General features: G+C 37.4%; 5 protein-coding genes and 2 pseudogenes across 9 annotated transcripts; 4 read left to right on the top strand and 3 right to left on the bottom strand.

The window, feature by feature from the left end:
- Positions 1–27,869: 27,869 nt before the first annotated feature.
- LOC143553104 (putative mediator of RNA polymerase II transcription subunit 26b) lies at positions 27,870–30,647 on the bottom strand. The gene is made up of 9 exons (XM_077043164.1): positions 29,751–30,647; positions 29,595–29,663; positions 29,404–29,486; positions 29,273–29,325; positions 29,077–29,201; positions 28,951–28,981; positions 28,602–28,849; positions 28,427–28,517; positions 27,870–28,244 (listed from the first exon to the last, which is right to left on the bottom strand). The coding sequence occupies exons 1-9, from the start codon at positions 30,183–30,185 to the stop codon at positions 28,117–28,119; spliced, it is 1,263 nt and encodes a 420-aa protein (XP_076899279.1). The 5' UTR covers positions 30,186–30,647; the 3' UTR covers positions 27,870–28,116.
- A 4,362-nt stretch (positions 30,648–35,009) lies between these two features.
- LOC143553103 (serine carboxypeptidase-like 45) lies at positions 35,010–38,362 on the top strand (annotated as a pseudogene).
- Positions 38,363–38,861: 499 nt separating this feature from the next.
- LOC143553102 (glycosyl hydrolase 5 family protein-like) lies at positions 38,862–41,419 on the top strand (annotated as a pseudogene). Its single transcript, XR_013138772.1, has 3 exons — positions 38,862–39,438; positions 39,914–40,514; positions 40,980–41,419. The product of XR_013138772.1 is annotated as a glycosyl hydrolase 5 family protein-like (transcript).
- A 984-nt stretch (positions 41,420–42,403) lies between these two features.
- LOC143553101 (cysteine proteinase inhibitor A-like) lies at positions 42,404–43,753 on the bottom strand. Its single transcript, XM_077043163.1, has 2 exons — positions 43,493–43,753; positions 42,404–42,727 (listed from the first exon to the last, which is right to left on the bottom strand). Exons 1-2 carry the CDS (start codon positions 43,700–43,702, stop codon positions 42,536–42,538), a joined length of 402 nt encoding a protein of 133 aa, XP_076899278.1. The 5' UTR covers positions 43,703–43,753; the 3' UTR covers positions 42,404–42,535.
- Positions 43,754–46,787: 3,034 nt separating this feature from the next.
- Positions 46,788–49,213, top strand: LOC143553100 (nascent polypeptide-associated complex subunit alpha-like protein 1). The gene is made up of 4 exons (XM_077043162.1): positions 46,788–46,941; positions 47,931–48,009; positions 48,471–48,598; positions 48,779–49,213. The coding sequence occupies exons 1-4, from the start codon at positions 46,882–46,884 to the stop codon at positions 49,118–49,120; spliced, it is 609 nt and encodes a 202-aa protein (XP_076899277.1). The 5' UTR covers positions 46,788–46,881; the 3' UTR covers positions 49,121–49,213.
- Positions 49,214–52,429: 3,216 nt separating this feature from the next.
- LOC143553099 (G2/mitotic-specific cyclin S13-7-like) lies at positions 52,430–54,782 on the top strand. Its single transcript, XM_077043161.1, has 3 exons — positions 52,430–52,542; positions 53,159–53,676; positions 53,858–54,782. The coding sequence occupies exons 1-3, from the start codon at positions 52,503–52,505 to the stop codon at positions 54,629–54,631; spliced, it is 1,332 nt and encodes a 443-aa protein (XP_076899276.1). The 5' UTR covers positions 52,430–52,502; the 3' UTR covers positions 54,632–54,782.
- Positions 54,783–55,481: 699 nt separating this feature from the next.
- On the bottom strand, positions 55,482–59,290 carry LOC143553097 (stomatal closure-related actin-binding protein 2-like). 4 transcript variants are annotated; one of them, XM_077043157.1, is made up of 13 exons: positions 59,165–59,290; positions 58,039–58,347; positions 57,820–57,948; positions 57,640–57,732; positions 57,426–57,566; positions 57,277–57,345; positions 57,126–57,209; positions 56,829–57,009; positions 56,623–56,739; positions 56,455–56,513; positions 56,079–56,216; positions 55,852–56,001; positions 55,482–55,772 (listed from the first exon to the last, which is right to left on the bottom strand). In XM_077043157.1, the coding sequence occupies exons 2-13, from the start codon at positions 58,321–58,323 to the stop codon at positions 55,725–55,727; spliced, it is 1,494 nt and encodes a 497-aa protein (XP_076899272.1). In that variant the 5' UTR covers positions 58,324–58,347; positions 59,165–59,290; the 3' UTR covers positions 55,482–55,724. The 4 variants fall into 4 exon arrangements, with proteins under 4 accessions (XP_076899272.1, XP_076899274.1, XP_076899273.1 ...); XM_077043159.1 differs by having other exon boundaries at positions 58,039–58,340; positions 59,165–59,289; XM_077043158.1 differs by having other exon boundaries at positions 59,161–59,288.
- Positions 59,291–71,276: the final 11,986 nt, after the last annotated feature.

Here is a 71,276-nt window from a genome sequence, read left to right as displayed (position 1 = left end):
AGGCTTACTACGTGTGCTCGAAGTCCGACACTGAGCGAAGATACGTTTCGTCACACATTCGACGTATCTTATAGGGCGTCTCTGCGGTAGCGACGGAGCGACATGATTGAGGATCATCTGTAAGAACCGAGGATACATAATAAATCGCTCGCGCGCCACAGCCCTCCTCTGACGATCAATCTCGTAAAATATCAGCTGACTAAATGAATATCGTCGGTTGTAGGTCAGGGCAATCATGGCAGACTGCATCGTCGCGCCCATCCCATCAGTTCCTGCCTTCCTCCCAGACATGCATACAATCAAGACATGCAATAGGAAGCGCCACTGATCTAGTAAAAAACCTTTCCTCCTCTGTGTGTCCCCCAACGGACCCGAATAACCCATCCTCATATACGCCCCATCACGAAAAGGAGCTACAAACTCCGTTGGGTCATCCCTTGTCTCTTCTCCAAACTGCAAAGCCAACCGTATACCTTCAGAAGAAAACTGTATAGCATGACCATTTACGGTTGCTCGCATCACCGGGGGCTCAGGCCTGCAATCATAATATACCGTCTGCCAAAAGTCTTCTATGTTAGGCAGTGAAATGGGCAGGGTATTTGTGATCGCATGAAAGATTCTTGAGCGCTGGAGAAAAGTGATTATCTCCCTATAGTCTTCCACGCCCCTTGCATCTGGATCTAGCGTGATGTACTGGTTATGGGCCGGAAAGAACTGTCGTTGATCATCACCGTCGTCACCACCAGCACCGCCAACAGCAGCCATATCTGCACAAAACGAAACAAGTTAGACAACGTTTAAGCAACTCACAAGTTCGCTTTGTACCACGAGCGAAGTTGTGATTAAACATGTACAGGCGAACTTAAAGGTGAGGCGAAGTTGGGAAACAACTTCGCTTCATCTGTAAGTTCGTCTAAAAACTGTTAAGTGAATTGGTATAGGCGAAGTTGATGATAACTTCGCCTTATCACCACATCGCCTCAGGCGAAATTCAGTTCAAGGCGAAGTTAAAGATAACTTCGCCTCAGGCGAAGTTGTGGATAACTTCGCCTTAGGCGAAATTAAGCCACAGGCGAAGTTGCGGATAACTTCGCCTAAACCCTAACTTCGCCTGAATCTGAAACGGCGACTGTTCAGATTCAATCGGCCAAGATCCGATGATTTCGCAACGTTTTGACGATCCAGGAGAGAATAACACAACATATTAATGGTTTTGAGACGTAAAGTTCGTCCATGAACACGTATCACAAGGTTGAAAAACTAGGTTTTGAAGGTCCGACGACCCGAGGTCTCGAACCGGGTAAAAACTATAAAGAACGAGTATGTTTGTGAAAGATATCGACACCACATACCGTCAATGAATGATAGAAACTGGAATCAAAGATCGAAATCGGAACGAAATAGTATCGCCGGAAAATAGTCTCTGATTATAAGTTCGCCGGAAAAAGGTGAAAATAATGATATTGTTACTGTTTAAAATTCCTTATATAGGGTCAGTGTTGGTCAGGCGAAGTTACGCTTAACTTCGCCTTGGCGAAGTTAAGCACAAGTTCGCCTAATTCAACAACTTCGCCCGAAATTTCCAAAATTACACCTTAAAGTTTGAAGAATTTTGCAATTAACATTGGAAACTTCCAAAAAGAGTTAACCAAAAATGATCATGTCCAAGTAACCAGTTATAAGATAATACAACTACAAAAATAGAAAAACTTACAAAAATTTAACGAAATAAGGGATCAAATTTCAGTCTAGTCAGGGACCACTACGTTTTAGAAAAGATCCTAACAGGAATCATACTAACTACGTGACTATCACTTGGATCCGTGTTTAGCTGTATTATGACATAGAGAAACAGGTTGTAGGCATGTAAATAACTTAAATGGTTTTCATCGTTTCTGTGATACGGATTAAGGTTCAGTTAAACTCAAAATTTAAGTGGGCAACAACTCAGAGATAATGATGCCTTCTATCTATTCTCAAAGCGTATTTGGCTATACCCAAGTCATCCCGAATTGACTTCGACCCATAGTGTCTGATTAACTTGTAGATACTCGTTGTCTGCTTCCCGTTCTCTTCTTACTCCAGAATTGAGAAGTCTTGATTGTTACAATGACTCATAAGTACTGAAAAATATACATGTTTTTTTTTTTTTTTTTTTAACTATACATACTTATCGACTTCGGAGTACTAAACCACTGCAAGTCCCGAATCTGGATCACTGCAGTGTCTTGAAATGCTTTCTTCACGGGAATCAGAACACACATGGGCTCGTGTATGACTGGGTAGTCGCTTTTCTGCCTATCATTCGGAAAGATATATATGAAGACACACAAAACTCTTAAGGAGTTTCCACGTAAAATCAAGTAAAATTAGTTTGTATCACATCTACTTTTACGCACCATAAAAAGTTACCATGACATACAATGATTGTCCTAAAGCCTTTTAAGCCTAATAACTTCACCAGCTAAGCACACACAATCAGTATATATATCATTTTCCAAGGTTAGATCAATTTTCTGTTAAACATAGCACATTTACTTCATATGAAGTAATAGACTTGAAAAGTAATTTCATTTCCCATAAAATATTTTGACTTCAGTCACCCCGATCAAGTCAAAGTCTTCAGGTAAACGGCAATCCTGAAGATCCAATGGATCAACTGGACCGACCACATACAAGTATGTGTCCTTCTAACTATGTATGACCGACTAATTTTCAGCGACAGAAAGAAAACACATCATAACTGCCCCGGTCACTTTCAGTCATCTGGTTAATGGCGACCCTCATTTTCTAAGTAGAAACGAGGACCAAAACATATCCGTGGATATGTCCATCAAACGGAGGTAACCGACTAATTTTAAGCAATAATGACATTTTTTTTTTTTTTTTTTTTTAAATAAACACAAAGACATGGTTACTCGGGATTGATCATCCCGTTCAGCTCAATTAGGTTTTGAAATCTGGATTTATCAAACGCTTTTGTAAACAAATCAGCAAAATTTTCCAGTGTATCAACCTTTTCGATCTTGATCAGTTTCTTCTCAGCACAATTCCGTATGAAGTGATGACGAATGTCAATATGCTTAGTTTTACTGTGCTTCACGGGATTGTTAATTACTGAGATGGCGGCAGTGTTATCAATTAAAATAGGAGTGAGTAAGAAATTCAGACCATAGTCGCGCAATTGTTGCTGAATCCACAAAACCTGAGAGCAGCAGTTGGATGCTGCCATGTATTCAGCTTCGCATGTTGAAATTGCAACTGATGTCTGTTTCTTGCACTGCCAGGAAACTAATCTTCCTCCAAGAAACTGACAGCCTCCTGTTGTTGACTTCCGACTCTGATTGCATCCTCCATAATCAGAATCTGTATATGCCACCAGTTCAACGTCTCCTCCCTTCGGGTACCACAACCCCAGCTTCGGCTTGCCCTTGAGATACCGTAGTATCCTCTTTGCACCTTTCAAATGAGATTCTTTCGGATTTGCCTGAAAACGTGCACAAAGACAAACAGCAAACATTATATCAGGCCTAGAAGCAGTTAAATACATTAATGAACCTATTATCGCCCGATACAGAGTTGGGTCCACATCTGCGTCACCATCTGATTCAGCGCTCAATTTGTGATTGACGCAGATTGGAGTGTCATATGGAGAACTGTCCTCCATCTTGAATCTCTTCAGCACATCATGAACGTACTTTGTCTGATGAATGAACATCCCGTCCTTCTTCTGATCAACCTGCAATCCTAGAAAGAAAGTTAGTTCACCCATAGCACTCATCTCGAATCGTTTCTTCATGACAGCCTCAAAATCCTGACACATGGATACTCTTGATGCAGCAAAAATGATATCATCCACGTAGACTTGAACCAGCAGGAAGTCACATCCTTCTCTCTTCACAAACAACGTACTGTCGATCAATCCCCTTTCAAAACCATTTTCGAGCAAGTAGTCCGATAACGTTGAATACCAGGCACGAGGTGCCTGATGTAAACCATACAGCGCCTTGCTCAACTTGTATACGTGATCAGGAAAGTCTGGGTCAGGAAAACCCGGAGGTTGCTCAACATACACAACCTCATCAACTTTCCCATTTAGGAACGCGCTCTTCACATCCAACTGAAATACCTTCATCTTTTTAAATGCAGCAAACGCCAAAAACAATCGAATCGCTTCTAACCGGGCGACAGGAGCGAACACCTCATTGTAATCAATACCCTCTTGCTGATTAAAACCTTTAACAACCAGCCTCGCCTTATTTCTTATGATAATCCCCTTATCATCTCTCTTGCACTTGAACACCCATTTTGTGCCTATAGCATGCACATTCTTTGGTTTTTCAACCAAAGTCCAAACTTCCATCTTCTCGAATTGAGCCAACTCTTCTTGCATGGCCTCGACCCACGAGCTGTCCTTAAGAGCCATTTGATAATTTTTCGGTTCAATCTGGCTAATAAAGCAGGAGTACAAACATTCGTTCATTATACCCGTTTCTTTTATGCTTGTATAAACACAGGTGTGCTCATTCAAGCTACTTCTGGTTATTGCACCTGCGCAGATAGCGATATCCCGTGTACGATCCGTCCAGGAGCCTACAATTGGTATCAGAGCTTGAATGAAAAGATACTGTCTGGTGATGTGTCCAGGAGCCTACTTTTGGTCCTGTGAGTGTGCCAAGTATTGGAAAGAAAAGATACTGTCTGGTGATCATTGATGACTATTCTAGATATACTTGGGTCTATTTCCTAAGTACCAAGGATGAGTCTGCTGAGTTGATTATGGGTTGTGTTACAATGATTGAGAACAAGCTGAATAAGAAAGTCAAAATGATGAGAAGTGACAATGGTACAGAGTTCAAAAATGGAGTTATGGAAGAATTCTGCACAAAAAAAGGAATATTTCAACAATTCTCAGCTCCTAGAACTCCTGAACAAAATGGTGTGGCAGAAAGAAAAAACAGAACTTTTGTTGGTGCATAATGTCAGTAGTTCATAGTCTAGTGTCTGTAATCCAGTCTGTAATGTTAATTGTGTTTTGTTTATGTTTAAGCAAAGTTACTGACAAGTTCGCTTATCAGGCGAACTTGTTAGTCAAGCGAAGTTAGCAACAAATTCGCCTGAACATATCAGGCGAAGTTGTCGTGTATTTATAAGCTAGGTCACGACTTGTTTAGGTTTGTGGAAGGTAATCGTATACAGACGTGTGTGAGTCGAGAGACGTGAGAACCAGAGAGTATTGAGTCTGTATTCAGTGATTATATCACGTGTTTCGGTTATAATATAACGGGTGTTCGTTTATTCGTATCGTGTGTTTGTTTGATTCGTGTTCTACGCTCGTAACAACCTACGCAGGGATTCCGCACCTGTGTAGATCGAGATATCCCGTGCAGATCCATCCAGGGAACCTACATTTGGTATCAGAGCTATTGCTCAATTGTGTGGTTCGGGATATTCACGCGGGTGTAGAAATCGTCCCGTTTCGACTATTCGCGGGACGTGTTTTCTGTGTTTTTGTGTCATTCTTACCTCCTACCATCGTATTCAACCCTTTACACCGTCAAAAACCTCGAAAACCCAGAAATCAGATCTGTAGAAACTTCGTGTTCATCAGGCGAAGTTGCCGTCACTGTTCGTAGGGTTTCGGCGAAGATATAAGGTTAAGCGAAGTTATCCACAACTTCGCCTACCTTCTCAAGTTCGCCTAACTCAAGCGAAGTTCTCTACAACTCCGCCTACCTCCTAAGTTCGCTTACCTCAAGCGAAGTTAAGAATCAGCGAAGTTCTTCAGCGAAGTTAAGACTTAAGCGAAGTTATCCGTAACTTCGCCTACAGTACTTTTCAGAAGAAATTTTTTTTTTCGGGTTTCTTAGTTTTTGAGAAATATGTCGTCAATTAACATCTCAGAGTTAGTTAAGATGGAAGTAGAAGCAGGGTCAGCTACTAAGGCCCCAAAGTTGCTTAAAGGAACCGACTTCGTTGCTTGGAAGGATCGGTTCGAACAATATGTCAAGTACCAGGATGCGAAAATGTGGGTATGCATCCAGGATGGTTATATTCCACCAACTATGGAGTATGAAGGTCGTGATCAGATCAAAAAGTACAGCAAAATGGAAGAAGAAGAGAAAAAGATGTATGAGGCCGAGAGCAAGGCTCATGCTGCTATCACTATGGCTCTTCCACAAGAGATCCTTCATACTTTTAGAAAGTACAAGACAGCAAGAGAGCTTTGGGAAGCTCTTGAGAACCGGTTTGAAGGAAATGTGGGAATCCGTGCTTCGAAGATCAAATTGCTCAAAACTCAATTCTCGGTCTTCAAGTATCTGAAAAACGAATCACTTGATGATATCATCACCAGATATTATCATCTGATGACTGAACTCAGCAACTATTCAATTGCATACAAAGAAGATGAGATTGTTGAGAAGCTTCTTGATGCTCTCCCACCAAAATGGGAGATGTATACTGTGTTGATGAGAGAAGATAAAGACTTTGCTGACTATGACCTTGAGACAGCAGTTAACAAGCTCCGAACCTTTGAGCTTAACATGGTTAAAAAGGAGACACCTACGGATCATGTTCAAGATCCAGGTATGTATGGTGCTAAAGTCAACTCTAGTTCAGGTTCGAAGACTGAATCAGCTGCCTACTACTCGAAGGGAGAGTCGGGCGCCAACTCATCACATGAGGGGCATGTGTCAGTCAACACGAATGGTGATGTTTGCTTTGTAGCAGGTGGATCTAGTGCATCTAAACCGCAAGCAAGCAAGAGTAGTTGCTCTCCAAGTATTCCTAGCAACAACTACTCTAAGATGCCTATGAGTGTCAAATCTGCTGAAGAGCAGTTTGCTCTCTATGCTTCTTTTATTGCTTCCTATGAGAACTACATTCAGGGTAAGATTGTTGATCCAGCTATGTTGGATGAAGACTATGACCAGATTGATGCTGATGATCTGGAAGAAATGGATCTGCAATGGCAGATGGCTATGATCGTGAGAAGAGTGAAACGGTTTATGAAAAAGACCGGAAGAAAGTTTGTCGGTGGAAGGCAGGGTTTGACAAGACGAAGGTAAGATGCTACAACTGTCAGCAAAACGGCCACTTTGCTAAGGAGTGCAGAAATGAGCGTGTAGAACGTGGTCAAGGCAAGTCTACACAGCATAATGGGGGTAGTAAAGATTATAGTGCCATGATTTCCAGAGAAGATGGTGAATATAACTGGAACCTGCATTCTGAAGAAATCTTTGAACAGGCAAATTTGGCGAATGTGGAAAATGAAGAAAGTGAGAAAGCTACTGGAGAAGAAAAAGCTTTCATGGCTGATGCTAAAGACCATCTCTCCGAGGTATGTTCTAAACCTACTTGTTCTAAATGTGAAAACTTGTCTGAGCAATTAGCAACTATAACTGATCAGTATATTAGTTTGGATGCTGAGTTTAAAACTCTAAAAGAAGATCATCATTTTACAAAAGCAAGAGAAAATAGCTATAAAGTTAAAATAAAAGCTTGTGAAAAAGATATTAAAAGTCTAAAAGCAAAACTTGCTGAAAAAATTCAAGTGATTGATCTAAGCTATGAAGTTTTGGAAGAAAAAACCAAACTAATAGCTGAAAGAGAAAAACAGATTGCTGATCACCAGGTGAAAGTGGTGGAACTGAATAGAAAACTTAAGCAGTTCAGAAATTCCTCTGCTATTCTTGATCACCTTGTTAGTGATCAAGGTTCCTCAGTTAAGAGGGGAGGAATTGGTTATCATGAGGTTCCACCACCTTATAATCACAATTACACTTTTAATCCTAGTAATCAGAAATCTGTTGACTTTGAGGTTGTTCAGACAGTTCCAATTAAGGTAACTAGTAAAGAACCAGATGTTAGTAGAGGCGAAACAAGTCCGCCTGTGTCAAGTGTTAAAATTTCTGTTCCGAGTCCGGTCTCATCAGATTCGGATAAGTCATTCGAGTCGGGTAAGACAAAGGAGGAGGTTGTATTACCAAATAGTGGAGAGAAAGATAAAACAACTAAAAAGAGTTCTCCGCTAAACCCTTATGTCCCACCATATGTGAGACGAACGGGCGGTAGTACAGCCTCGACATCCAAAACAACTGTTGAAAAGAAAGTTGAGCATAGGTGTTGTTTTAGGTGTAATCAATTAGGGCACCTAGTTGCAGATTGCCCTCTGAAGCAGCGATTCAGAGGTGTGAGGCATACCAAAACTGAGACTAAGCCTAATGGTAATTATAATACTGGTAAAAGTGAAAACCATTCAAAATTCAGAAATCAGACTAATTCAGGTTTTCAAAGAAACCACTCTCAGTTTCACACTGCTGATAACCAAACAGTAAGTTATAATTCTTTCAATTCACAAAGGTTTGGAAGGCCTCACAATCAATCTACAAGGAGGTATACTAATAGGACTTACAGGAATTATACAGAGACTAACTTTGGAAAGCCAAAGTTCGGGATGTATAGATCCAAGACCAATTGGTCTTGGGTCCCTAGATTCTAATCTTTTGCTTTAATCGTGCAGGAACAGTTGAACAGGGCTGCCAATAATCTTTGTGTTGTGGATAGCGGCTGTTCCCGGCACATGACGGGTAACAAAATCTTGTTACACTATTTGAAACCTGTTCAAGGAGGGAGAGTGAGCTTTGCTGGGAGAAAGTGGAGGCAAGATTACAGGAATGGGAACGGTGTCTAATGGAAAGATGACTCTAGAGAAAGTAAACTTTGTCGAAGAATTGAAGCACAATCTGCTGAGTGTGTCGCAGATCTGTGATAAGGAGTACACCGTACATTTTACAAAGAATGAGGCGATTGTGTTGCATCCTGGTTTTCAGATACCAGAGGAGTGGATTGTGATGAAGGCTCCACGTGAGAGGAATACGTATATTATGGATATGAGGTCGACTGAAATGTCCACGGAAGAATCATGCCTTATGACAAAAGCGAGCGAATCGGAGTCCGAATTGTGGCATAGGAGAATGGGGCACATTCATCTTCGGAAGATGAACCACATTGTCAAGAATGGACTTGTGCTGGGCGTTCCCTTGAAAAGTTTCAACTTTGAAGACAAATGTCTAGCGTGCAAGAAGGGAAAGCAGCACAAGAAATCCCATCACACCAAGAAGGTCAATTCTATTGTCAGTACTCTAGAATTGCTTCACATGGATCTCTTCGGTCCCGTGAATGCAAAAAGTCTAGGAGGTACTTCTTATTGCTTGGTGATCACTGATGATTACTCACGATATTCGTGGGTATATTTCCTAAAATCAAAAGATGAAACGGCTCAGATGGTGAAGAATTTGATTACCAAAGTTGAGAACGTTATGGATAAAAGGGTTAAGTTCATTAGGAGTGACAATGGAACGGAGTTCAAGAATTATGAAATGGAGATCTTCTGCCTTCAGAAAGGGATTGAGCACCAGTACAGCGCTCCGTATACTCCGCAACAGAATGGAGTGGCTGAGAGGAAGAATAGAACGTTAATTGAAGGAGCCAGAACTATGCTGGCTGATTCGAAGCTTCTTGTGGTGTTCTGGGCTGAAGCTGTTGCTACAGCCTGTTATATCCTGAATAGAGTCTTGACTGTTAAAAGACTTAATAAAACGTGTTATGAGCTTATGCATGGGAGGAAGCCCAACTTGAGTGGTCTTGAACCATTCGGGTCCCCTTGTTCGATTTTAAAGACAAATTCTAAATTTGGTGAAGTAGCCGAAGAAGGAATCTTAGTCGGTTATGTTGTTGGGACTCCCAACAGACGTGTCTTTAATACATCGACCGGCAAGGTTGAGGTGGTGTGTAACACCGATATCACAAGTTACAAACCGCCAAAACTAAGCAACGGACCTGCTGAGTTTTTCGACTATGATAGACTTTTTAAGTCTTTTAACATACCTTATTTGGATAGTGCAGAAGTAGAAGAAAGAGTTGCTACGAAGATGATCCTTGATGAGGAAGAAAATCTAGTGCATGCATGAAGATTACAAGACAAGTGCTTAAAGATAAAGATATGAAGCTACTGCCAAGGGGGAGTCTGTTGGTGCATAATGTCAGTAGTTCATAGTCTAGTGTCTGTAATCCAGTCTGTAATGTTAATTGTGTTTTGTTTATGTTTAAGCGAAGTTACTGACAAGTTCGCTTATCAGGCGAACTTGTTAGTCAAGCGAAGTTAGCAACAACTTCGCCTGAACATATCAGACGAAGTTGTCGTGTATTTATAAGCTAGGTCACGGCTTGTTTAGGTTTGTGGAAGGTAATCGTATATAGACGTGTGTGAGTCGAGAGACGTGAGAACCAGAGAGTATTGAGTCTGTATTCAGTGATTATATCACGTGTTTCGGTTATAATATAACGGGTGTTCGTTTATTCGTATCGTGTGTTTGTTTGATTCGTGTTCTACGCTCGTAACAACCTACGCAGGGATTCCGCACCTGTGTAGATCGAGATATCCCGTGCAGATCCATCCAGGGAACCTACAACTTTGATAGAAGCTGCCAGAACCATGATGACTGATGCAAATCTGCCTGTCACTTTTTGGGGTGAAGCAATCAATACAACATGTTATGTTCAGAACAGGGTACTTGTAAACAAAAGGCATAACAAGACTCCATATGAAATTTTCAATAATAGAAAGCCTTACATCAAGTTTTTCAAGCCCGTTGGTTGCAAATGTTTTCTATTGAACACTAGAGATTTTTTGAACAAGTTTCAAACTAAGTCACTAGATTGTTTCTTTGTTGGATATTCTACTCACTCAAAGGCATACAGAGTTTATGTGAAAGATCACATGAGTGTGATAGAGTCATCTGACATCATTTTTAATGAAAATCAATTCAACACAGTCAGTGGTGCAACATGGTTGTTTGATCATGAAAAGTTAATAAAGTCATTCAAGATTTATTCTAAAGACTTTAATGATTCATTCTACAAGACCAGTACACATGTTGAAGAGAGTAAGAAGAAAGAACTGGACTTGGAAGAATTGTGGAAAAAGGTTGCAAGAAAAGAAAAGGAATATACTTTTTGAAAAGCTCCTCAAGCAATGCCATTGAACAAGATGAGGAAGTAAACAATCAGGACATTCCAAATGTACAAAATGATCATGTTCAGAATGGGAGTGACACATGCAACCAATCAAATGAAGATGAGAATGCTTCCACAGCAAGATTTCAAAACTTGTTTCAAAGCTTGAATCTAGGAAACAATGGTGCATCTACTTCAGGACAAACCAATGATGAAGCACCAGAGTTTCATGATGCAGAAGCTGATTTGATCATTGAAGAACCTGAACTTAATGAATCAAATCTTGACACAAATTTGTCTACAAATATGATAATACAAACTCCTACTGTTGAAAAGAATCATCTCGCTGAAAATATCATTGGTGACTTGCATGAAAGAGTAACAAGGAGTCATTCTGAGATAGCAAACATCTGTCTTTACTCTTGCTTTCTATCCCAATTAGAACCAAAGAATATTGCTCAAGCCTTAAAAGACAATAGTTGGGTAGAGGCTATGCAAGAGGAATTGGCCCAGTTTAGAGATTTACATGTATGGGATCTTGTAGACAAGCCACATGACAGATATGCAATTGGAACCAAATGGGTGTTCAGAAACAAAAGGGATGAAAGGGGTTTGGTGATTAAGAACAAAGCAAGATTTGTAGCACTGGGATGCCTTCAAGAAGAAGGGATAGACTTTGAGGAAGTGTTTGCACCAGTTGCAAGACTGGAAGCCATAAGAATTTTTCTTGCATATGCTGCCTCAAAGAACATAAGAGTATTCCAGCTTGATGTTAAATCTGCATTCCTAAATGGAAAGATTGATGAAGAAGTGTATGTGGCTCAACCACCAGGTTTTGAGGATCCCATGTATCCAAACAGGGTGTATAAGTTAAACAAAGCCCTTTATGGATTGAATCAGGCTCCTAGAGCATGGTATGATGAGCTATCAACTCATTTACTTAAAAATGGTTTCACAAGGGGAGCCATTGACAAGACACTCTTCTACAAAAGAAAAGGGTCAGATTTGCTGCTTTTACAAGTCTATGTTGATGATATCATCTTTGGATCTACAAATGAAAATATGTGTTTGGAGTTTGAAGAGGTGATGAAGTCCAAGTACAGCATGAGTTCCATGGGTGAAATGAACTTCTTTTTGGGGCTGCAAATTCAACAAAAGGCTGAATGGATCTTCATTCACCAAACTAAGTATGTGCAGGACATTTTGAATAAGTTCAACTGTCATGATTACAAGACTGCTTCAACTCCAATGGACACCAAAGAAAAGATGATAGCTGATGAAAAGGGGGAGTCAGTTGATGAGCATGAATACAGAGCCAAGATTGGATCTCTGATGTATCTGACTGCAACAAGACCAGATATCATGTTTGCTGTGTGTGTGTGTGCTAGGTTCCAGTCAAATACAAAAGTCTCCCACATGAATGCTGTTAAAAGAATATTCAGATACTTGAAGGGAAGACCAGACTTAGGGATTTGGTATCCAAAGAACCAATCCTTTGATCTGATTGCATATACAGACAGTGATTATGATGGATGCAATATGAGTAGAAAGTCAACATCAGGGGGATGCCAGTTTTTGGGAGAAAGGCTAGTGTCATGGCAATGCAAGAAACAGACTACAGTATCAATCTCCACTGCAGAAGCTGAATATGTTGCTGCATCTGCTTGTTGTGCACAAGTTCTCTGGATTCAAAATCAGATGCTGGACTATAGTTTGAATTTTCTAAACACCCCTATTCTTATTGATAATACTGCTGCATATTTTACTGTTAAGAATCATGTGCAACATTCTAAGACTAAGCACATTGAAATCAGACATCACTTCATCAGAGATTGCAGTGAAAAAGGTCTGATTGAAATGCAAAGAGTTGATACAAGTGATAATTTGGCTGACTTATTCACCAAACCACTAGATAGAACCAGGTTCAACTTTCTTTTGAAAGCCCTGGGGATGATCAACTCTGATGAAATCTGATTAAGGATGTGTGCTTGGTTGTGTACCTCTATGTGCTACTTGAATATTTTAGAAGAGGTTACACTTGCTGAATATGTTGCTGAATATGTTACTGAGTATGTTAAATGTTATGTGACTTAACTGTTTCTATGTGTGTCTCTCTGTGATAACTGATTATTTTATTAGAGATTACACATATTGAATATGTTTCAACTGAATGTTGATTGAATATGTTTTGATTATGTCACTGTTTTGAAGTTAACTGATAGGTGCTTAAGTAACTATCTGTGCAATTTGTTTGAAATTGATGATAATTCTTGACTATCATGTTAACTGATCTGATGTTATGATAAGTAGTTTGATCTGTTTAGGTGAAATTGGATGCTTATATAATGTCATGAGTAATCACATGCTTATGGTTACTTGAATATGTTCTTAATCTGATCTTCTGATGATGTTAAGATAAGATAGACATTGAATGTTAGTACAGTATGTTTTTCTTGATGATGTTAAGAATGATTAAGATTTGAGTGTGTGATGCAACTGTTTGTGTCAAAATGTGTTTTATGTCAAAATTAAGTGATTCAATGAATTTTATAGTGAATTTTGCACAAATTCTATATTTTGGTCAAAACATGAGCAAGTTGATTAATGGTGTAGAGATATGATAAGATTATTCAGTTCAAGCTTTTAAGAAGCTTAAAGGAAGGATTTTTAAAGAAAAGTCTCAAGTAGTTGTTTTTGCTGAAAATTATGTCATTTGCCCAGTTGGAAGGACATATACTTGTGTATGTTTGGTCCTTAAATCTCTAAAGATTCAAAGGATAGCCATTAACCTGAAAACTGAATGCATTTGGAGCAATTATGACTTGTTTCTTCTTCCTTCACTTAAAACTATTTCAATAACTCATACTTTGATAGGACATATACTCACATGTATGTTTGGTCATGTTGACCATTTTTTGTCAAACAGGATAGCCATTAACCTGATAATGAAGAGATATTGGGGTGATTGAATATTAAACTGTATTTTTATGGGAAATGATAGTACATTGACTACTTAGCTGATCATATGGAATTAATAGGCTAAAAAGACCTTAGTTTAGTCATTAACATGTATGGTTGCTTTCCCATGATGATGTAAAATCTAAGGTGATATAAACATAATGAATATGCTAATCTTTATGTGGAGATGCATAGTTGTTTTGCATGTCTCAAGATAGATCTCTCCGAATGATATGGCAGAAAAGTGATTACCCAGTCATACACGAGCCTGTTGTTATTTGGTCAACCAAAATGAAACATTTTTAAATATGACAAAGAACATGCTTTAAGAAAATTTGAGAAAATATCAAAAACAAGGGGAAGAATGAATAAATCAACCAAAAGTTAATAAGTGTTTTAAATATTTTATCAAACAAGAGGGTTACAACAAGAACTACAAAGATGTTGGCAAAATCTGTCTCATCTTGAATGAAAGGCATGTTGCTAACTGTAAGTCCAACGTTCAACCTCTATATATGTTTGAATCTAAAAATACAAAAATACAATAAGTTCTGTCATACAAAAACTATTTTTGACCAAATACAGGAGGTTGGAGTCAAATTGGAGTGATCTGAGGAAAGCCAAATAAGCTTTGAGAAGATATATGAGGCATCATGGCACAGTGTTGACCATTATTGCATTATGCTCAAATTGAACTTTAATCATATCACCAAAGAGATGAAAATCATGCTAAGTTTATACCTGCTGTTACCTATCTAAGTTGTCATAATAATGCTGAGAGTGAAGTACTGAGATAGCTACTTAGTCAATATGATCTCATTCCTGAGATCTTTTCAGTTTATAAAAAAAATTGTTTTGAAATGAAATATAACTGAAATTTGATCTCTAAATGCACCATTTGCTCTTAAACTATGTTCTGAAATGATACATAACTTAGAAATGTTTTTGACAAGTGGTTTAAGTCAAAAAGTGTTGCATTTTGCCTAAAATAGGTTGAATATGTAAGTTCGAGTAAGGTTTGATGCTTTATAACCTTCTCGAGCACAAACTGTTTGAATATGTATTTTCGGGTAAGGTTAATGATTTATAACCTTTCCGAGTACAAAACAGTTGATTATGTGTGAATATGTTGTTTCGGGTAAGGTTTGATAATTTTCAAACTTTTCGAGTAAGCTTAGTCATTTCTGACTAACTTTATGATTTTCGAGCATGCTTTGAAGTGTTTACACTTTTCGGGTAGAGTACACTGTTGCACTCATTTTCCCGAGTAAGCTTGAAGTCTTGAGATGATTATGTGTTGTTATAACTGTCTTTTAACAAGAAATTCTTGTTTCGAGCAAGCTATGCATGTTATATGCTAATTGTGTTTCCAAGCAAACTTTGTGAACTTAAGTGAGTACACCGAGTAATCTTTGTGTGAATATGTTGTTAGGAAAGGCTTGTTAATCTTTCCGGGCACGCTTAGATGTTACTGTTTAAGTTTGTCATTTTTCGGGTATGGTTTGATATGTTGAGTTCCCTCGAGCAAGGGCATACCTGATGATTGAATGTGTTTATCCTAGCAAGCTTAGTGCTAACTTAGGATTTTCGAGCAAGCTCTATGAAATTTTAGACTATAGCACACTTAAATGTTTATGTGTTTAATTTCATTCCGAGCATGCTCTGTGATATGTGTGTTTATGATTTCATTGAAATTACAGGTGTTTTCGTGCAAACTTTGTTTTCCGAACACACTTTATATTTCGGGTACACTTGTGTTCCTTCAATATACTTGGTAATTTCAAACTTTAACTTTCCGAGTACACTATCTGCTAGAATTTCTTTTCGAGCACACTTTGTACTATATGAAAATTATTCGGGTATATTTTGCATAAGATTGTTGTCCGAGCACACTTTACATTTGAAAGAGTGCTCGAGCACACTATGTATACAAGCATACTTGAATGAATGCGTTGATTGAATATGTGAGTTGGTATGATGAAATTGTTTAGATTCATACTTGAATGAATGCGTTGATTGAATATGTTAGTTAGTATGATAAAATTGATTATGATTCTTATTAGGGTTCATGCTAAATAAGTTTTAATTTGAATTTGAAAAATCTTTGTGAGGATCTTAATTGATTCTTAGTAAGAATGTTTATTTGATAACTATATTTGATTATTTGCCTTGTGATTAATTTCTCAAGAAATCGAGTATTTCGAGTAAGCTTTCTTCATTATGTCTTAACTTTAAATTAATTTACTTGATCGAGCAAGGTTTGAAAATAAAAGAATTCGGGCAAACTTTGTATATTCAAAATGAAAATTTTCCGAGCAAAGTTTGACCGAGTAAGGTTTGTATGTGGAAGTATACCGAGTAGACTTTGGATATATTAATCTTTCGAGTAAAGTCTTATAAACTTAAATGAAATAAAAATGTTTTTAATATATCAAGTGGATAATGTTACTGGTTGACAGCTAGTAATGCACAAGAGGACAAAAAGCATTTAAAACCCACTTTCAAAAAGATAAAAGAGGGACTTAAGAAAATTTTTCCACATTATTTCCCCCTCTCTCTCTCCTTCCACTGCAAATCTGGCATAACAAAGCAATTCATTCTTAAAATAGATAAGAAATTTAAGTGATAAAAGACAAAATACTTTTAAAATCTCTCACTTTATCTGACATGCTGGAAAAAAGAAAAAAATGCAGACCTTTATTCATAACTCTTTTATGATAAAGCTACAGATATGTACCTTACATTTACTTAACTCTCATTAAAATAAGACCTGCATATGCTATTCAAAATTCAAACTTCACATTTCAAGTGTAACTCACATTTGTGTTTTTGTGCAGATTTCAATATTATTCAAGACAACGGTTTGAATTGAAATGATATTTATATTTTTATTTTTATTTTATTTTATTTTGAGATCTAACTGATAATTGTGTGTTCTTGGATATAACAGAAAATCAGCAATGGATCCAACTCCAAGTAATTCCAATTCCTACAAACATCATCTTTCTGAAGAGCTGAAGAAAGCATTGGAACGAGTTCAAACCCTATTCTCTGAAGTTGAGAAGATCTTAGCTGCCCCAAAACAGGGGGAGAAAGTACTGAATCAGGGGGAGCATTCGCTGAAGCTTCTCTCAATTTATGAAAAGGACAGCTCAGATGATGAAGCTGACAATGTTCCAGAAAATGAAAGGAAGGATAGTGAGGAAAGAAGGAAATTGAAAGGAAAAGAAATTGCACAAGAGGATGTTGAAATTAAGACAATGGACTTTGAAATGAATACAATGGACTCTGAAATGAATGAATCTGAATCAGAAGCCAAAAGAGTCTATGAGCAAAGAATGACAGAAATTCATGACAGAGAATTTCTGAGTCAAACATTGTCTGATAAAGACTTTGAAGAACAAGAAAACTTGCTGAAATGTTTGAATATGAGAAAAGGCTAAAAGATGAAGTGAAGAATGTTAATCAGAAGGATGTGCCTCAAGAACTGATTGAAATATGCTTAAATGATCAAGAAATTCCAAATGGTGTGGTAGTCTCTCTACTCAAACTAATTAAGCAAGAAGAACCAGAGAAAGAGATAAAGGAGAAACTAGACACTGTCATTGACAAGATTTCAAAGGCTTTAAGTAAAGAAAAGAATACTCAAGAAAATGAACTAAAAGGTTTGAAATTGAGAGATGATTTGGAACAAGAAGTGGAAATTCAAAAATTTTTAAGCAAATATGGTGGTAAACCAAAATTCTTGGTTAAGAATGGAATTCCTTTTGATTATGTAAAAGTGATGACAAGAAGAGAGATTTTTAGCAACTTCAAGAAAATGAAAGGACAACAGCTGAACTTGAATAAGGGAGCCGCTCAGTCTCTGTTTGGTAAGAACAAAGGAATATCCAAAAAGATGGTTGATCTATCAAGGATGACAATGAAAGGGAAATCCAAAGTAGAGGAATTCTGCAAACAGACAACCTCCTTGATCTCAAAACAGAACAAAACAAAGAAAAGGAAGATGTCTGTGACTACTCAGGAAAAACAAAAGCAGATGCACTTGAAGATGGACAAACCCTTTGTCAAGGTTGTTGTAAAAGCCAAAAACCCTTCAGTCAACCACAATGTTATGCCAAGTGGAATATTCTGTGATTCCCGGACTGAACATCTAAATGTTATGATGGAAAAAGGAGAGATTGTGAAGATCTTCTCTAAAATTGACTTCAGAAAATTCAATCTATGGCAATTGAATGTGCTTGCAGCACTGTATCTCTCTGACTCCAAGGAAAGGCAAAGGCCTACAAGTGGTATGCAATCAGAGTTGCTGGGATTCTTGAGAGAGCAGCAAAAATTGGACTTTCCATGCCTAAACAAGCACCTTTGGGTAGATTGAAGAATTTTTATCTTAGGTTTTGCTTTGAAGTGTCTACGGACAACTTTTGAATATGTAATTTTGCTTATGTAATTTGATTATGAAATTTGACTCTTAATTTGATGTGTATTTTTGCTAAGTGTAAGTAACCATAGAGTGTTTTGGGTCAGCTGAGGTGTTCCAATCTAGGGGGAGATTGTTGGGTCAAGGGTTTGACCCAAATGAGGAGATTTGACCTAAATGAAGAATATGGAAGATTGGAATCTTCTCAACCACCTCAGAAACTGCTAAGTATTGAATCCGAGCACACCTTGGAACTCCGAGCAAGCTTTTACTTAGCCGAGTACGAGATTTTGCCTTCCGGACAAGGTTTACTTCAAATAGTTTTCTTAAGTGGATATCCGAGCAAGGTATGCTTTTTAATGACTTCCCGAGTAAGGATCACTGATTTGGCATCTCCGAGCAAGGTTCACTTTGTCAAGCAGGGTTGTTCTTCAAGACCAAGTATTTTACTCTTCCGAGTAAGGTATGGTTAACCAAGTCCAAGAAGCCAAGTAATTGGAAGACCGGGCAAGGTATTTATTAATAAACATGGTCCGAGTATACTTGATGAGTTAAGATAATATTTCTAAGTTATATCGAGTAAGGTTCAGCTCAAGCAAGGTACAGTGATTCCCGAGTACGCTTTGCTAATAAGTTATTCAATGACAAAGAGCCGAACAGGACCATAGAAGAACAGGGTTGCTCGTAAGGAGTTATCGGGCAAAGTCTGATAAATTCAAGAAGACTGAAGTCTACTCGGTGAATATTTTACTTGGTAAAATATTCTTTAAGTAAAGTCTACCCGGAAACTGATTCTCGAGTACACTTCTATGTTTACCAAGTCTGAAGGAAGGCCGAGTACACTGCGTACTCGGAGACTGAAGATTAATGAAAAGCCTACCCGGAAGACTTGTTTTACACTTAGTTTTATTTTTGAATATGTAATTTGAATATGTATTATCAGATAGGGTTTCTAGAAGGAATGACAGCTGTCCTAGGTTGGCAGGCCTATAAATAGAATATTTAGGGCACGCCGCCAAAGACACAGACAAAAAAATAGACACACAACAAAAAAACACAGAAAAAGGCAGAACACACAATACGGATAAGACTGACTCATTTATTGAGAGAATATTGTGTGACGGCTGTCTTAGGATTCCTAGAAAACCCTAAATCGATTATCCTTTTGTATGATTAACATTATATAAATGGAAATCTTTTGAGCGAATCCTGTGTGTGCCTTCTATCTTTGAATATTCATTGCAACCGTATGTTTGTTATTGATTCCGCCTTTAACAAACGGTCATCTTTCTAAATATAGTAACCCGTCATTAACTCTCTTGTCAACACGATTAATTTTGTGTGAGTTATGACATGATTGATTAAGATCCGAGCCGAATCGAACATATAAGGGGACCTGACACATTCCATTAGGATATGGGACGGATTTGGAATTGCTTTTGAAATTTTTCATGGGTTTGTGATTTCTAATATATCAAATTACCCGACCTTATCTGAAAACATAGCCCGTTTATTCAATTAGCTACCCGAGTAACCCAACATATTGTATAGAATACGTAACACAAATTGAATGATGTCGGTTTAACAAATGTGACTAACTTTAATAAGGTTAAATTTGGAAAGTCCCTAGAATAACTCATTTTTTATCGTCATCTTTCAACTTTAGTCTTCAATCATGGTTTTGAAAAAATTCATAAAACAACCATTTTTTTCATCGGATTCCACGTATACAGATCCCGACCTGACAAATTAACTCAGCCTATTATAAGTCGCCACATGTACAAATGCTTCATCATATCCGACATAAAAAAATCGTCTGATGTAAAAATTGATGAACCGAAGTAAAATTAAACCGTCGGGTCAGGTACTGTTTACGTTGGGTCAATTGGAAAAAAAATAATTATAATTCAGTTGAAGAAGAGTCAAAAATGTATTTTCTTTCATTTTATTGTAACGTTTTTCACTTTTATTGTCCTTCGCTAGTCAACACAAGTCAAAATTGTGATTTTATGTCAAAGTTCAAAGCTTGACGACACTTCGGGGGTGTTTGAGATTGCATATATTGTGAGAGAAAAAGTTTCATAAGTTACACTTTTGTAACTTATTAACTTAATGAAAAGTTACAAGGAAATAAAATAAGGAATCCCAAACACCCCTTTGTTTACACGGAAAACCAGTTAGGGTTTTTAAGCGAGAAAGAGGGTTCTTAAGCGAGAAAGAAATATAAGGTTAACCTAAAATGTTGCTACCAAAGGCCTAAGGGGGTGTTTGAAATTGCTTATATTAGCCAACTTATAACTTATAACCTCCCACTGGAATGGAATAAAACTAGAAGACAGAACGAAGGACGGACTATCTAAATAAAGGACAGACTATCTAAATAAAATATACAAAACAAAACAAAATCAGGATAATTGGGTCATGTTTGATGTTGGACACCATTTTACGATTTCAATTGCTTTTCTTTGTCCCCTGGGGCCTGGGCTTTGGAGAATATATTGGGTCGGGTGTAAACGACCATATTATTCATAAATTAGTTAGTTTATATATCTTTTTAATTTATTGTATTATATATTATATATTTGAGTAAAACTTTAAATTCGGTTTGGGCTCGTGTAGTACTTTAAACAAATCAAAGTTTGGCTCAAGCTCGACTTGCTAATGTAAAATTAATATATACAAGTCTAAACGAGATAACACACAAGCCTTGACAAGCTTCCTATACAAGTCTCGAGCTTAGACTCGATAATTAAATGAGCTTCTTAAGCTTGAAAAAACTCGTCTCGTTTCACGCTTCTTTATTATTGCTACTTCTTGATAATTTATATCCACATGCTACTTTGTTTGCTATTTTTATTATAGTAATTGGTACCCATTTATTTCATTCATAATCTAAAAGAATATATGTATATGTGTTAAAGAATCATGTTGTGTCCAGGTACATCGCCTGAAACTTTGGCTGTGTGCAAAGAAACACGTGACATGCTCTTTGAAACAAAAACATGTTTTTTATAATATCCAAATTTATAAAAGAGAGACTTGCCATTAAGTACCGCTAACCCACCGAACCATATTTTCTTTATTTCCGAATTTTATCATTAAGTAATTATAATTAACATATAAATATAAATTGTGTAGTGGTAACACCCCGAACAACAATCCGGATAAAGACAAGAGAATCGTATCTGCACATATAAAGACAAAGAAACCGCGTCTACAGAAGTGAAGACAAAGAGAAAATCATATGTAACAGTCATAAAGGAAAAATGAGGCTCACAAGATCATGCCTGGATAGTGACGGGCTATGCCCCCCCCCCCCCCTTTTCTAGCGCATGCCCGGGACCACCAGGAATAATTGTACGATTGTAAATACGATATGTTCTCTATAAATGTGAAAGCGATATTGGAATACACAAATAGTTTTACACCTTTGAACTATTTACTTTTATTACCCATAATCAATAAATCAAAAAGATCAGTCGGAACTACCCACATCATTTTTTGGCTAAATATCCAAATCAAAGGTGTTTGGAGACCTAAACAATTTGCAAAAAGGAAGACATGCATCACATACTCACACTCGGGTAGTGGAACCCGATTTTGCATGCCATTATGCCAAATAAACTAATGGAAGGGTCGGCGATGGTGTAGTCGAAGAACCCAATTACGCGAAGCCTTACCCTATGAACTTGACAACCCTTAACAACTTTGACCTATGAAATCATGATATACCAAAAAGTCGCACGGTCAACACGCCATTGACAAGTTGACCAAATATTTTGTCAACACGTAGTAGCTTAAAACGTCGTTGTTTGCCTAAAATAACATCATTACCAAAACAAGATTAAACTACCAAAAATTAGGTCAAATCGACAAAAGTCTAAAACACCCTTACACGTGTTTCATTTATTAAGATGTTATAAATAATTAAGATAATTGTTTCTCAATTCATAGTGGACATATTTTAAATTATCCATCGTTATCCAAACTTTTTTAATCAATTCTATTTTAGATGGTTACGGTTTGTGGATTTTGACTATTAGTTATTTATGTTTATCTATGATATAGTTTGTCCATTTTGACTTTTGATAGTTAACTTCTTTAAAAACTCGACATTCTTTTTATGTTTATAACATACTCTCTAATTTGACTTGTTGCTTTATTATGATAAGACTATATTGTCTTAACCGGACACATGCTGGGTTTAGAGTTTGATTTATACGTTCTCTCGGGAAACCATACCACCGGCTGCCACTTGACAGCCGTTATGCCACCACAAGAGCAAATTTTCTGGTGTAACACGCGGTAGAACGAAAACCAGGGTGGACTCGGGATCTGAGCTGACAACCTCGCAAGACCTAGCTCATATCATTTATTGTCAATATTCATCCAAAGTAAAAGTAACACAAATGGGGATCGAACTTGAGTCTTCACTAAGGAACCCGAAACTTTTTACCACTAGGCCACTAGTGGTAGATAGTTTTGATAGTTAACTAATCCCATTGTTTTGACAACTATCTTTGCAATTGATCGACCTATACAAAGGTTTAACACATTGTTATATACATTCACTAATATAAAATTGCATATCGTGATGGCAAAACCATCACAACCATTTACGAATATTATTAAGGGAGCCCTGATCCATAACATGTTAGTAGTTTTTGTTGGGATCTTTGATTGACATTGTTTGAGATTGTGGGTTTAAATGAAGAAAGGGCGAGAATTAGGTGATTAGTGAGAGGGTTGTAACTTGTAAGGTTGTTTAGGTCGGTCGGTGTGGACCCTGGATGAGTAGGTGAGACGTTTGAGGTGGCAACTTGATACCGTACAAATACATCGTTCTACCTCATGTGGTAACAAAAATCAATAAACGTGCTCAATGTGACAAAAAGTACCAAACGCCCTTTCGGTATAACACCTACCATACTTATATGTAGTATAAATTTTTTATTGGGTGTCAATACTTGATCGTATAAGTATGGAATATGGACTTATAGTCACACAAGGTGATTTTTGTTTTTAGAGAGTGACAGGGTTAACTAGTCTAAAAGTGACAGTAATGTCAATTTTAGTTAAGTACATAAAATTAAAAATAATAATATAAGTTATTAAAACTATACAAACTCACATAAATATTCATAACATCTAAATTTGTTAATTGTTACTCCCTCTGTCCCATTATAAGTGTCATGTTTTGACTTTTCAAATCTTTTTTTTTTTGCAACTTTGACCGTAAATTTTTTTGTTCGTGTCATGTAATACTTGATGAAAATTATATCAATGTAAAATACATTTAAAACCCAATCCATTCATATATTTTACATCAAGTATTATATAACACAAACAAAAATATTGCCGGTCAAAGTTAAATAAGAAAAGCTTGAAAAATCAAAGTATGACACTTATAATGGGACGAAGGGAGTACATTATTATTTTATAATAGGTTAATCACTTACTAGATCAATTAAACAAGAATTAAATTCTTTGATTATTTAATTAACCATTTTTTTATGGTGTCTACTCATGCAACATTTTGTCTTTCCGACCCACAACACCAATACCACTAAAACAAGAAGGAGCAAAACCATGGCCTCAAAATGTTTACAATCATATCATACCTTTGTTGTAATAAAGAAATCATTAATAATTAGTTGTAGTTATTAAATTGGTCTACCTATTTAAAAACCATGACTTCAAAATGTTTACCCATCAACCAAATTGTTATTTAAGTATTTTCTTTTAACTTCGTTAAAAAAAGTGCCGGTCTAACAAACATTTATAAATGAGTATCTAACGACTTTCAAATTATCTCTATATAAAACTATTAGGCTGAGGGGTGTGGAGCGCGAGAAAGGGCGCGTGAGCCCAGCCGCTCGCGCCCCGGGGCGCGAGCACCACACCACCGAGGCGCGAGAGGGGCGCGAGCACGAAAAACAAAGCAGGCGCAAGGGGGTTCGCGGGAGCTGTATGGCGTAAAGGGACTTGGGGAATGGTGAAAGAGACGTTGGAGTCTTAAAATGAGCCGTTGGCTCTTTATTTAATAAAAAAAAAAAAAATTTTTACTCCTATATATTACCCATTTTATACAACACTTAACACAACTTCAAAAAAAAACCAAACTTACCTATTTCTTTATACAACACTTCCTATATATTACCCATTTCTTTCAAACTTTTTTAAAAAAACCTTTACAAAATCCTATATAATACCCCTAAATCAACCCATTTTTACCATATCAAACACAACTTCAATCTCCAGACTCATATATAATATCTGGTCGATCAGTCACATTTTTACCACAGGATCTTTGGTTTTGGCATGCTTTTTTTGGTGTTGCTGGGTCAAATAACGACCTTAATGTTATCGATCAGTCACATTTGATCAACGACCTTATCGACGGGGTTGAACCACCTCAATCTTTTCTTGCAAATGAAGAACTCTTCAAGTACGGGTACTATCTGGTCGATGGTATTTACAACGAATGGGCTGTGTTAGTTCAAGCTTTTACAGATCCAGTCGCCGACAAACGGAAGTATTTTACGAAGAAGCAAGAGTCTGCTAGAAAAGATATTGAAAGAGCTTTTGGAGCTATAAAAAAACAATATTATGTTCTGGCGAACCCGATACGTTATTGGACTCAGGAGAGGATAATGGACGTCGTCTACACGTGTCTTATCCTACACAACATGACGTTAGAAGACGAGGGCAAAGCTATATGCCAAAACTACCAAGGTGACATTCCGCCACAACCGTCCACAATCAGTGATCAACAAAAACTTCATAACATAGCAAATATCAAGAGCCGTGAGATACATGGGGATCTTCGACATGAGTTGGTTGAACATTTGTGGGCGAGGCGACCAGATGATCTTGTATTAGATTAGTTTTATTATTAAATATTATTGTTTGTTTAATTTTTAGTATGTTTTTTTTTATTATGAATTTTCAAAAAAATGTGTGTTTTTTTAAATAATTTTTGAGTTTTTTTAATAATACGTTTTTTTAATACATTTATAAAAAAATAAAAAAAAAAACCGCTCGCGCCCCCTCTCGCGCCCCTCCACACCATGTCCCGGGGCGCGAGCACCACTACCAACACCCATCTTATCAAGTTTCTCTCTCTGCCACACGTCACAATATTATTGGCTGGCGCCCCCACTCGCGCCCCCCACACCCCTCAGCCTTAAAGAGATTTTGTTATCCTGAATTTAAAAGATTTTGTCACCCATCTCACAACTACCGGTCTACCACAATCATCGGCCACCCTACCTCGTTACCATCACTATTACAACCGCCAATGTTGCAATCGTCATCATTGTCGCCAGTTGCCACCATATTCTTGTGGAGAAATTTGCAAGCTAAACGTTTTGTTTATTACCAAATATATGTAATATAAAAAGATAAACTTTAATAGATTTTACTCCATCAAACTCATATCAGATTCAAATCCAACAAATTTGAATCCTTTTTTTAAAAACAGTAATCAAACTCACCTATGGCCCTATAGATCATAAGACCTAAAATATGTTATTATTATTATTATTATTGTTGTTGTTAATTGTTAGTTAAAAGAGCATTCAATATATTTTATTATAATGCACCTTCCATGTCTTGTCTCCATATTTTTATCACTTTGTCCTAAACGAATTAAAATACTTTATTCGCTACAAAACGGAAATAAAATATTTATATCCTAAGCGAATATGTGTTTACATATAGTACGGGTTACAACTTAAAATTTAAAATAGTTCCCACTTTCTTTATGTACTTTTTATTACAATCAACCTTCTTAGGGTATTCATATCCTATCTAAAGGTATTTTTATAGTGTAATTGTAATAGGAAAATAAGATAAGAGAAAATATGCAATGATTTTTCTGTTTATTTGTAAAGTTTTTGTATCACCCTATAAATTTGTTAATATTTTTTTAAAAGTTATGAGTCTAGGACAAAGAAAATGTAATAATAATGATATAAAACATTATTATTTAGATGAAAATTAAAGAGAAAATACACTAATTGTTGTGTGATTTTAAATTTAAAGACATTGAAAAGGACGAGAATGCTCTTAGTCGTTACCTTACCTGTCACGTCCAGTTCCGTCAACAGCTATAAGAACCGGTTGTTACAAAATATCAAACAATGCTTAAACACAAAACTTCAAAGATAATGTGAAATGACTAGTCTAGTATAACTCTACTATCAAAAAACATGATGTACCGAGTACCAACTACTAAACAAACTTATTATGTGTGCTTCCAAGAGGGTTGTACTAGGCACACCCCATACACCCTTTAATGTGGGGCGTATAGTGCAATACGCCCCATATTAAGGGTGTTTGTCTTTTATGTTGTACTTTATATGAGGCGTATTATGCAATATGCCCCATATTAACGTATAATATGGCCCGTATTGTATAATACGGGCCATATAGGATACGATATGACAACTTAGGCTTGTTTGACAGTCCTAGGTTGTCATCTCGTACTCTATATGGCCCGTATTGTACAATACGGGGCATATTGGTTCAGTACCTATATGTCGCGTATTATACAATACGGGGCATATAAGTTCAATTTGAATAAAAGAGGGGGCTAAAAGGGATTTATATGTGGCGTATAGCACTATACGCCGCATATAGGTCACCTTTTAACCCCCATATGTTAAAATAGGCCATGTATAGATGTGTTTATTATTATTTATTTTTATTATTGTTATTATATACTATTGTAATTGTTTATTATTATTATTATTATTATCACGACATATTATTATTATTATTTATTCATTATTATTGTTATTATTATTATAAGTAATTCTGTTATATCTTATTATTAATAATTATAATAATATAATTTATATTATTATTGTTATTTAACTGTTATAATAATTACTATTATAATTTAATTTACTTATTATTATAATAATAATAACTATATTATTATCGGCTTATATACATCGGCGTAGGTACAGCTTCCGCTTTACACGAATAGCATCCACCAGTTATCTCGGCGTCGCTCGGCATGGTGAGAGGTACGAGGTACCACCTCCACCTACTTTTGACCACAAGACGAGCATGTCGGGCGTTAGAAGCGAACAACCGTTTTTATAGTTTGTATATAATTTATTTTATTTTGTTTAAACTCGATGTTTTGTATATAATAATGTTTTAGTTTGGTGTATATACGTGTTTATTGTTTTGTTAAATTTTTTTTTGCTATAAAACACATATTTTTAAACAAAATTGTTATATAAAAACAATAAAAAAAAGGAAACAAAAAACAAAATTAAAACATAAAAACAAAAAAAAACTAAAAATATAATAAGACAAAGTTATTGGTGTTTTACTAAAAAACCCCTCAATATACCCGGTATAGACCTATATTGGGCATAGTGAAAGGTTTTTTTAATAAAACTCCATGGTGTCCCTAGTAAATGGCTTTCAAGAATATCTCTGTTATGTGTGTTGGGGGTAAGGTAGGCTAGGCTAGGGTGGGGTAGAGTAGAGTGGGGTACCCCAATCTTCCAATATAAAGGTCAATAAAGGGGTGGTTGTATAGGATATTTTTATACAACAAAGTCAAATGTGATACCTCCCAGTTGTAAGTAAACTAATTAATAAACCACCCCTAAAATCTTAGTTGGAAATGTTATCAAATCCCCCAAAACTGGCCCTTCAGTCTACATTTAGCCACAGGATTTTAACAGATATGATCCCTAAAACCGCCCGTTTGCCCGGTATTTGTGATGGTAGTTCCCGGGTCTCATGTTTTGATGTTTTTGAGCAGCGTCTTGCTTCGGGAGATCTTGCAACTCCATAGCTTGTATTGTACGTTGCCTCTTCGCTGTTAAACATAAACGTCAAAACATTAATTATTGAAAACTTTATCGAACATTTTTAATATAATAAAACGTTTAGAAATTAAAAGAATCTAATCTATATTTTTTGAAAACTAATTATGGCAACAATTATTTTAATATCTATGTTTCAACCCGAGCCTGTTTTGACATGTTGCCTAATATGAACCTTTTTCTGCTTCCTGATAGCGTTCTTGAAGCTTCCTTTTTGTGACTTCAAGCTTGTCTTGATCGGATTCTCCACCAGAGGATATCGGTTTCTGTTTAAATTTATATAACAAAAAAATTAGTCTAGCAACAATATTATCAAATCTCGTTTTATGTTATGAAATACAATAACTTACACGTTGTTGAGGAGTCACGGGACTCTTAGAAAGAGTCCTTTTTTCAATATTTTGCAGTTTCTGGTCCATACTCGGATTCATTCGTCTCCCTGGTGTCGAGCCAACAACTGGTGGTTTACATGGTTTGACCACGGCTGGTTTCGGGACCACGGTTGGCCTGTTTAACGGATTTTGAGGTTTCCACTTGGTTACGTTTTTCTTCTCAACTTGTGGCTTTCCGTTATTAAAGTTCTCAGATTTTTTAATATCTAAAAAGCAACACCCGAAACAGGAATTTAATTAAAATCTGAATAGCGAACACCTAATAAGTTAACAAGTTATTTAAAATTTTAAATGTAAATAAACTCACTTCCATAATCATCCATGCCATCGAAGAACTTCTGAAAGTCACGGATAGATACATAAAAACAAAATTGACCCGTTAATAAATGATACAAAAAATGTTATAAAATAGAAATATGCGAGTTTTGCATACCTCGGATAATTCCAATGACATTGAATGAGGGTTCAAAAACACCAAATCATCTAAAGGCGGTGACAGTAAACCTTCTTCTTCATCAAGAACCGATGGATTCATCGAATCAGGTGTATTTTCAGAAACTGCCATAATCATCATAAAATTACACAAACCGAAAAAATAATAACACATCAAAGTATATTCGTTTAATTACCAGTTATCTTTGTAGTAGCCTTCACATATTCATCTACCATACCTTTCCATACCCTACATCACAAATGTACCAAATAAAAATAACATTTTTGGTCATTATAAGTTATAACACATTAACGGTTAAGTTCTTACTCAACTAGTGATCTTGTGATCTGACGTACGTTCTTCGATGCATGCTTTCGAAGTACAATAACAGATTTTCCAATTTCAGTTGCCTGAATTATGATTGAAAAAATTATAAGATAATCATATATAGTATTAACAAGTCTCAATGCTCAAATAAGTGATTGATATGGTTTAAGTACTAAAACTTAAATACAAACCTTGAGTGTTTCTACTGATAATGACATTAACTGAAGCTTCCTTAATGAATCGCATAAAACCGATGCCGACTAACAAGAACATAAACTATAATTAAGCATTTTTACAAATTAAATTAAAACAATAATTAACAGTTAATAAAAAATAGAAATAAAAACCTCATCAGGGCTGTTGTCAACAATCTCTTTAATCCTCATAACCTCACCAAAAACTTGGGATTCTTGCTCGATTTCATCGGTCAAAGCTTCAGCATCTTCATAACTATAACTGCTAACATGATGGTTAGTTACATTAACCTCTACAACATCATGATCATCATGATGATCATCAACATCAACATGATGATGATCACCATCATCATCATGATTATGTTCTTGATCAACTACAGGTAAGGCTAACTCGTGTTTATCGCAACCCGAACACTTGATCAATCTACAAGAAAACAAAATCTGAGCAATCTTATCCCTCCTAACTTTAAACTCATTAGGACAATCAGAAGCAGCTAACATAATTGCCCCTTCAATTATTTCAAAAATATCAGCATTTGCACCACCAAAATACTCCCTCCAATAATCCATCTTGGATCCACCCATATCAAAATTCACAAAATCTTTCAAACCCAAATATCAAAATTGCAACTTTAAACAATCTTGATCATGCCCTTAAACCTATAACCTCAAATTCACCTCAAAACATCTCAAATTCACAAAATCTTTCAAACCCAAATATCAAAATTGAAACTTTAACCAATCTTGATCATACCCACCAAGATTTTAAATATAAAAATTGAAACTTTAAGATAAAATATTGAATAATTGAGGATAAAAATGAAAATGGTTAATGGGGTATGGTATAGAAGTGGATGGAATAAGAGGTAGGTGTACGCAAGGGGTGTGTGTGAAAAGGAGAATCACTTAAACAGATTTCACTGTCACTTTTCAACTCATAGCAATCGGTAGACCTGTTGATGATAAAACTAGAAATTATTAAATCATATGGTTTTATTTTTATTTAACCGCCCATAATAATAATATGCTCCTTTTGTACAATAAATAAAAAATCATCCCATATTAATATATGATCTTGTCATTGTATATTTGGTGTTGTCATTTTATGCATTTAATATTTCTATTCAATAGATGCAAACTACTTTATTGATTAATTAATAATAATTATTATACGGAGTATATGATTTTGTTATATATGAAATTAAATAGTTATTACAACGCGACACCTGTGTTATAGACAAGGGACGAATATGTTCTATAGAAAAACATGAAAGTTATAAAATCATTATTCGATTTTATTATATATGAAATTAAATAGTTATTGAAACGCGTGTATTAAAGACAAGGGACGGATATGTTTTATATAAAAAGCAATAAAATTTTACATCAAACTCGCATAGGTTAGACGGTAGTACGAATTAAACAAACGTATTATTTACTAGGCAATTTAGGCGGATTTTTGACTTAAACAAGCAATTGTTAAAAAAATCTTGATGCATCCAAAAATCAAAAACAAAACAAAATAGGTAAAAATCGGTTTAATTTATTTTGTGACTAAGAGTATATTAAAATTAGTATTTAAATGCACGGATATCTTTTTCTTGAAAATCAAAAACAAGCATTTAATACTCTCTAAGTATTTAATTTATTCCTTTTTGAAAATTAAAAGAAAATCAAACTTAAGTAATATGAATTAAATACCTTTTTTAGATTGTATTACTTTAATTTTAAATATAAGATTTAAGATATGCTCACGGTAACAAACGGGCTGGGCTAACTAAAGAATTTTTAAAATATCAAACCTGAAATTCAAATATAGTTCGCAAACAATTGTTTTAAGTTTTTTGAGTTCGAGTTGAATATTGAACACCCTTATGTTAAGATTGGCAAGTAGAGATAGGGACGAGATCGGCCGGTTGGCGGTTGTGATGGGGCTAACCGAAGAGGGGGGGAAAGATCCTAAGGTTAGGTTACTTAGGTTGATACAACGCATAATGTGTTAAATTTCATAATATTGTTCATCGTGATTGAAATTAGTATTTATAATAAATCATGAGATAAAAATATGCATCAGCTAAGTAACTAAAGGGGATGTTTGGGACAAGTATTTTTTTATTTTTTTTATTTTATTTTTTTTAATTCTAGACCCACGCGCACACAATCAAATACAATACTTATTTACATTTCTAAATAAAAAGAATGTTATCTATAAATTAGATGTGGTTCAATGGTAAAACACTCGCTTTACTAGTGAGAGGTAGAAAGTTTAAATCTCACTATCACCAATTTATATGGCAGATATGAGTTATTACCCTGGCTTGCCAGGGTTCGAATTCTGATCTCACCCGGTTTTACTGGCTTCTTGTTGTCGTGCCGTTTGGCGGGCGTAGGGGTTGGGTTTTATCCGGGGAATCCCTCAATAGGTGGACCGCTAGGGGCTCCGTCCGTCCGGACTCGTGGCCGGCTCGGGCTATCTTTAGCCAATGGGGCCGCGTACGGAGTACCCGACGTTACTTAGTTTGTCGTTCCAAAAAAAAAAAGAATGTTACCTTTTTTTCCTTTCCTAAAGAAAATAATGATTAGCATATAAGCTGGCTGGTGTGTATTTGAAAGAGGTCACTTAAACCCATTTAAGTTCTAAAAACTCGCAATAACTCTACTTAACAATATATATTTTTTTCATATATCTTATAAGTTACATCAACAAATATATTTTTTTTCATGTGGATCGACTTTTAAAATAGATGTAACGAGCGTTTACATGTCTCTGTAAATAGTGTAATTTGCGTAAATGTAGCGTCAAAAAAATATTGTTAACTGAAGTTATTTCGAGTTCTCATAAATCACAACTTAAGGAGTTCTCAAAGCATCAATCTCTTATAAATAGGAATAGGATAATGAAAAAACAAAAAAAGCACAATATGCATATTAGCAGGTTAGTAGCACGTATATTTAGTATGATATACTATATATATATATATATATATATATATATATATGATGAGTATTATTACAAAACTGTTAAATTATTTAAAAACTTAAAGGAACCCTTAAAAACTGATGTTTTTTATAAAAAATTTTGTATGTCAATGTTAATTGAGTGTAGTTTTATCATTTTTCTATATCTATATTTACAATTACAATTTTGAAAATTAGTTTTTATACATATCTATGCTTTTTATTTACACTTATGTAAATTTGTTAGTTATAAATTTTACACATATGTAAACTTGTTATTAGTGTATGTAATCAAAATTTTTTATATAAAATATGATAAAACTACTCTTACATAATGTTAATATATAAAAAAAATTATTTTTTTTTATTGTTCAGAGTTCCTAAGAGTTCTTAAATGATACTAACCCTATATATATATATATATATATATATAACATGGAAATTTAATAGTTTCTCATAAAAAAGAGGGTTCTCTTATATGTGTGTGTTTAAATATTATAGATACAATTTGCTATGTACAATGAAACGTAACGGTAATTTTTAAAAAAATGGTAATATAACCATGTAAAACGTTTATGAATAACTTTTACGTTTTCTTTTTAATAAAATAACAAGTAAAAGAAAAACAATTTAAAATGTGTAACAAACCTCATGAAAGGGAAAGGAAAAACGCAAATAAAAGAACAAAGATAAAAGAATAGAAAAAGGTGAGAGTGAACTAAATATTTGAGTGTGATATAGATCTAGGTCAGTGTGAAACTTCCAGTTTCGACATATTTTGTATCAGTTAATGAGAATTTGGGCTACATTCATAAACACAAGAGCAACAATAATGAGTGTTTAATAGTACAAGCAATAGCATTCGTTATGTGTTGGTTAATTTGGAAAGGAATAAATGAAAAAAAAATTAAGAATGTATCGATATCGAAAAACAAAATGATTAATGACATAAAAGCTATATATTTCTTATGGGTGAAGCATAGAAGTCGAAGAGCTAGCTTGGATTGGGAAGATTGGTGCAAATTTAATTTCGTTAATTTTCCTTTATAATTTGTTGATGGTTGTAGTTCGTCTTGTTTTTGTAGTTTAGTTTCATTTTAGGTCTCTTACGACTTGCAAGTGTTCCTTCCTTTTTAATGATATTGGCCTTTCAAAAAAAAATTTGAACAGACTATACACAATTGCACAACACGTAGCCACTCTACCAACATAGAATATTTATTGGTTTTCATCAGTCTATCTAAATTTAGATGGATATCAAAAAATCCTTTATGTCAATCTCTAGTAGCTTTACATCCTCTTTCAAGCCATCAATTGCTTATTTTGTGATTTGAGACTTTTTATGCGTTTAACTCGAATTTATGGGTATGAATCTCATCAAATCCAGATAGTCTTTAAATTGTTATAACATCTCATTTATCTGTGAAATCTTTTCATAATCAAACAATAATTCACAGGTCATTGGTCTCACCAAACCCGGATAGCCCTTAAACGGGTTAGAACATCTCATTTATTTGTGATATAACCCCTTAATCATCAAACAATAATTTTCGTGGGTCATGAGTTTCACCAAACCCGGATAGCCCTTAAATGAGTTATAACATCTCATTGATTTGTGAAACCATTTAATTACAAACCTTAATTTAATTCCTCTACATATTCTTCGACGCCGGTCAATCCTCTCCATCACCTGTTAATTAACTTCCGATTTCCACCTGCTATCGTCAACCTCCCCTCTCATGCATCAATCACCATTGTCACCTACATCATCCACCTTTTTTCCATAAGATAAATATTTGTGTTCTTGTTTCTTTGTTTAAAAAAATTATATGTTCTTGTTTATTCGTTAAAAATAAAACAAATCATTACAAAATATAAAATAGCAAAATGATTAAAAACAAAAACCTAAATAAACCCTTGTAACACGGGGGCTCAAACAAGTATTAATATACACAAAAACGGTGATAGTAATGGCATGTCACAAACCTCTAAATTGCAACATCAATTGTTTTTTTATACTGTCATTTGATCAATAACGACTCATTGATCCATCAGATCATCTCCATTTCATTTTCAAAAGAAAACCCACAATAATAAGTGAGAAATACCCTATAACCCAACCCGAAACCCGTTTTTTTAATCACAATTTATACTTGAATCCAAGACATCATGCTTTTAAATTGAAGTGTTTAAGTGCAACCACATAAACTATGCTTTAATATTAGTAGGTAATATAATTTTTTTGTAACGCCTGATTAAAAATTGACTAATGTACGTGTCCAAAATGAACCCATACGTTGTTTACAACATTGTCAAAGATGTCTTACACCAAAATGAACCCATATGCATGCTTTGAGCTAATAATTTATAACACCAAAAAGAAGTTATATTTATTTTTGATCTATGCGCCAGTTACATTTGTGATTCGTCATTCTTACTTTCTGTATCTCGAACATGTCATGGATTCTGTTTGCGTACGGAATCATAATAATAATATTAACGCACACGTGCTGTTTCATTGTCGTGATCAATTGCACTGTTACCGATGAGGTAGTGAATCTACCCGGCCAACCGCCCGTCACTTTCAAACAATTCGCTGGTTACATCCCCGTTGATGAACCCCAATAGAGATTCCTATTTTATTATTTTGTCGAAGCTGAATCCGCCCCGTGTTCCAAACCCCTCGTCCTTTGGTTAAACGGAGGTATTATTATCGTTTTTAGAACACCTTTTTTGTGTGTTAGGCCACCACAGTCTCAAATTTTTTTTTTTTTTTATTATTATTATTATTATTGTTATTATTAACCACTCAAATCTCCCTTTGGTTTGATTTGTGCTTAAAATTGCATCTTTTGATTTCAATGTTTGCACCATAACTATTTAATATAAATCATACAATATTGAGTAGTGTTTACATAGAAACAGAAGGTAGACAGACAACAAGCTGCACCGTTAACCCGCTGGTCCTTTTTGAATAGCAAAACTAAATCATTTGAAAATTACAGGTCCTGGTTGTTCATCTGTCGGAGAAGGGGCTTTTGTTGAGCATGGTCCTTTCAAACCAAATGCTGATGGCAGCTTGTTGAAAAATGATTATAGTTGGAATAAAGGTATGCATGCATGCATAATCTGTTTATTTATTAATTACATTTAGATTATTAAAAATAAAAATATTACATTCTTGCCTTGAATCACAGAGGCAAATATGTTGTATTTGGAAACACCAGTAGGAGTGGGATTCTCATATTCTCTTGATAAATCATTTTATACATCCGCAAATGACGCCCTTACAGGTTCATTTTTCGTATCATTCATTTGTTATGGTTGAAAATATTAAATATGTATAGGATGATGATTCTATATATGTTATTGTTTCTCGTTTCAGCTGGTGACAATCTTGTGTTTCTAGAAAAATGGTTTGAGATGTATCCTGAATACAAGAATAGAGATTTTTATATCACGGGTGAGAGTTATGCAGGTATGAATTATTTGTTATTACATTTGTCAATATTGGTTCGGTTAAACAGAAGAACAAATTAGGCTGACCCTGCAAACACTTTTTTTGTTATAATTTAGATTTTTGATTAAAATGATTTAGAAGGTTATGCATGAAAAATGAACTCTGCGAGTTTTCCAGCCCGTTTGACTCAGTTAACCTGTTTGTAAGAATATAGCGCGGTTACAACACACTAATGTTGTAAATTTATACTACAGGACATTATGTTCCTCAACTAGCAACTCTCATACTTAACTCAAAAGCCAAAATCAATCTAAAGGGAATTGCAGTGAGTAACTTGGTTGACTTTTTAATTTCTCCCTTTTGACCAAATTTATTTCCTCTTATTGAACTAATCATTTGTTGTGTAGATAGGCAATCCGCTATTAGAGTTTGATAATGATTTTAATTCAAGGGGGGAGTATTTATGGTCTCATGGTTTAATATCGGATGATACGTATGACATGTTTAATAATGTATGCAACTACTCAACTATAAGAAGAAGACAATTTCAATGCTGTTACCCCTGACTGCGATTGTGTCGCAAGGCAAGCCTTTAAAGAGATTAGTCTTTATGTTAACGTGTATGACGTCACTCTCGACATATGCTTATCGAATGTTCTCTCACAATCACTAGCTCTTGGTCAAAATGTGAGTAAACACCACAACTTCCTAATTGTTTTATAATGATGAATGTTTCCATATATGTTTATGGTTTGTTTAACAAGAGAGGGATAATAATACTATTAGAATGTGGTTTGATGTATACCTTGAGGTCGAAACGAGCCAAGTCGTTCGTCAGCTACTCAAGATTAGTTCACTAAAAGCTCAATTCAAACCAAGCTTAAATGAGCCCGGGCCTAAAATTAAGTTCATTTAATAAGCAAGCCCAAGCTTCGGTTATCGAGCTAGAGTAGGCTCTCCAAGCCCAAATAAACATATTATTATACACAAATTTATAATGAAAATAACTATAGAATTTATATCATGTATAGCAAAGTTTTAAAAACTATAAATTCTTACAAAATATTTATAAATAATACTCCGATTTAATAAATAAATAATACTCCGATTTAATAAATAAATAATAAACATACCAGACTCAAGCTTTAGAATTAGAGCTTGAAACGAAATATATGTTAATTTCAGCCAACCCGACCCTATAAAAATTACCGTTATGCCCTAACCTGCTCGTTTCGCTACATCTAACAATACGAGTCACAATAAATTTGTCTCTAACGATTGTTTTCCCTATGACAGTTTAATAAAGAGACGAAAGTAGATGTTTGTGTTGAGGATGAAACAATTAAATACTTGAACCGGAAAGATGTTCAAGCCGCTCTCCATGCTCGACTTATGGACGTCAGTGAATGGGCTCCGTGTAGCAGGTATTACACGAACCCAATATCCGATTCATGTCTATTAATATTACTTCATATATCGGAAAACTTAAGGCTTTTTTTTTTCTTTTTTCATAACAGTATTGTAATGTATGATATGGCTGACATGGAGACACCAATGACTCCTGTGTTAGCCTCCCTTCTCAAGTCTGGTATTCGGGTTTTTGTTTTCAAGTAATCGGTTGTAGTAATACGACATGTTATAAAAGCTAGTAACCCGATTTGCTGAACGTTTTAATGGTTAAAGATAATCAATAAGTCTGATTTTATATAACATTTTTGTAACAAAACATGTAAAAACATCAAAAGATGTCATCTTGTGACATTTAGAAACAACTGTGCTAAAGAAAAAATTAATCTTTTAATTTATTTTTTTTCAGTGGCGATCAAGATTTGGTCATCCCTTTAACCGGCACACGAGTGGTGGTCAACGGCTTGGCTAAGCAATTAGGGTTGACCACAACTCTACCTTACCGGGCTTGGTTCAGTGGCAACCAGGTTAGTTCAGTTATATTGTTGAAATTTATTTTTTAACATATGTAACCCGTTAGACCGATTTAGTCTTTTTTATTTTTAGCTTATTTTATATGTAACGTGTTTGACCCGTTTGACTAAGTTTAGTTTTGGACAGGTTGGTGGATGGACAAAAGTGTATGGTGATAATTTACATTATGCAACCATTAGAGGGGCAGCACACGAAGCTCCATATACGCAACCCGAACGATCACTTACTCTTTTCCGAACTTTTTTGGCAGGAAAACCGTTACCACATGTCGACGATAATGCTCAAATCAACGAAACCATGACACCTATCTTTTAGATTATTATAAGAAAACCAACTTCACACATGAACTGCCCCCATTCTTTTAGTGAATAAATCCCATTTTAACGGATTTGGTGACATGTTTCTTCAATGAGTCTCAACAAGAATGTAATATTTTAAAACTAGAATTTAGTTCCCAATAAAAATAATATTTTTTTTAACTAAAAGACCTTTTAGAACCCACAATATCATGTTAAGTTGTTAACCAATGTAACCATGTAAACTATAGATTATGCTAAGCGGTTGATCTTTAAAGAGTTAAGGCATGAAACAAGTGAAATCAAATGCTTATAGAAATATACTCAACAAGTTTATAAAAATTATCTTTTTGTTATGAATTTACTCTTACATGGTTTTTGTATACCAAAATATTAATCACAATGTGGGGGTTACAATGTTAACTTCATAGACATTTTGTTATTCTTTATATACATATATATAATTTGTCTTTTAATCTCTTCTTGCTAGTTGCATACTTGGTTGTACACCATGCAAACATGAGTGTACAATGTTAGTTATAGTATATACACCTTAATCTTATATATAACCTCAAGCTATTAGTGTAATTAGTTCACATCTCAAAAATGGAAAGAAGCATGAAAGTTGTTATTATCTCAACTTTATTTCTTTTTGTCCTTGCAAAATATTCTCATTCCCTCCCATTGATAACAAATTCAAGATGGGTGGTGAACAACTTGACAGGTGAGCGGGTCAAGTTTAAGTGTGTAAACTGGCCCGCTCATCTGCAACCCATGTTAGCTGAGGGGCTAGACAAGAAGCCAATAAGTCACATTGCTAGACGTGTTGCTTCATTAGGGTTTAATTGTGTTCGCCTCACTTGGGCTACTCGTATGTTCACTCGTTATAGCAACAAAACTGTTGTGCAAACTTTTCGTGAATTGAATCTTATGAACGCTATTTTGGGTATCAAAAAAAATAATCCTCGACTTTTGGATCTAACGGTGGTTGATGCATTTTCGGCAGTGATCAATGTGATCGTCTCTTGGGATGATGGTGGTGCTTGATAATCATGTGGGCGAACCAATGTGGTGTTGCTCCAATGACGATGGAAACGGGTTTTTCGGGGACAAATATTTTGACCCGAGGGAATGGTTGAACGGGTTGTCTATCGTGGGACAACGTTATAGGAACACTCACATGGTAAATTTTGAATATTTGTTGTCCATAACTTTTATTTCATTAGTGTGGTACAAGAGTTAAGTTTTCAAATATTATAAAGTTATTCTTTTAAAATTTGTTTATGTGGGGCATAAAATCATTGATGTATCTTGCAACAAACTAATTATCTTGTCCTCTTACTATCATTGTTTTCATAACCGTACCAGACCTGTCAACCGTCGACTGGACCAGGAATTGTGTACATAACTAATACGGATGAGTACTATTCAATGCTCAATTATTTTCAAAAATCTTTATTTTTATTTTAATTTACTATTCATCTATTACTTGTAGTTCTATACTTTGCTTATATGACGTCAGCCTTTTTTTTTAATGACCAACCGGTAAGAGGGCCGGTTTAATAACCGGTCTAATGATTTTGACTCCTAAGCTCTTATAGACTATATATGCAAGCCCCTAAATAAAATTACCAATAAGAGGAAATCTATATTTGTAGGTGGTGGCTATGAGTTTACGAAACGAGCTACGTGGCCCCCGCCAAAACGCGAATGAATGGTACCGTTGGGTTCATGAAGGCACAACATTAATCCACAGAGTTAACCCTCATGTGTTAGTCCTCGTCTCGGGCTTAAACTATGCTCTAGACTTTGCCACAGTAAAAACCAAGATTTCGGGACTTGAACACGGGTTACCAACCAAACTAGTCTTTGAAGCACATAGATACTCGTGGTCGGGAGGAAGAGACAAATGGCTACGCCAACCACTCAACAAAATTTGTAATGACCTAAGTAATGATATAGATAAAAACGTCGGGTTTTTAACAACCGGGCCACATCAGGCCCCGTTGTTCATAACCGAGTTCGGTGTGAATCTAATGGGCACGAACCGCGCCGACAACAATTTTCTTCCCTGTTATATGGCTTATTTGGCTGAAATGGACTTGGATTGGGCTTTATGGGGATTGCAAGGAAGCTATTATCTTAGACAAGGAGCCCAAAATATGGATGAACAATTTGGACTACTTGATGCCAACTGGACCGGGCTCAGAAACCCGGGTTTTAATAGGAAATTGTATCTTCTTCACCGAACACTACAAGGTGCATTTTATATTAGTGTTCCTTGACGAACCAAGCCGAAATTGCTTCGGCTTGATATCATGCTCGAAGTTAAACGGCTCGAAAACTTTTTTAAAAAAAAATTATAAGCTTGAACTTTGTTTTGATAAGCCCCTTTAAGAGTTGGCTTCTTAAATGGACTACTTAACATGTGCGAGCCAAACGAGTGAGCTCACCTTGGCTCGAAATTCAAGCGAGTGAGTTCAGCTCGGCTCGTTTATTTACAAACTGATTTTGAGAAATCTTTAACTTTTTTCGAACGAGTTTCGAGGTATTTGAAACCCGTAGTTTTCATTATTGTATATTTACTTAACTTTTATCATATAAAAGTTCAAATTTAATGATTTTATATCTAATAAAACTTATTAAACTTATATCTATAAGTTATTAAACTTGTTAATAATCAGATCAACTTTACTCATTATTAAACATTCTTTTATCATGTAGTCCCAGAAGTGACATCAAGCAACTACACGTTCATGTACCACCCGCTGACCGGACTCTGCATACGACCCGACCATAATAGCCAAATTCTAGCCGATGAATGCCACAGGTTGACCGGATGGAGTCACGACGGTGGTCAGGCTCCAATCCAGCTATCAAGCAGCCCGTTGTGTATCGAGGTGGTAGGGGATGGGCTTCCCGTGAGGCTAACAATGCACTGCTCCACGAAACAAAGCACTTGGAAATCGGTATCAAATTCTATGTTTCAAATCGCGAGTAAAGATAATAATGGTTTGGATCTATGTCTGGATTATGATCCTAATTGTTCTTCCAATGTCTTGAGTAAAAGATGCATTTGCAGTGGAGGTAACTGGTCTAAATGCCTACAAAATCCCCAGAGTCAATGGTTTCAATTTGTTTCCACCAATAGTAAAAGGTTTTAGAATTAGTTTCATAATTCATATGTATCCCTCCATAATATTAAACTTTTATTGTGTTTCATTGTATTTATAGAGTAAAGTTTTTACTTTTTAATAAATAATATACAAATAATTGTAAGTTATCGACGCGTTTATGACTAGTGTCATTGATATTTTATAACTAAAGATAGACAGAAAACTAACATAACTACATAAGAACAACAACTAATACAAACTATAAGATCAAATTGACCTCTGTTTTTAGTCTGTTTAAACTTACCTATAGGTCACCCCTGTTTTCAGTCTGTTTAAACAACGCGTGTTTGGGCTGACATGTTTTAACCCGTTTAGCTAAATATGCTAACCCACTGACCCATTTAACCCTTTTTACAACCCGATTAACACGTTTACAACTTGATTGTTATCCACCGACCCATTTAACACGTTTCTATAAATGGCTTAAACGTGTAATGTTCGGGTTACACGATTTTAAGTATATGTAGGTTAGGATTGATGTTATTGGCATATGGGTCCTGTTCGGGTTGAACAATTCTACCCTTGAACCTGTTAGCCCGACACAAATTACAATTTACACCCATACAGGATACATGTCGATCTTACAAAATAGCAAAAAACAAAAATACGTTGAACGGGTCAAAACCGACCCAACTCCCAAAGTGTATTCTAAATGCACTGAACATCCTACAACATTTTATATCAAACAAAAGATAACCATAGTAATAATAAAGTTTTTTTTAGTTATATACAAGTATTTATCATACATTCACACCAGTTATTTATATAACTCAAGAAAAGTAAGAAAATAAGTGGTCAGCTTGATCCGACCCGTTCTGAACCATACTATTAAATTACCCGTTTTACATGCTTCCAGCCCAGCCCGTTTCCACCTCTACATCATAACAACTAAAGGACATGCAGATATATAAGAACAGAACAAGACTGAACCGGGTTATTTCATACAATCATATTTCACTTATTATTTACATAAACCCAAATACGTATCGCATACATCATAAAGTCGTAGAGTATTAGGCAAACTCGATCTTAGTTGCATCAACTAGCTGTTTATTTATAAGATCATTAACGAACACACATACATACCTTCTTGATCACAAACATCTAATCATTTTGCTCATCTGAAACCTTGAATTCTTCCAATTGCTTGAAGTTCATCCAAGGTTTCACCCAAACTTTAGCGTCGTATAGTTTAGTCTTTCCTGCATCATTTGCCTCCAAAGTAAAATAGTACATTGTACCCGCAACCACCTGGTTTCTCGTCTTCACCAATCTACCAAATTTCAAAAGCGAGTTCTGCATTTAACAAATAATAATTAAATTGTTTAAACCTAATTGTACAAATCAAGCATAGGGGTATAAATGAGCCAAGACAAGCCCGAGCTTTACTAGGCTCAAGCTTGGCCCGTTTTCACTTATTTCAAGATTGGGCTCGGCTCGTTTATTATTTAATAATAACTAATACACACGCACACATCCGTTTCTAAGTACATTCATATATTTTTAGCAAACGTAAACAAGACTAAGCTCGGCTTGAGCTCGTGTAATACTTAAAACGAGTCAAAGCTCAACTCAAGCTCATTGAATACCTTAAACGAGCCAAAGTTCGGCTCGAGCTCGGTTGTGCAATGTGAAATTAATACATATAAGTCCATAAAGGTAAGGCTATACGAGCTTAAATGAGCTCCCCATACAAAGGCTTGAGCTTGGTCTCGATAAGTAAACAAGCTCGTTAATTTGAGGCTCAGGCACAGCTCTTTTCTTGCTCTTTTCTTTAAAATCTCGAGCTTGGCTCACGAAATTGTTTTTTTTTCTTTTTTGAAGCTCTGCTCGTTTATTATTTATGAGCTAATTTATATTTATATACGCTTTTAATTAGTTTAGCTTGGCAAAGTGAAATTAATACATAGAAATCCAAGACGTATAACCTAAACTACTCAATGAGCTTCCGATACAAGACTTGAGGTCGGGCTGTATAACTAAACAAGCTTTATCGATCCTATCTCAAGTTCATTTGCACCCGGTGCGATCTGCCTGGCCTAATCGAAACCTAATTATTACCTCCTTTTTATTATGTTCATCGACAGCGAATCGAGCGAGGCTTTCCAATTCGAGATTATTGTTTTGGGGTGTTTCACGGATTCCGCCCATAAACATTAGATTCTTTTCAACTCTGCAAAACCCTAACTCGCAAAATGCAAACAGCAACAGGACGGTGATCATCACACAAGATGCAACACACGTAGAAGACGTTATTCTTTGATTCATCATCGGAAGGAATTTGGTTGGATGGATACTCTCAGATCTTTCTTTCAATTGATTTGATTTGATTTGATTTGATTTGATTTGATTTCAGAATGAATAATAATATTTTATTTGTTGTTGCTTTTCTTATAAGAAACGGCAAGATGGCCTGTTAACCCGCCTCACCAAACGAAATATGTGTTATGTGTCACGCTCTATCTAACAAATATTATAAAATGGTTACTTGGTTAGGTATGTTGCAACTTAAGTAAATATACTTTTTCTTTCTTTTTTTCTTTTATCACATTTGTGTGAAAGTTTTCATTTTTTTTTAAGGTAGTAGTTGATTTTTACTATAAAATCATTTCCACAAACTTTTATGTAAAATTATGTATTTTCTCTCACGTTTGTTGATGGTCACCGATGAATATATGACAAGGTTATCGATTTTTGTTTTGCATTATCAGGTTCGTGAAAAGATGAGAGTTTATAATTTTGTTCAAAATAACTACAGAATAAATTGGAAAATCCATTGTAATTTCAAATGATAATATAACTTTTGTATATACCTTCTAACTTGGGTAAACTGTATGCTCTTATTTTATTTGATTTGATTTAATCAAAAACTTACATTTAGATTTTTGCTTCTTATTTTAACAATCTCTATTCATGTAATGTAGTGTTTAACTAATTCTACCCATCTAGTGTATTTTACTAAAGGGCTTAAAATGGCATCAAGGTGTGTTGGAAATGTGCCATTTTCCATGAGATTAATGATTCTAGTTTTTCCTCATGAGGTCGAGGCATCTAGTTTCGTGTGGACTATATGGTAGATATAAAAGTAAAATTTGAGAATGTATGTTAGGCGTTTAACATGTAGCTTCTTTTACATCTACTTGACTATCATGAGTAAAATATAGTTTTTTTATATCATTGAGTTAAAAGTTATAATTGAATGACCAACAAATAAAGCCTAGCTAACAGGGTAACGCATCTCCTGTTCCAGGGAAAACCAAAGTGACCCGTACGGCAGTGATCGCATGCATCGTTGAGTAGACCAAGTCACCATCTCTTGTTCCAGGGAAAACTTGCCGCTCAAAGACCCACTACGGTAAAACTCGTTTGAAATCAGATTTTAACTTAAGACACTGCGGTCTTTCAGCCCAAAGCTTCATACGCCTCTTATGCCAATAGGTTAAATCTACATATTATAATAAAGTAAAATAATTGTAGCCACGTGTCAGTTTGTTGTTAACTCTCACAATTTTTTCCCTCCAAAACTAATATATGACATAGATCAATAGTTATTCAATTTCCTTTTACACTGTATTTATATTATATTAATTACATGATTAATTTATTCACTTTTCTTTTAAACTTTATTTATATTATATCTATACACTTTTATAAAAATAAATATTTACATATTATATTACTATACATTGTTAGAATATGTTTCACAACATACTTGGTGAAATCCATAATCAAGAACGAAATGTGTTGTTAAATATTGAAAAAAATATAATTTAAATGTTATAATTAACATATTATGTTATGTATATTGTTGAAGATTGTAAATAAAAAAAGCAAAAAAAACTATATGCTTTCAATTTATGAATAATTTTTTTAATCATTAAATTATAAATATATGCTTAAAAGTTGATCCATTTTTTTTAAATAAATCCATTTATCTATTGGTTTGTTTGTACATCGTCATATAAATTTATAAATTATAAATATATGATTTAAATATATCTATTTAGTTTATTCGGTTAATTTAGTAAACTAAACATATATGTGTTAAATTGTAAGGATAATATATACCAATAAATTTCAGATATAATAAAGTTTATCATATATAGTATTTTAGGTTTTTAATCAATGATTGTTTCGGGTTTTTTGCGGAACTAAAATATGATTGTTACGGTTAAAAGTTCGCAAATAAATCGTTTGGTACAAATTAACTACATTTAGTTCAAATTTGTTACGTGCAAAAAAAGGTAATATATATATTTTTAAAATTTTGATAATGCAAATAGATTTATCGTCTTACGGGTTCAAAATTTTGACTTGCAAATGTAAAACAAATGAAAGTTAGAATTTTAAATGCGATTGAGTTTCGAATTTATTTTTAAGGACATTTTTTGAAATAGTCAAATGATTTAGGATTTTGCATATTAGTATTTTTTCCATGACTATAAAATCTAAGATAAGTGACAAATACTTCCGACATGCCATCTTCATACCTATCAATGTATCTAACTTTTATCAAATTTGAGACATTTGTGTCAGCATTGACTTTTCGAACAAGTTAACATGTTTTTTTTTTGTCAATTAGCAAAGTCGAAAAACCCCTCAAACTTATCAAAATATTTTTTATGGTGTAGCTCAAAACTATTATTATATGAGAAGTATTATCCGAAATTAGTTCATAACTAAATTTTTTTCAATTATACATATATGATACTGAGAATATATTTTCAATATATTGAGTGTTATTGGGTATGTTTTTGCACGTGCATTGTTATTTTTTTTATTAAGTTCATTTTTTTGGGAAAAAATCATTTTATGATATAAATAAAATCAATTTATATATAAGATACAAGCATAGGTGTAATACATTTTTCTATATACACTATGTATAACTTTATTTGTAACTTAATTATTTAGATCATCTCGTATGTTACACGGGCTCTAAAGCTAGTTACATAACAATATTATTACTTGAAAGAACGCAAAGGACTAAAACGACAAATTGATAGATAGTAAAGGACAAAGCATGTGTTAAATCATAAACTTATATTGTGCCTAAAATCAGGCAAATGAGTTAAAGTGAAAACCATAACCGTAAGAGATTTTTAGGGTTTTTGTTTAGTATGAACAAAGTCTATACATATAATGAATATTTTTTAAAATAAATTTTCGAATACGTTAAACTTTTCCTCAATTTAATGCTTGAAATTTGTATTTGTTTTTAACGGCTTTATCGCAACACGCGACTCGTTAAATGCTAGTTAAGTAGTTAGTAAAGAAAATAAATTCAAATGACTAAAAGTAGCAATGGAGAAATAGTTAAAGGACCAAGTATGTTATAAAAATTCATAGTACATATAAATAAATTTCCCACCGTCAGTCAGTCACTGTGAGTGTTTTAGAGTTTTTGTTTCTTATCTAAATCTTTGTCTCTGCATATATAATAATATATCATGACTGCTCAAACTCAACAAGAACTGCTTGCTGCTCATCTTGACCAACAGAAGATTCATGTAACAACCTTTATTAGTTTCACTTTGGATCTGTTTTATATGTTTTTCTGTTTCAAGTTTGCTGATTGAATACTATGTATATTGCTAGCAAGCTCTTATCTAATCCTGATTACTTGTCTTGTTAAGTTTTTTTTCTTGCTGATTATCAAGTTACTGTTTTTATTATTAAGTGTGCTTTTGGCTTCTGAGTGTTATGTTAATTGATGTGTCAAGTAGTGTAAAATTTGATAAACAAAATGAGGGCTTGAACTAAGTTATTGTTTTTCTAGAGTCTTGGACATAGGCCTGTAAACAAACCGGACTGGACCGGTCGTTCATGAACTGTTAGGCAGGAAGTTCATTTATTAATTATTTAATAAACGAACGAGCATTAACAACTTTATTTTGTTCGTTTGATCAAATAAGCGAACACTAACAAACGTTTTGTTCGTCCTTTTATGCCCGTTCATTTATGTTTGTTTAAATTTTGATAAATAAGCAAGTAGTTATTTTTTATGTAAAAATAAACATAAAAGGGGCTTGTCTAAATTATATGTGTTGTGTGTGTGTATACTTGGTGAAGTTTGGTATATTATGTTTATTAGTGTCCGTTTATGTTTGTTTGCTTTTTTTCGTTTGTGTTCGTTTAGGTTTTAAACAAATGAACATGAACGTGCCCGTTTTCTTAATGAACGAACATGAGCACAAAATTTGTTTAATTACATGTTTGTGTTTGGTTAAACCTAAATGAATGAACACGAGCATACCCCCGTATGTGTTCGTTCACTTCATCTACAGGCCTAATTGAACATAAAATCTCTTGGGGTTTTACTGTTATTCAGCACTTCAACATTTTGTATGCTTGATATATGTAATTTTAAATATTATAAATTCTAGTATATGTGATGATTGTAATGGTAAAAATCATACTATTTTTTATTTTACTAAAAAGTTGAACATGAAATGAATTGAGTTTTATCTGATTTTGAATGAATGATACCGTCTTGCAGGATGATGAACCATTGGTTGAAGATGAGGATGATGATGAAGATGACGAAGACGATGACAAGGATGATGATGACGTGGAAGGTGAGAGTGACTTTCGATTGTGTGCATAGTTATGTAATTGCTGCTTGTTCACTTTCATTTAAAAATCTACTATGATTTATGTTTATACTAATCGGGCCAAGTCAAATAACCTTTTGAAGGTCTGCATACTTATGCCGAAAAGTTGAACTTTAATTCAGACATATATAACCCGTGCAGCGTGATTATGTAAACATGTTGGCAGATTGAAACAGGTTGTTCACAACCCGAACATGATGCATTTATAAAACAGTTATTCGGTGTCAACCTGAGCCCATGTAGCCAAAATACTAATATTGAACAAAACTTATTTTGGCTTGTGCTGTGTGTAGTATTAGTGCCCACCTAATACTACCGTGATTATAAAATAGCTGCTCTATTTAGTGGAAATATGGGACCAGTATTTTAATTTATATTATTAATTATTTAAAACGAAATATGTAATAATTTGTCTGTAAAAGCAGGACATGAAGATGCAAGTGGGAGGTCTAAGCAAAGTAGAAGTGAAAAAAAGAGTCGAAAGGCTATGATAAAGCTCGGGATGAAGCCCATTCCTGGTGTTAGCCGTGTTACTGTCAAAAAGAGCAAAAGTGTAAGCTTTTTATCTGCAAAAAACATTAGCAAAATAAGTGGGTCAAAAATCATAACTGGTAACATGTTTGCTGGTTCAGGGATTTTATTTTTATATTTTGAAGGGCTCTCTTTTTTATTAATTCAGTAATAATTTTGGTGATTTTTGTTCACAAATTAATAAATTTTATTACCCTTGCAGATTCTGTTTGTGATTTCAAAACCTGATGTATTTAAAAGCCCTGCTTCGGATACTTATGTTATATTTGGTGAGGCCAAAATAGAAGATTTAAACTCGCAATTACAGAGTCAGGCAGCAGAGCAGTTTAAAGTCCCTAATCTCGGTAACAATTCAACCAAGCCCGAGCCGGAGACCTCAGCCGCCGCGGCTCAAGATGATGAAGACATTGATGAGACCGGGGTGGAGCCCAAGGACATTGAGTTGGTTATGACTCAAGCCGGGGTGTCTAGGCCAAAGGCGGTCAAAGCTCTCAAGGCTGCTGATGGAGATATAGTATCGGCTATTATGGAACTCACAAACTAGGGTTGCGATTATGATGTTTTTAAGGTTTGTTTTGAGATTATTATGAGCATGTTATTTTTTTGTTTTGTGTTATGCATTGACATTATGGTTGTTTTGGTAACTTTTATATATTTTACTAGGTTTTTATAAGTATGAAAAATGTAAACTTTTTCCAATTTACTCTAAAATGAAAATCTTTATTATTGTTTTTGTTATATATATAATACATATCAGTTTGTGATTGTGAGTTCATGAACCTACAATTTATTAAAACATCGTTTTAAACACATTTTGAAGTGTTTACTTTTCCAGTTCTTACTATACTCAATTACTCATGATGCATAATATATCTGTCCCGGGTTGTCTTCAAGATATATAGTACATCCAAATAGTTACAATTTAACAACATGCATCACAACTTCGTATGTGTTCATATACAACTCACCTTGTGTAGATGAGATTATACAACTCACTCTTGGATAAAAACGTGTGTGTATATTACACAAGATTATAAGATAAACTAACGATTCACTTAGGGTTCTAACCAATTGATCCATGATTCAAATTCGTTAATACATTAGCATACAACTCAATTGCAAAACAAAGTTACTGGATAGAAACATCATGGTCGAACTTAAAACAAGCATGACCGTGCTTGAGCAGTTTGGTCGTGTTTAACTGCGTGAATGTTAAGCATCTCTTTAGCCATGAAGTAAGAAACTAAACCAAACATATGTTGGCTATTTGTATAGTATTTGGAGTTCATATGTTTCTCTTTCCGTAATGTGGTTTTTAAACATAATGGTTTTGTATTTTTTTGTATGTTTTAAATTACTAGAGATAACATGAGTTTGTTGATTTGTTATTTAAACTTAACACAACCTGTGCTCATTTTACTCATCTCTTTTCAAGCAATATATCCAAATGCAACTCGATTCGTTTACGTTGACAAAGTTTGAGCTCATCTTAAGGCTAGTCAAACTCAAACTCGTTTATCAAACAAATTACAGTTTCGACTCAAGCTCATTGGCTTGATTGCATTCGAGCTTTAACAAGAGCTCGAGTCAAGATTAACTAGTTGATCTTAATCAGCTTAGAACTTAGCCCGTTTTATAATAAAAAATAAAAATAAAACATAGAAAACCAGAACACACTATTTCGACCAAAAAAATTTCTTTCAACATGATTATTTAATAATAATAATAATAATAATAATATGTTCGTGATATATGATATATGAGAGCAAGGAAATTTTTATATATAACACAAACCGAGCTACATCTGGATAATGAGTAAGCGAGCAACAAGCTGCGCCGCTATCCTCTTTTGAATCGCAAAGCCTATTCTACTAAATATAAATCCTTGGTTCCTCGGGCTCTGCGAGTCACTGTGAACCACCTTCTGCACCCGCTCCAAGAAGCGAACCGCCTCCGGAGCTAGGGATCCAAAAGTGTCGAAGGCAAATGTAATGAACACGTGCTGATTCTCCAAACACGCTGTCTCATGCTTAGCAACCTTCCTAGATTCCGCCTCAAAACCGCCTGTCCCGGTACGAAGCCACTGACTCTCAGCCCCAGCAACGGGGACACCCCAGTGAGGTCAACACATGCATGCTTACCCCCTGCCCAACCAAACACAAGAACATCCGCAGGACGCAGGGTAGATATACCCTCTCGTGGATCAGTCAAAAAGTTAACAGGTGCCTCTTTCTTGGCTGAGATCCCGGCACGTCTAAGCACATCCCATAAGACATCTCTAACCCAATCATGACGATACTTGAATCCTGGCAATTCCTTACAGTGGAGGGCATGCTCACCAAATCTATCCAAACAAGCTTTTTTGCAAACGGGGCATGATTCATCTGGAGAGAAAAGAGGAATCATAAGTCGGTATTTAAGGATGGCTCTGTATTCAACTGCCGACATCCGTTGCCCAAGACCTTCAATGGGCACAACAGTTAAAAAATATTGGGCATGAGCCCCCTTGAGACAAGCTAAAACTGCCTTTTGTCTCGGGGTCATATTGAATCGCTCCTCCAAATCATGTACGTGTTTACCATAAAGAGCACTCGCCAAGGTTTGTTGAGGTTTCTTGGGGGTGGTCTCCTTATCAGTAAAACCGCCTATATCAAGGTCCGGGAGAGTTGTTCCAATATTACCAAGTGTAAAAGAGTAGTCAGAATCTACCCGCATAACACCAGCGTTTCGTAGGATGTGGTCCTGCAATTTCCACGACTGGGACCTGGAAGCCACAAAGACATATGCGGAGACATCCTCAGCCGAGAAAATTCCTAAGCCTCCATAACGCATAGGGAAGGAAGCCAACCTCCACTGGAGGTCCCCAAAATGTGGTCCTCCACACACAACAATATCTTCAATTGCCCCCGCAGGCCCGCATCAAAGATGGACACAGCCTCTTTGACATGTTCAGACTGACAGGTCCGGAGCCCAAACACTAACTTAGCAACCCCCATGCACGAGCGCAACAAAAGGAGCTCACTTTGGGGGTCCCTCAGGTCCGGCAGGCGTTTCATAAGTTCAACCGCCCTCAAAGCTCTTTTAGTTGCCAAAGACCGAATAAACCCTGCATCCCGACTAACCGCTCCCCCCCCCCCCCCAGGAGTTTAACTCCCGTCACAGGCCTGCTAATCTCGCCAGGGAATAAACCCAACACTTTCTTCGAATCATCACATGACGGCCAAAAATTCTCCGTTTTTCGAATATTAAGCCTAAGCCCTAGAGACACCCCCTCTGAGCGAATAATGCCCAACACTCTAGCAACCTCCTCAGCCTTACCAATGATAGTGCCATCGTCTAGATTCCAAGCATGGAAGGGCAAGGAACATGTCCCCTGCACCCTAAGGATGAGCGGATGAAGGAACATGCCATCGTCTAGATATCACTTTTTCTTAACGGCAGAAGATCTCACATGTAAACCTACCGTTATTCGGGATCATGTCCAAGGTCAACTCCTCGACCGCCATGAGACCGTACCCCTAATATGCGGGAACCAGATGGAATCCGTAAACCCTCAGCCACTGTCGAGTTCGAACCCTAGATTAAAGTCATGATTCGTCCATTCACTCAAATGTCATTTTAACCGGCTTAAGTAAGAATAAAACATGCATCTCAACATAGGAAGGACAGACTTTGACAAAATTCTCAAGACTAAAAATGGGAAGTGAGAATATCATGAAACAATAGGGGTATATTTGTAATATACTTTTATAAGAATAATAATATTAATTTATTACAGAATAAATTTGAACATCCCAACGGCTATAAGACCGTTGGGCAGCTTATGAAACTCTTATCGTCTTCAAAAAGGGTATTCATATCATCGACTTCAATCCACAACTCTAATCTCTCTTCTCTTCTGTTCTTTGATTTCTATTTTCATCAAGATGGCTTCTCGTCATGCTCTTCAAGAACAACAAAACAGAGGTATCAATCAATTAATTTCTGGGTTTTGATTGTTAAGCAATACCTTTGATGATAGGATTTTAAAGATCAAAACCCCATATTAAATTCTTGATTTTTTATGATTTCTGGATTAAAAATCTTGTTTTTGCGATTGATCTCTAATTTAATTTGTGGGTTTGATTACTAGTTGTTATATCTTATCATGGACTTTAAAGATCGAAACCCTAAATTAAATACCTGATTTTTTGTAATTTTTTTATTAATCTTGTTTATTATTGAATCTCTTGTAATATGGTTCTTGTGGACGTTTTAGATTGATTAGATTTGTGGGTTTTGTTAATTAATTAATATGTTTGATGATGGGATTTCAAAGATCAAAACCCTAAACTAAATCTTGATTTTTCTGTAATTTATTGATTTTTTTTATAATTTATTGGTTAAGTAATTAAAAATCTTGTTTATGTTTGAATCTCATGTAATCTGGTTCTTGAGGGCGTTTCAAAACAATTAGTTATATGGGTTTTTGATTATTAATACATTGAGGTTTCAAAGATCAAAACCCCAAATTAAATTCTTGTTTTTTTTATAATTTCTTGATTAATTGATTAAAAATCTTGTTTTTTTGCAATTACTTAAGGTGAAGCAGTAATGAAGCAAAAAGTAGCGGTTCCGGTGGCCGGACAGAACAAGAGTCGCCGAGCACTAGGTGACATAGGCAACATGGTTACTCTCCGGGGCAAACAACTTCCCGCAGTAACCCGACCCGTTACAAGAAGCTTCTGTGCACAGCTGCTAGCAAATGCACAGAAAGACGCAGCCGAAAAGAAAAAACAGAATGTTGATAATAACAGAATGGTGGTGCCAAAGAAGAAAGCTGCTGCAGTCAAGCCGAAAGCACAATCGGTGACCGATGATGCAACAATAATAGAAATCAGCCCTGACACTGTCGTAAAACAGAAACCCGAATCATCGTCAAACAAAAAACCTCAAGCGTCACTCACTTCCACACTCACGGCCCGGAGCAAGGCTGCGTGTGGTATGAACTACAAGTCGAAGGCGGAAAACATTATTGACATTGATGCTGAAGATGTCAATAACGAACTTGCAGTGGTCGAGTATGTCGAAGACATCTATAAGTTCTACAAATCTGTAGAGGTAAAAAACAACACTTATTGAGTTTCTTGTCAAAAAATATATATTTTTATTGATTTTCTTGGATTTCTTGTTAAAAAGCAACTGTTTTTATTAATTTTTGTAAAAAAAAAGTTACTGTTTTCATTGATTTTTGTAAAAAAAGTTACTGTTTTATTAATTTCTTGATTTGGGTTTATTGCAGGATGAAACCAAAGTCCATGACTACAAACATTCCCAGCCCGAAATAAATGATAAGATGAGGGCTATACTGATCGATTGGCTGATCGAGGTTCACAACAAGTTTGAGCTCCAAAATGAAACACTATACCTAACAATAAACATCATTGACCGGTTTTTGGCGGCTGAAACGGTTGCAAGAAGAGAACTGCAGTGTGTAGGAATGAGTGCAATGCTGATTGCTTCCAAATATGAAGAAATTTGGGCTCCTGAAGTCAATGATCTTGTTCAAATCTCAGACCGGGCTTACGAGCCCAAACATGTTTTAGTGATGGAAAAGCGGATATTGGGTCGGTTGGAGTGGAACTTAACTGTCCCGACCCCATACGTGTTCCTTGTTCGCTTCATCAAAGCTGCTGCTGCTGCTGCAGTCCCACCCGAGACTGCTGCGAGTGTTTTACAAATGGAGAATATGGTCTACTTCTATGCTGAACTGGGAGTGATGAATTACGAGATTATTGTCCGGTATAGCCCGTCGATGGTGGCTGCAGCCGCAGTGTATGCTGCACGGGCCACGCTGCACAAGAGCCCGTTGTGGCACGATACTCTTGAGCTGCATACTGGTTTCACAGAGTCACAAGTGATGGATTGTGCTAAAAGGATGTTGGTGTTTCATTTGCTGGCTGTGACTGATGATAAGAGAAAGGTGATCTACAGAAAGTATTCAAAAGATTTGCGAGGTGGGGTTGCGCTTTACCAGCCTGCTAAAGATCTGTTGGCTGCAGCGTTGAAGAGTTAGTTTTGGTACTAGGAGAGATGTTTGTCAAACCGAGTGTTTGTTTTTGTTGATTTCTGGAGGAATGTATTAAGATCAAATTCTTTGTTATATCATAATATCATATTGTTGGAACTTTAATCTCATTTTTTGATATAATTCTAACTTTCTATGTTATTCCTTGAGCCTTTATGATTCTTGAATTGTGAAATCCTCTTAACATGTTTGATAATTTCTTGAAAGCATTAATGTTCCAGCTTTTAGTTTGGGTACTTTCAAGTTTCAATGTAATTCAAAGTAGTCAAGCTCGGGTTGTGAAGGAACCGGTTCAGGTTTTACCCGGCTTTAAACATGGGGAGTTAGGGGTCGGAACTTTTTTAGCTTTTTTTTTTTTTTTACAAAATGCCAGGTTTTTTTAAAAATGGTTGTTTAAAAATGGTTTTTTTAGCCAAAAAATTAAAAAGCCAGGCCAAACACCCCCTAATTGTCAGTTTATCAAACTTTAAGTCTCGCTTTATCATTTAAGAAACTTGTTTGAAACAAGAACAAGAATATGGTTAAAATTTGGTTACTAGTTTTGAGCAGTAGACGTTCGTGTCGGTGACGCGTGGCAGGGTTAGTAACCCCCCCCCCCCCCTCTAATTGTCGGTTTATCAAACTTTAAGTCTCACTTTATCATTTAAGAAACTTGTTTGAAACAAGAACAAGAATATGGTTAAAATTTGGTTACTAGTTTTGAGCAGTAGACGTTCGTATCGGTGACGCGTGGCAGGTTAGTAACACCCCCCCCCCCCCCCAACATATAATTTTAGCAACTTGTTTGCTAAATGATTTTAGCAAGCAATCTATTTAAGATGTTTTCCCAAGATAAAGCTTCAATTAAAGACCTCATTGTTGTAGTAAAAATTTAAATATAAAAAAATAATGTTACAACCAATAAACAGGCAAACCAAAACTATGCCTATAAAGGATGCACAAATGATCAAATTAGTAGAAAAATAAAAACACAACTAAACACACCCAAAATAAACTTAAAACACACAAAATTACAAGTGAAAAAAAAATGAAACAATCAATCCCTTTTTGGAAATCTGGTTATACTTGCATTAGTGAAAAGTTAGAGAAGATAAAGTGATACTTGATCATCTGGTCCAGCCAATACCACCTGTCATTGGATAATAATAATATAGTTTTAAAAATCATATTTGCCAAGGTGGAAGGAAATAAAGATGGAAATTACATGCATTGCAATCAAGAGCGTATCTTCGCGCTAGAACAATTGCTGCGTTTCTTTCGCGTTCTGTTTCAAACACTAATACGAAAGATTGCCCCTTTCTTGATTGCCAAAATAATGATTTAGCCGCCACATTCCCGCCACCTCTAAATCCACACAGCTGAAATTTGGTAAAAAGCGAAAGTAATTATTTATTTATAAACAGATAATATGATATTTTGAATGTTTAATTGTAACCTGCATTGATGTAGAGGAATAAGCATCTCTGGCCTTTGTAATCCATCCTTTTGAAAGCTTCATTCTCATTTTTCCGACACATAATAAATGAGCAGAATGTGACGAATAATTCCGCCCGTTCATCTGAGAAATCACCACCTGCAAATTTCAATAACTTTAATTTAATTTCATGCGCAGTCAACTAAAATAAAACAAAGATGATTTATTACCTAACTGCATATTGTCAAAAGATATCTACCTAATTACATATTGTCAAAAGATTCCCATGCTTCATTATTTAAAGGGTATCTTGAAATTTGACTAATAAAAAAAACATCTTTGTACCAAACTATGTGTAGAATAAAAAATGGGATTAATATAATCCATATTAACATACACTGAATTCAGAATTGCCTTTTCGAGTAAGCGTCTCCACGTAACTCTCTAATCCAACAGCTGTTACAAAAGAATATATATATATATATTATAACAAATCTACTTTACTATCAAGATATAAAAAGAACACACTTTATTTATAAAAAGATGAAAAAGAAAAAGAGCTAACCAGGTTGTATAGGACAGGCTGTCGTAACAGTAGATTTTTGGCCATGTGATATGATATCAACTTGCAAAATCCGTCCAACATCATAGGGCTTGGGTGCATAAACGGATTTGTTAGCACCTAATGAATATAAATTTAGCCAAATAATGTTAGAAAAGATTTTAGTGTGCATGCAGATTATAATATGTAATAATAAATTAACAAGGTACCTGAAATAAGCTCTCTTCTGCTACATTCTGATGATAAATGGTACCACTGAATAGAACATTTTGAGAGCTCCATTGCTTCTTCTGAACGCGGTTGAAGTCGTAGAATCGAGCCCAAACTTTCGGAACCTTCTAGAATATGCAAGCTTAAGTTGTTATCCTCACCATATTTCTTCAGCATTAACTGCATTCAGATTATGATTTAAGAAGTTATGTGAATGTAACAAAAGCAAATCACCACTAATTTAAATATTTTATTGCATTAAACTATTTCAGATTTATTTCTATTTTAAGATATACCTCTTGCTGAAGCTTCACTGAGAATGCAGACTTTTCTTGTATTTGTAACCTCAAGGCTCGAAGCTCATGTTCCATATCCATTACCTATAAGTTTTTAAGATGTTAAATTACAATAATAAAGTTTCAGAAAAAAAATATAAAAAATAAAAACCTTGCAGGGGTGATGCAATAACCTAATTCTTCTAGCCTGCTGGATTTCCTCAACCATCTCCTCCATTTCCTAACGAGAAACCGGTCAAATAGTCAATTTCCTTACAGGAAAAGGCGTAATATATATTAACAGTCGTAATATTATGTTACTTGTATTCCTGATGTTAGTGATATTCTTTCTTGCTCATCAAGAGCCTCACCGATTCTTCTCACTACTGCTTTCGCACTTTCAATTTCTGCACACGCGAACGATCTTTCTTGGTTCACCAGTTTTTTAGCGTCTTCAGAAGCCTGCAAATAAATAATTAAATTATTCTCTAAAAAGAATTAAATTTTATTAGTGAAAGTGATCAAAATTAATTACCTGTTTGAGAAAGTTTGCAAGTTTCTTCACTTCAAATTTCTCTTGTATCAACTCCCCTTCGTTTTGTGTCAACTTTACTGCCAATGCTTCCACCTATAACAAATTAATAATTTTCATATGCTATTTTTATTACATCATTAATATTCGTAATAATAATTATAATAAGGTTATAAGGAATACTATAGAGATAGCTTTTACAACATCATCCTTATTACGACCAGCTAATCGTCCTCTTAAATATTCTAAAGCATCTCTAAGTTTCTTCAAAAGCACATGACCCTCTAAAGAAGCCACCTCTTTAAGTTTAGCCTGCATATAATAATTTATAACACGATTTATTGGTATAACTAACCGATTTTTATTTTAATCACAAACATACATTTTATAAGTTAGTTATACCTCATCAGACAGCTTAGCTGCAGCAGACAGATTCTTGTCAAACTTACTGGCCAAGTCACGAACCGAGAGCCGTTTATGTTGATCAGATAACTGTTCGGTTTCTTGTGCCACAATGTCTTTTAATGGTGGTCCCTTATTCTCCACGGTTGCTTCATCGAGAATCTGATTGTCGGGCCCTAATTTATATTTAGGGAATTTATTTGATTTGAAGCTCACATCGGCTGATACGGACAAAACAGCTTGCATTTGCATCTCATCAAAAACTTCAGGAGTTACTTTTGTCATTCTTGCAACTTTATGTTCTACAAACTAAAAATAATATCATTAGCACCCTAAGCTCACAGATCTTGCAGGTAATTATTAGTTTCCTCAAAACTAAGTAAATAATTAATACACTCATTCATTATCCACCAAAATAAAAACTCCATTATTTCACTTTTGACTTTTGAGAATCAAACAAGTCTCTTATTTCCATTTCATATAAAAAGTTGAATAATTTCAAGCAGAAAGTAACTATCAGTTAGTTATGGAAAAAAAATGTTTACAAAACAGAAACATTTTGAATCACAAAGCATTAAAACACAAAGATTCATGTTTTGATTTTAAAGAAGTCAAAATTAGACTTCTTTATAGCAGATCTACATGGACTATTAAGTTTTAACAAACTTGTTCAAATCACAGATCCCCTAGGGCAAAGAATAAAAGCAAGGGATAATAAGATGAACAAGAAACCTAACAATTTAATAAATAAAAAAAACATATAAAATAACATGAAAAAAAAAGTATATTAATATTAAAATATAAATTTAAAAAAAAAAGTCATGAACATGAAATAGAAGAATTTAACTGCATTCAAAACTAGGTTAAAACAAACAAACAAACCCTAATTCATCAGCAAATAGTTTTTTTTTCTAACTAAAATGTAATTAATAAAGCTACAGTCTTAATCATGGTAGTTTTCAGCTACATTACAACAACTACACCAACAATAATATACAATATATTCCAGCTAAATGAACCAATTACATGATCACCAAAGATAATGATAAAACAAATTAAGAAGAAACAGAAGCATTAGAAGAGGCATAAAAACCGTAACTTGAAAAGTAAGTACTTACTTACTTACAGTGAATAATGTGTGTGTGTGTGTGTTTCACATGGTGTGTGAGGAATGAATGATGGTTGTCTGGGAAGAAGAAGAATAATAATCCTAAAGAGGAAGATGATGTCTGTAAATATTAATATGCTTTTCAAAAAGCAAAATCAATAATATTAATATTAATAAAAATTATAATAAAACTGAAAAGGGAAAAGCTGCCTCTGCCCCAAACATACTTGGTCCACCATAAGCCAAAACTTGGTTAGTTACTTTTACCTTAGTAGAACTATAGTAATATATTTAAATATTATTTATGGGTGTGTTTAATACAGAACCAGTTTTAGTATATATATAGTACGATAATCGTATAAGAATTTGTACATGTTGCGTGTAGGTAGTTAAGTGTAATGGAAAGTCGTCTTATGTGTCACGTTAAGAGCACTGAACATAATTGTTAATGTAGTTCTCGTATGAAGAAACACTAAGTGACCCCGGACAGATTACAGGTAATCTGGGGGCTAAGTAATGTTTCCCACGAAGGTTAGGTCCAGCAGAGTAAGTTGTACTTCAGGGAACCTGCAAAACAGACACCGTAAGCTCGTCACTGAGAAGGGGGGGGTTCCTCCTTGTGACCACCCTCCGGCGTGAGAATCAGTCTATATTGCTCTTTGAATATAAAAGTATATGAATACTATTAGAGCAGTTATCAAGTAAGTTATACGAGATAGTAGATGATGAAATGATAATACCATTTGCTGTCTTTTATAGCCGAAGGTGGGTTTCCAAGGGGTTTAGCCGGCCCAACACGCTACCAACTGTAACCTATGCACGTGCCCTACCTGTGAGTGGTGGATAGGTAGCGGCTGACACAGAGCAGGCGTGCCGTGCACTCTTCGTCTTCTACCAACTGCAGGCTAGGCACGTGGTCTGGCAGGAGTTGGTGGGCAGGCGGCGGCTATTGGTCACAGTGCTGTGGCGTGCTGTCTGCCACGCTGCTGTCAGTGAGCTGTCGCATTCTTGGTCAGATCTTTTGTCTTTACCTCGTCAGGTATCACGCAAAAGATCCTCCATACGGACTGGCCCATTTTGGCGGGAGTTTTCCCCCTCCCGCCTTTGCTCATTCTTTCAGGTGACACTGAATTTGTAAGTGTTAAGCCTTATGCGTGTAGCTATGCTGTGCGGGTAGCCTTCCCTGATGGCTTGTATCCGCAACTGCGGGAACAGGCGGGTTACTTTACCATTGGGAGGCTTTTCCCTGCGTATGCAGCTTGCATACTGCGCGTAGGCTTCTCTGAGCATGGTGGGTCCTGCGGGAGTAGATGGTCTTTGCGCAGACATCCCTGTTCAAGGTGAGTCATGCGGGACCAACTGAGCCCTGCTGGGACCTACCTCTTCAAGTCCCCCCAGTCCAATGTTCTTCTCACGAATGTCTAATAAAGTGAGGTGAATTTTTGGACTTAAGCAAAGGGTTTTGAAAAGGGGTTTTTGTAAGGTTTTCCATGGGGGTTCTTCCCGCGGAAGTCCTTGTCACTTGCAGAAATTCCCGAGTTTCCTGCTTGGTCTTTGGGTATGATGCGGGTAGGTCTGTAACCTCCTCGCAAGTCAGGAGCATTGAGTCTTAGTTGTGCGGATTCTCCCTGTGGTTCTGGTAGTTTTTGAACATAGTGATCAATTATGTTTAAACCACCAATTCCATCTTGGAGCCTCAAACAACGTAGTACTCGATGTTCCCGCAATGCGGGGATATTACTTCCGTTTTCACAAGCATTGCCCAGAAGATCCTTCCTGGTTTCAATTCTCAGCGGGTGCTAGGTATGTGAAGGGTTTTGCCTTTACACTGTACCTGCGTCCGTCTTACGGTTACTTTACTTCCAAGGTATTCCTGGCGTCCATTCCCTGCGGGTGCTAGGTATGTGAAGGGTTTTGCCTTTACACTGTACCCGCACCTGTCTTATGGTTACTTGGTTGCCAAATATTTTGGCTTCAATTCCCTGCGGGTGTTAGGTATGTGAAGGGTTTTGCCTTTACACTGTACCCACACCCGGCTTATGGTTACTTGTTTGCCAAGGTAAGGGATATTTTCCCGCTTACTTTTTTGAACCTTAGTCTTCAAATTTTTAAATTTTGAAATTTGAAGAGTTGGATGGATAACAACCCAATACCTCAAACGTCGTGCGACGGTTTCTTCTGACTGTGTCAGGACGTGCCAGAAGTTATGGCGACATGACATTATGTGGTCATTCCAGTTGCTTTTTCAGGCGCGTGGGCACGGGATTTCGGGCGCGTGGGCACGGGATTTCGGGCGCGTAGCCGCGAAATCTCTGGCACACGTCCTTTTTGACAGCTGTTGCCAGTTTGCTTTTGCCACGCGTCATAGTTTCATTGCACCTTTGATTTCTCTCTCTTCCGTATTAAATTCATCGCATTAATTGCGATTGCTATATAAAGGGGGAGAAGGTTATTTGCAATTCACACTTTCCACTTTCATCTCTTCTTCTCCAGTAATTTCCGGCGAATTTCTCTTTTTCAGTAAAGCATTGCTCTGAAATCTCTTCTTTCTTCCACCATGTCTTCTCACGATGCTGATGATCAGAAGACTGCTGGCGAATGCCAGTGTTATCTTCCTGTCGAGCTGTACCAGTATATCGTCAGGAAGTTCATGCTCGAGTCTCTCGAGCCTGAGTTTCCTGAGCCCCACCATACTGTGTACGATGCCCCTAGTGGCAAAATCGGGGTTTATGCTGCATTCTTTGTCTACGGGAACCTTAGGTTTCCGTTGACAAAGTTTGTGTACCGTGTCCTAGAGAGGCACGGTGTGCACCTGACAGAGGTGCACCCCATGGCCATTGCCAAGGTCCGGCACTTTGAGTGGGTGTGCCGGATACTGGGCCTTGAGCCCCTTGTTGACCGCCTGATGACCTTCTATACTTGGAGGTGCATCCAAGGGTGGTACACTCTTACAACCCGTATCAAGGGTTTAAAGATTTGTACCACCGAGCGGAGTCTTCGCTCATGGAGAAGAGAGTTCTTCTTTATATCCGCTCGAGCCATCCCCATTGCCATGAAGTTCAAGAATGGCCAGCCGCTTCCGAACCTTCCCGCCATCAACTACGAGGAGGCGGAATGGTTCGCGAAGATATCCCGGGTCCAGTCCCCGGTTTTCCGTTTTCCGGAGTCGGCGATGGTGATGCTGGGGATGAGCCGGGTGTGGAAGGCGGCGAATGCGGATAAGGTTCCGATCGTCCTTGAATATGGTTCGAACTCTACCCCTTATGGTATGTCTTGTTTCTTTTTTGCTGACTACGATTTTTTCTAACTTTCTTGTTGATTTCAGAGGGCAACGATCTTCAGTCGCTCCTGAATCCGCGGGAGGAAGATGGTCCTGCGCGGATGGGTACTCGTGCTCTGGACGAGAACGAGTTGCCCATCTTAGAGCAGACTGCGGGTCGGTTCGTGGAGGTTTACCCGCCAGGCCAAGAGATCCTGAGCCACCGACGGCCAGGTAAGCCTATCTTCTACCCTGAACCTCTCAATGCTGTGCCTGCTGCTGGAGTTCATGACATTTCTTCTTCTGAGGAATCCGCAGAAGGTCCTCCACTGGTGCGGAAGAAAAAGGCTGCCGTCGGGAAAGGCAAGGAGAAGGTGGCCTCTACGGCCGACCCGGTAGTCCTATCTGACTCGGAGTCAGATAATGCAGAGGTGGCGGGGAAGCCCGGTGGTGAGGAGACCACCGCTCCGGAGGCTGCAGGTGTTACCTCCGGGGAGGCAGCGACGACGACGGTTACCGGTGTCAAGAGGCCGGCTCCATCGGGTTCGCCCCCGCTCGTCCGTGCGTTCAAGCTCAAGAAACCCCGTAAGTACCCCCATAATTCTTGTCTAGATTTGTTGTCTCAAATGAATTTTTCTAACACTTTTGCTTGTGCAGGTGTGGATGTTGACGCATTCCAGGGTGGAGTTGGAGTAAGTATTCCCCCGCCAATGACGGTAGGCTCGGTCAGCCTTCCCGAGGCGTCGACCCAGGCGTCTACGCTTGCTTCCGCTGGTTCCAGCCTTCCTGAGGCTGTTCCAGCTGAGAAGGTGTCTCCGCCGGCCGTGAGTGCAATTTTTACAGCATCTTTCACGGAGCCGGCGGTTACTGTTGTTGAGGAGACGGCGCCAACAATGGCTACCACGGCGGCTGCCACTATACCTGCGCCACCGGCACCGACGGCCGGACCATCAGGTACGCGCCGGGCTTCCCGCCGATCTACGCCACCTTCCCGTCTGCCTGACCTGTTGGATGGATTTCCTTTAGGTTCAGGTGATGGGTTTGGCGGCTATCGGCCTGTTATTGACCCTACAGGTACGTAGGGTTCTTTTTTCTTTGTATATTTTTGTCATCTTTTCCTAACTGCCTTTGTTTCTTTTGCAGTGTCGGATTCCAATGAAGTGTATGTTCCAAGATGGAACATACGCCGAGGAACAACCCTTCGCACCCCTGTGGAGTGCGTGGACTGGGCTCGCCACGCTGCTCCTCATGGTGCGTTGGGGGAAGCCATGGCTAGCTACCAAGAGGGTAGGCTAACCAATGAGCTTCGGGTTCTCCAGGCCCGAACGCAGCCCCGCGTCGAGCTGCTTTGTCGTGAAAACGACAAGTTAAAAGCAGCTCGCGCCAAAGATGTATCTGAAGCGCGGGCTCTTCGGGAGGAGAACCGGCAGTTGGTCGCTGCCGCAGCCGAGAAGGAGAAGGCATTCAAGGCCCTCGAGGTTGAAGTCCAGGCGCGACTCGAGGCCCGCTCCAAGGCTGCCCAAGCTGTGAATGAACAGCTTCGGCTGGCCAAGGAGACTGCGCGAAACTCAACTGAGAGGGCTGCCAAGGCTGAAGCTGTTGCTGAGCCACTTCGCGAAGAGAATGAGCAGCTTAAATGCAAATTAAAGGCTCTTCAGCATGCTCATGACGCCTTGGCAATGGAAGATGCCAAGAAGCTGCAGGAGATCCTTGACCAGAGGGGGATGCTTGACCGTACTGAAAGGAAACTCAAAAGCGTCGAAGAAGCTGCCGCCAAGGAAGTTCAACTTGCCAACCTTGATAAAAGCGGAGCCGAACGTGCTTACAAAGAAAGTCAAGCTACCCTCCAATGGCTGCTTCGAGAAGCGTTGCCTGAGGTATCTTTATCTTTTTCTTTACGCTTTCCGCTCGTAATTAGAAAATGTTCTAACTTGTAATTTTCTTTTGTAGGTTGTGCGTCGGGTCCTTTCAGAGACCTCTTACGACGATGCAATGAGCGCAGCCCTCAACGCTTCTCATGAGGATGGGCAGAAGACTGGCTTCCTGCTTGGTCTAGGGTTTGCTGAGAGAGGCTTTCCGCCCTCCAACTTCCCTTTATTCAATGTTAATACTGAAGCTGCTTATGACCAAGCTGTGAATCAGTACGCTGCCTTCCCGCATCCAGTGGTGGAGAAGGTGAATGAAGCTGCTGCTGCTGATGATGGGCTAAGCATCCTTAAGGCTTTCCTTGGGCAGCCGCGCTCTGACGGTGCTGGTCCAAGCGGAGGTGGCCCTGAAGCCTGATCCTGAAGATCCCTTCCCACTGCTAGGATAGACTTAGCCTTGTATAGATTTCTTTTAGGCGGGTAGTTACCCAGCCATTCTTGTAATTGATTGTGAAATATTAATCTCTTTGCGTATAAGATTGTTATTTCCTTCCTTGGGTTCTTTGCTTTATAAACTTATGACTTGCATACTTAGTTTAAATTAGCAATTTCCCAAGTGTTTAGAATAAGAACCTTTGAACGTGGTTGATGATGGGTTAAAGTTTCGCCTCCTCCTTCGTGATTGTGCGGGTAAAACCGTCACTTGCACTTGGTAGGATGGCTAATCTTTACCCTCTATCTGACCTGCGTGTAGGTTTTCCTTTTCGAAATTTCTAAGGCATTAAGTTAAACCTTTGAACGTGGTTGATAATGGACTAAAGTTTTCGCTTCCTCTTTCGTGATTGTGCGGGTATAACCGTCACTTGCACTTAGTAGGATGGCTTTAACTTTAGACCTATATCTGACCTGCGTGTAGGTTTTTCTTATCCTTTTTTAAGTGTTCATAAGTTAACCTTTTAACGTGGTAGACGGTAAGTTAAGTTTGGCTTCCTTGTTCGTGATTGTGCGGGTAAGACCGTCACTTGCACTTACAAGGATGGCTAAACTTTACCTACATCTGACCTGCGTGTAGGTTTTCCTTAGAGCTTTTTAACATTTTGGCGTTGTGTTTATGCGGGTATTGCCGCCTTCCACACGCAACTACTTCTTCCCGTAAGGGAAGTTCATAGGTTACAAGCTATTAATACATCATGAAAGGAGAATCATTTCCATTAGAAGTGGCTCTAGGCCTTTTCTTTACAAGTTGGAATTGATCTACATATAACATTTGCGTAATTGAGCTCCATTCCATGTTCTAGGGATGGGAGTGCCATCGAGCCTTTCGAGCCGGTACGCGCCCTTTCCCAGAACTTCTTTGATAATGTATGGCCCTTCCCAAATCGGGGCCAACTTTCCTGGGCGTTGTTGGTTCGAAGCCTCGTTGTTACGCAGTATGTAGTCTCCTTCCTTGAAGTTGCAGAGTTTTACCCGCGTGTTGTAGTATTTTTGCATTTGTCGTTTGTAGTTTTCTTCACGCACGGCGGCTAAGTCTGCGCTCTTCGGTTAGCATAAGGTCTAACCGTCTTTCCGCATCATTGTCTTCTGGTTGGATTAAGACCCTTGGTGAGGGTAAACCGATTTCGACTGGGATCATGGCTTCAGTGCCATAAGTGAGACTGAACGGGGTTTCTCCCGTACTGGTCTTCTTCAGCGTTCTGTTTGCCCAAAGGACGTGTGGAAGTTCGTCCACCCAACCGGATCTATGTTCCAAGAGTCTTCTCTTTATGCCTTCGACGATGCTCTTATTTGCTCTTTCCACCTCACCGTTACCTTGCGGGTGTGCCACTGAGGTAAAGGTGTGGGTGATTTGAAGTTCTTTCAGCCACTGCTGTAGCTTCTTGTCAGCAAAGTTGGTGCCATTGTCGCTTACCAAATTCTGTGGAAGTCCAAAACGACAAATAATAAATTCCCAAATAAATTTTTTGATATGCTTTGCGGTTGTTTGGGCTAAAGGTTTCGCTTCTATCCATTTGGTGAAGTAGTCAATGGCTACCACTAGGAACTGAACATTCCCAGCTGCTGTTGGAAATGGGCCTGTCACGTCAATGGCCCACTTCTGAAATGGCCACGAGGAAGTGACAGGAACAAGTTCATTTTTCGGGCGATGCGTGTTGGGTGCGTAAAGCTGGCAAGATCTGCATTTTCTGATGTATGCCAACGCGTCCATATGCATCCCCGGCCAGAAGTATCCCGCGTTGTTTAGCTTGGCTACCACAGCGCGGGGGCCTGCGTGTACTCCACAGATGCCTTCGTGAACCTCCCTTAGGAGGTAGTCAGCATCTTGGTTGTCCACGCATCTTAACAATGGGCCAAGAAAGTTACGTCTGTAAAGGGTGTCATTGACCAGCTGATAATTCAGTGCTTTACAGCGTAGTTTTCTTGCCTGTGACTTCGACTCTGGTAACGTTCCTGCTTCAAGGTATTTTATTATTGGGGTCATCCATGTTTCTGTACCGGTTTGGATGACACAAATTTCCTTGTGCGGGACTGATGGTGTTTCGAGGAGTTCCACGCGGATGTCCTTTCCCAAGTGGGTGAAGGCCAGTGATGCAAGCTTGCTTAACGCATCCGCAGATTTGTTTTCGCTGCGCTTGACGTGTATCACTTTACAATCATTAAAATCGCGCATGATGGCTTTGGCCTGGGCAAGGTACAGGGCCATTGTGTCGTTCACAGCCGTGTACGTCCCGTTTATTTGGTTTGCCACTAGCATGGAATCTACATGGGCTTCCAAATTTTTTACACCCATTTTACGCGCAATCCTCAATCCGGCCAGGAATGCTTCATATTCAGCCTCGTTATTTGTACTTGGAAAATCCAGCCGAATAGCATAAGTATATTCCTGGCCTGCTGGATTTGTTAATTTTAACCCTGCGCCTGAACCCTCGTTACTAGCTGCTCCATCAGTGTAGAGTCGCCAGACCTCATTGATTTCGTGTGCTGGGGAGGGTTGAACCTCCTCCTGGCACTCTTTCTCCCGTGAAGCGGGGACTTCTGCAATAAAATCAGCTAGGACCTGGCCTTTAATGGCTGGTCTCGGCTTGTATTGAATCGCATATTCTCCCAATTCAATCGCCCACTTGGCTAGACGTCCCGATAACTCGGGTTTGCCTAGAACATTTGAGAGTTTGAAGTTGGTGAGAATAGTGATTGGGTGACCCTGGAAATATCGTCTCAACCTGCGTGAAGCGTGAATAAGTGCCAAGACCAGTTTTTCCAGGGTAGAGTACCGGGTTTCCGCGTCTGCCAGCACGCGGCTAACATAATAGATTGGCATCTGGATGCCTTTTCGTTCTACAAGCAGGACTGCCCCGGTTGCTCTATCCGTTGCGGAGAGGTATAGGATTAACTCCTCCCCCGCTTGTGGTGCTGTGAGTGTTGGGAGTTCGATCAGGCGTGATCGAATCTCCTGAAAAGCTGCTTCCGCTTCTGGTGTCCAGCGGAAGTGCGTTTTCTTTAAACAATTTCTTAGCGTTGACACAAATGGGAACGACCTATCCGCATGGTTTGCCAAAAAGCGGTTAAGCGCGACTAGTCGTCCATTCAGTGTTTGAGCCTGTTTTATGGTGGTAGGTGATTCCATTTTGACAATGGCTTCGACCTTTTCAGGGTTCGCTCTGAAGCCATCTTTAGTAATAATGACTCCCAAGAACTTCCCTTCTTCCACCCCAAATGAACACTTGCTCGGGTTGAGCTTCATGTTTATCTTTCTAAGTGTGTTGAAAGTTTCCTCAATGTCTTTCAACATCGCCTCTGGCTCGGGGCTTTTGATGACCAAATCATCCATATAGACTTCCAAGTTTCTCCCAATTTGGGCGTGAAACTCTTTGTCCATTAGTCGTTGGTACGTGGATCCCGCGTTCTTAAGTCCGAATGGCATCATTTTATAACAAAATGTGCCATCGGGCGTCCGAAAGGCGGTTTTGTCCTGGTCATCTACAGCCATGTGGATTTGATGGTACCCCTTATACGCATCCAAGAAGCATTTAAGGCGAAATGGTGCCACCGAATCCACCTTGAGATCAATTTCTGGCAACGGATAACAATCTTTGGGGCATGCTTTATTCAAATCTTTGAAATCTATGCACATGCGCCATTGTTTGTTATTCTTCGGTACCATTACGGGATTTGCAACCCACGTTTGATATTTGCTAACGCGCACGATGCCCGCATCAAGGAGTTCCTTGACTTGGGTTCTGCACGCGTTGGTTTGCTCGGGCCCCATTACTCTGCGCTTTTGTACGATCGGCGTAACGGCCGGATCGCATTTGAGCTTATGCTCTGCCTTACTCCGGGGTACACCAGTCATGTCGGCTGGTATCCACGCGAAGATGTCTGCGTTTCGCTGCAGTAAGCGCTTGAGTAAGGTGCGTGTTGGATCAACAATTGTCGGGCCAATGGTAACGGCCTGATCGGGATATTTCCCATTGAATGCCCACTGTTCAGGTTCAGTGATGGTTTGTTTGGCCATCTTCGGTTTGGGTTTAGAGGAGACAGATGCGATGCATACCTGGGGAATGCCCGTGATCATCGCTACGCCTTCAGTTGTTGGCCATCCCATCATGCCGTGGACTGAGGATACCACGGCGTTGAATCTTGCCATCCCGTCTCTCCCGAATAGGATGTCATACGTATGATGTGGTTTTTTCATTACAACAAAATCCACATCCTCCGTGCGTGAATAATTCCCATCGGTGAGAGTGACGGGGAAAGATAGGATGCCCAAGGGTGTGTTCATGCTGCCGTCAAACCCTTCCATTGAAGCGTAGACCGTCTCCAGGCGTTCCTTGTCTTCATCGTCGAGCTTGTCGAAGAACTGCCTGTACATCACTGTCGACGATGCGCCATTGTCAACGAGGGTGCGGGAGGTGATGTAGTGCCCCAGCTGGCTTTTAATGACAATGGGGCCTTCTTTGTTTGGGCCTCCCGGCACTCGCGGGAAGCGCACTTCTGCTTCCTTCCATGCGCATGGTTCGGTTATCGGTCTCTTTCTTCCTCTGACCTTACCCTGGACCATGTTGATGCTAATGTCGACGGGCTTTCGTCCGTTACCCCTGTACCTGTTGTCGTTCCTTCCTCCCTTCTTGATAGATGCCACGAGGTGTGCGAGCCTCCCATCCTTGACAAATGTCTCGACGATGTCCCTCAAGGATGTGCACTCCTCAGTGCTATGGCCCTTTGTCCCATGGAAGTCACAAGACTTGCTTTGATCCGCATTGGGTTTCTGTCGGATCGCTGGGGCTTTTGGCCATGGCAGTTTTTCCGTGGCAAATATCTCCGTGACGCTCTTGGTGAGTGGCGTCCAACGGTTTTTCCGGTTCGAAGGGTGCGTGTTGTCCCTTCCGCCAACCAGAGGGCGAGAGCTTGAGGGGGTGTCAAAGTTTATCCTTGACTGCCAAATACCTTGCCGCCTCTTTTTGTTTAGCCGGGCGGTTCTCACATTGTTCTCCCTTGTCCTCTGCGTGCAGAGGTTTGTATTCTGAGGGAGATCTCTTCCCAGCTGTTTCTCCGTTTCGGCAAAGCGTTTGGCTGCCGTCATTATGGCATCCCACGTGGATGGCATGCCATCTTTGCCCGTCAGAGTGCGGATGAGTTCTGGGTATTCAGCGCCCTGAATGAAAGCGGCGCGAACGAGGTCTTCACTGATGTTGCCCAGACTCAGCTTCTTGGAGTTGAAGCGGGTGATGAAGTCCAGTAAGGATTCATCCTCTTCTCTCACACAGTTGAGGATCGTCCACTGCTCCTCAGTGTGCTTCCTCTGTTGACTAAACTGTTGACTGAACTTGTTCTGGAAGTCTGCCCAGTCATAAATGTGGTGGACCGGTAAACGGTCGAACCATGCTCTGGCTGCTCCTACCAGAGTCATCTGGAACATGTAGCACCACGTGGGTTCCGTCCAGTTACTGACGGTTGCCCCCGCAATGAACCTGTTCAGATGGTCATCTGGGTCGGATATACCATCGTATGTGCCAATATTGGACATTTGTTTGGCACTCCTCGGGGCGATTGCTTCTGCAATGTCCCTTGCAAATTTTGACCTTCCTGCGTTTGTGGCAGTAGGTCTAAAGGCCTTGGAGAAGTCACGCGAGCTTTTTTCCGTGACTGGTTGGAATGCTTCCCCAAAATTCCTTTTTGGCTGGGGATCCGTTTCCTTACGCTTCCCTTTCGCCCTATGGCGAGGGTTCGCGTCGGTGTCGGAATCTTCCCTCTCGGCGTCTGAGTACTCGTACTCACTACTCATGTTGAGGTGCTGGCGAGTACTACCGAATTCCTCAGCTTGTTGGACTGAACGCAAGCGTTCGTCCAATTCAGCCTGAAATTCTCTTTGACGTGCCTCGGCCCATGCCTTCACTTGATCAAGTGTTTGGCGAGGGGCTCGAGTTCGTTTTTCCAGCTGGGCATCAGTGAATCCCAGTGGAATATTTACTCCACTTGCCCCTACATGAGTGACTGGGGTAGTGTTCGTAAAATGTACTTCACTTGCCCCAGCTTGGGTGGCTGGGGTAGTGTTTGTAAACATTGTGTTGCCGGTGTTTACCCCAGTGGCTGGGGTTGTGGTTACCGGAATTTCTCTAGTCATCTTGGAAGTTTTGAAAAACTGGAGAAAGATGTAGTTCTAGCTTTATGCACGGATGGCGCCAATGAAGAAACACTAAGTGACCCCGGACAGATTACAGGTAATCTGGGGGCTAAGTAATTCTCTATTTTATATTAATGTTATGTTAAATACTAAATACGTCTTTGTGATTATACCTTGTTTTTCAAGTTTTATAATTTAACCTAATTCAGTTATAATTTTAGTATAGTATTATTTAAGTCCACTCAAACTCATAACAAATGATGATAGAAAAAATATTTATAAATCATAATTAAGTTATTCGGTTTATTTAGGTGAAACTAGACGAACTAAATCAAAATGAGTTTTGTTTCGGTTTTAGACTACATGTGTAACTAAATATGATACGAA

Source organism: Bidens hawaiensis, unplaced genomic scaffold (genome assembly GCF_021521415.1).
Source record: "Bidens hawaiensis isolate Kalapana, Puna unplaced genomic scaffold, B.hawaiensis_p1.1 tig00017143_1, whole genome shotgun sequence".
Taxonomy (NCBI): domain Eukaryota; kingdom Viridiplantae; phylum Streptophyta; class Magnoliopsida; order Asterales; family Asteraceae; genus Bidens; species Bidens hawaiensis.
The sequence above is the reverse complement of the archived record's forward strand: the minus strand, read 5'-3'. Positions and strand labels throughout refer to the sequence as shown.

Coding starts and splice junctions, on each gene's coding strand:
- LOC143553101 (XM_077043163.1), bottom strand. CDS start 43,702: ATGATGAATCAAAGAATAACGTCTTCTACGTGTGTTGCATCTTGTGTG. Junction 42,728..43,492: donor ATGAACATAATAAAAAGGAG/GTAATAATTAGG, acceptor TGTTAAATGCAG/AACTCGCTTTTGAAATTTGG.
- LOC143553104 (XM_077043164.1), bottom strand. CDS start 30,185: ATGGGTGGATCCAAGATGGATTATTGGAGGGAGTATTTTGGTGGTGCA. Junction 28,982..29,076: donor TGTCATTGGAATTATCCGAG/GTATGCAAAACT, acceptor CGTGACTTTCAG/AAGTTCTTCGATGGCATGGA. Junction 28,518..28,601: donor CCGTGACTCCTCAACAACGT/GTAAGTTATTGT, acceptor AAATTTAAACAG/AAACCGATATCCTCTGGTGG.
- LOC143553097 (XM_077043157.1), bottom strand. CDS start 58,323: ATGACAAAAGTAACTCCTGAAGTTTTTGATGAGATGCAAATGCAAGCT. Junction 57,733..57,819: donor TTGTAAAAGCTATCTCTATA/GTATTCCTTATA, acceptor AATTTGTTATAG/GTGGAAGCATTGGCAGTAAA. Junction 56,514..56,622: donor AGCCTGTCCTATACAACCTG/GTTAGCTCTTTT, acceptor CTTTTGTAACAG/CTGTTGGATTAGAGAGTTAC.
- LOC143553099 (XM_077043161.1), top strand. CDS start 52,503: ATGGCTTCTCGTCATGCTCTTCAAGAACAACAAAACAGAG. Junction 52,543..53,158: donor TCAAGAACAACAAAACAGAG/GTATCAATCAAT, acceptor CAATTACTTAAG/GTGAAGCAGTAATGAAGCAA. Junction 53,677..53,857: donor AGTTCTACAAATCTGTAGAG/GTAAAAAACAAC, acceptor GGTTTATTGCAG/GATGAAACCAAAGTCCATGA.
- LOC143553100 (XM_077043162.1), top strand. CDS start 46,882: ATGACTGCTCAAACTCAACAAGAACTGCTTGCTGCTCATCTTGACCAA. Junction 48,010..48,470: donor GGATGATGATGACGTGGAAG/GTGAGAGTGACT, acceptor CTGTAAAAGCAG/GACATGAAGATGCAAGTGGG. Junction 48,599..48,778: donor CTGTCAAAAAGAGCAAAAGT/GTAAGCTTTTTA, acceptor TTACCCTTGCAG/ATTCTGTTTGTGATTTCAAA.